At 41.9% G+C, this 72089-nt stretch overlaps 1 protein-coding gene across 1 annotated transcript; it reads left to right on the plus strand.

The window, feature by feature from the left end:
* The first annotated feature begins 19754 nt into the window (after window positions 1–19754).
* On the plus strand, window positions 19755–43179 carry rrn3 (RRN3 homolog, RNA polymerase I transcription factor). The gene is made up of 17 exons (XM_085402885.1): window positions 19755–20036; window positions 20261–20317; window positions 20391–20480; window positions 22396–22525; window positions 23409–23468; window positions 23609–23672; window positions 26260–26329; window positions 26848–26946; window positions 28422–28517; window positions 29925–30048; window positions 30457–30587; window positions 35041–35171; window positions 35271–35458; window positions 36598–36706; window positions 37012–37164; window positions 39200–39284; window positions 42535–43179. The coding sequence occupies exons 1-17, from the start codon at window positions 19941–19943 to the stop codon at window positions 42682–42684; spliced, it is 1833 nt and encodes a 610-aa protein (XP_085259011.1). The 5' UTR covers window positions 19755–19940; the 3' UTR covers window positions 42685–43179.
* The last annotated feature ends 28910 nt before the right edge of the window (window positions 43180–72089 follow it).

Raw genomic sequence — 72089 nt, forward strand, 5'->3', positions numbered from 1 at the left:
CACAGATTCTCAAACCAGAGGTGTGGACTCGAGTCACATGACTTGGACTCGAGTCAGACTCGAGTCATTAATTTTATGACTTTAGACTTGACTTGAAAAAATGTTCTAAGACTTGTGACTTGACTTGGACTTTTACACCAATGACCTGGGACTTGAATTGGACTTGAACCGGTTTACTTGAAAAGACTTGATATTTCACCCCAAATATAAAATTTAACATGCATATTATATAGAGATTGAAAATGTGACGTCATTCACGGGTAGAACCGCAAAGGATTCTGGGAACTCGTGGCAAGAGGTACTAGCGCACGCAGGCTTTCAATTAAAATCAGTTATACAGCGATAAAAAGAAACACAAAAATGTCAAGAAGCTGTTGTATTATTAACTGCAATAGCCGGTCGCATGACAGCCACGGGAAGCCGACGGGTAAAGAGATCGGTTGTTATCGGATTACGTCGTTGAAGAGAAATTGTTCGAGCCATGTTTCCGAAGTAACAAAGAGGCGACGGATGGCCTGGATCGCAGCCATTCAAAGATCAAATATAACGTCCCAGAACACTCCAGCTCACAGGTTAGTCTGCTCCAAGCATTTACACGAAGGTCAGTCTGCTGTTGTAGTTAATGAGTCATTTTCATAACATAATTGGTGATATAGGTTACAAGCAAGTCTGGCGCTGAACAGAAATTGTCGCGCTATGCTCCTTTATTTATTGTGCATAAATAGTGAATTGTCCTGACACAATATTGCGTTTCGCTTCTGTTATTATGGTACATTGACAAAAACATATACTTTTATTCACAGGATAAAACAGGGTTTTTGTATCACTAATTGTCCAGTACGATTACAGCATACAGTATTATTGTTACTGCTACATTTCTGTGATGCTACCAGAAATTATTTCCACTACTAATTAATTACACTTGAGCTCAAAGGTCCTATTAATAAACGGTTAAGGAATGTGTATTTATGACGACGATTTGTGAGACTGGTAAACTTATGATACGTACGATGGTCTTTCGTTCTACACGGTGCATTTCAAGGTCCTGCACCCATCCGGCGGTAAACTGTACCTGGGCTTGTTGCAGTGACCGGAAGTTACTAAACTTCATGAGTGTATGCACTCACTCCAAGAAGCGTATGATTATAAATATGCATATAAATATGCTACGATGAGATAGCTGACTTCATCTAACTAGCAAATGTTGTCCAGGCTACGTTGGTGATACAGTTTTTTTTAATGTGTATGATATTTTTGTCATGCGATTTTAAAGCCGGTCCTACAACCGCATCCAAGAATAACATGCAGCTTATCTCAGAACTGTCGGTGAAAATTATTCTTGGAGCTAGGTTTAATTGAGCTGCATTTTAAAGAGGTGCAATTTCACAATTTGTGTATATTTTCTAAGTTCACTATTTTGTCATGTGTTGAGAAAAACACAGATTTAAAAATTACATGGTCTAATATTTACATTTAGCATAACTGCAACATTCTTTTTTCATTTTTTTTTTTTTTTATATAAAGACTCGAAAGGACTTGAAATTCAAAGTTTCAGACTTGTGACTTTACTCGGACTTTTACACCAGTGACTTGAGACTCGACTCTGACTTGCCTGACATTACTTGAGACTTGAGGATAAAGACTTGAGACTTACTTGAGACTTGCAAAACAATGACTTGGTCCCACCTCTGTCTCAAACTACTGAGTGACTGATGCTGATCGCTCAACAATCCAGCAAGGAGTAGCTCAGTGCTGCCATGTTAAGCAGGGCTCGGGATTATGAAGATAGGCAGCGGGTGTGGAGATGGCAGGTGGGTGGGTCAGGGGCGGGAGCCTGTAATGAGCACCGCCCCGGCAGGAGGGAGAGAAAGAGCAAAACAACATAACCACATGTTGCCTAATATGGGTCAGCTGGTGAGGCACAGGCACCATGACATGATCAGACGTTAGGTGACGTCCCGCTGGAACTAGTCATTCGGGAGCTGTACATTTGCGCACCAGCAGAGGGCCCCTGCCCAGCTAAATAACCATAACAAAGTGCACTGTTCAGACAACACATACAAGTGGTCGTAACACTTTCTTCAAACACCTTGCTTTTGAGAATGGGATTCATCACATATTTGCCAAAGATAAACAATCTTTAAATACAAATTTATTCATGATGTCTTTTCTATCCTCCTCTTATGACCCCTTGTTGACCTCATGCCTTGTAGGGGAATTCAGTTCAAGTTGCAGTTGCTTAGCAGTTGTCTGTTGCCCAACAACAAGTAAGTGATGAAGTTTGGCTGCTAACATTATTCAAACACATATTATAAAAAGGATAATGGAGCCCCAGTTCCACCACTCCACGTGTTGAAGTGCACCTAGAGAAGATGCTGAAATCAAAGTCCCTGACCTGGAGCGGGCACTCCACCCTTTTCCGATTGAGGACCACGCTCAAATTTGGAGGTGCTGATCCCCATTCCTGCCACTTCACACTCAGCTGCAAACTGCTCCAGTGCGAGCTGGAGGCCATCACGTGATGAAGCCAACAGAACCACATCATCTGCAAAAACCAGAGATGAGATTCTGAGACCAACTAAGTGAAAGCCTTCTGCCACTTGGCTTGGCCTAGGAATTGTCCATAAAAATTATTAACAGAATCAGTGACAAAGGGCGGCCCTGGCGGATACTGATGTGTCGGTCGCGAACGAAACGGGTTAGAGCCGGATCTTTGAAGTGAATGACGCGAGTCGGCACCTTATTGGGAGCTGTGTTTCTTTTTTCTTTCTCTCACCCTCTCTGTGCTTTGCGCTGGGCAGAGGGGGGAGGGGCGGTAGTTACACTGGCAGTAGCACAGGAACAGAGCGGGAGGGAGAGAGAGAGCCAGGGACAACAACGTCACATTAGAAAGGTATAGTAATCATCCACAACTATTTTCAGTTGCAGATGATAAAGGATTCAGAAAGTTTATTCATGCAGGTCCATATGACAGAGAATGTGCATCTTCTTTTTGTTTTCATATTTTATATTTAATTGTGTTGTGGTTTGTAGTGTTTTGTGTTGTTTCACTTTAAATTTGTTTAAAAAGCTGAAAATTTAAATAGTTAAAAGTTGGAATGCGAATAGTTGTTTTTTGTATTACATGATTTATTTATTACATTTCATGTGGAGTGAATAAATAAAAGTAAATTTACGATGGCCCCTAGAGACAAAGCACATACAAACTCCAAAGCACGTACAACAGAAGTGCTCCAGGATGCTAGGGGGCGGTGTTGAGCTTTTGTTACCTCGTGGCTACACAAGCCAGGAAGTACCAACGACCGGATTTGGGTTTTTTTTTTGTTTTTTTTTGTTTTTTTCATACTTTAATTAAATTTATGCACATATTACAATCTCTCGTTGGGAGACAACATTAGTGCAACAACATCTTGAAAAGGTTGAATAAGAAACCAAACGAAAAAAAACCCCAAAAAAAACAAAAAAACAAAAACACATATATACATATACATAAATATATGAAGGCCATTTTTATGACATATAACAGTTTCCTTTCTGCGAACACTTTAACATACATGTGGCTTACTTAGTACACCAAAAACACAATCATTAAAAGGATAGAGATTGAGTCCCATTGTCGCATATCAAAGCAGCCTCTTTACATGAATCCCTCAATAATTCTAAAGATGACAAAAAGGATTTTAATTCAATTTTCAATGCAGTTAGGGAAGGTCTTTTACTTTGCCATTTGCATTTGTGTATGTGGTATTTGCCCATAATTATCACCACCTTGTGTAGCATGGACAGTTCCTTAGATGGATCACCATTATTATATAAAACTTGTGTTAGAGTCAGTGGGGTCATCCCATCTATTCTTATACTCAACCAGTCTACTAAATCTTGCCAGAAGTCAGTTGTTACTGAGCAGGAAAAAAAACAAATGATCAATACTTTCTGCATTTTGTGAACAAAATCCACATGGCTCTACCTCAAACCCAAACCTTTTTTTAAGCATTTCAGCTGCTGGGTAATATCCATTAATTATTTTAAATTGCATTTCTTTGACTTTGGGGGGGATAGGCCATTTTAAAAAGTGCGTATATTTGTTCGTTATTTTAACATTACTCCCTTTTAGTTTTGTGTTACTGTTAAAGTTGTGAAATAATTTGTTTTTAAATATCTTGTTCATGGTTTTATTATTACAGTTTTTATCCGTCAAAGGAATCTGGTTTAGATGTAAAGAAGGTAGACTAATTTGTGCCTTAGAGTAATACAAATAACCTTGAATCAAACTCAACAGAGGTAAGGGGATTGCCTTACAAACCTTGTCATATTCTCTAAGGCAGGGGTGTCAAACTCAAATACACAGTGGGCCAAAATTCAAAACTAGAACAAAGTCGCGGGCTAACGTTAATATTTATTGAAATATATTTATTCCTCCAGATATAAGAATGAATCTTTTCTTATGGACTCAAACATGTTTTGCTGAAAAACTGAATATGGAACAAGCAAAGCTTAATACTAAACAATATATATATATATATTAGCTGTATAATACCAGTAGGCCAGCTCTAATAGTAATTTGGTATGGCTTCGCGGGCCAAATGTAATTAGGCTGCGGGCCAAATTTGGCCCGCGGGCCAGAGTTTGACACCTATGATCTAAGGGAACACTGAATGTTAAACTTAGCATTAAAAACACCCACTGAGAGAAACTGACCCCTTTCATCAAGTAAGTCTGTTATAAAGATTATGTTTTTTTCAAACCACTCTTTAATAAACAATGACTTCTTATTAATTGTAGTTGTCCTGTTATTCCACAAGGTGGAGCAATGTGGTGAAAAGTTATGGGCAAACACCATCTTCCAATAAGACAAGACCTGCTTATGATATTCTGACAGTTTCACAGGCAACTTCAATATATCAAAATCACATTTCAGGAGAAAATCCAACCCTCCCACCTTTTTGAAAATATTTTTTGGGATATGGAACCATATGGAATCAGGTTTTAAGAGGAAGGCTTTTATCCAGTTTATTTTAAAAACTCCAACCATTGATTGAAAATCAATTGACTTTATACCACCTTTAGCGTAATCTTTGACAAGTTGTGATTTTTTTTAATGTAATGTGTTTTATTGCGCCAAATGAATTGATAGATTATAGAGTTAATCTTTTAAATACTTTTCGGGGTAATGTATAGTGAGTATGCTGGATAAACCATCTTTGAGACGCCCTCTGATTTGGATAATAGATTGCATCCAAAAATTGTAATATCTCTCGTCAACCAATGATTTAGTGTTTTGGACATGCCATCAATTTTGTCTTTTAGGTTTTTTGATTCTCTAGTGTTGATGTCTTTGTCTAAATAGATGCCTAGATACTTAACTTCATTTTTCACTGGAATCGTCCTCATGCTATTTTCCAAGCAATCATAAAGTGGCAAAAGTTCACACTTCTTTAGGTTCAGACACAAGCCTGAAGCTTTAGAAAAAATTGAAATGACATTCAATGCTTTCTCGAGTATTGATTTATCCTTTAAAAATATTACTGTGTCGTCTGCAAACTGACTTATTTTCAGTTCAATATCAAAAATGTTTATTCCTTCGATGTCTGAATGGTTCACAATGAGGTAAGCCATTAATTGAGTGCAAAGAATAAATAATTTTGGAGAAATTGGGCAACCCTGTCGAATTCCACAGAATATGTCTATCCTAGATGTTATGCCTGGATTGAGCGAAACATAACTATAAATTTGCTTGTAGAACAGTTTGATCACTTTGCAAAATTTGTTTCCAAATCCAAAAAGTTCTAAAGATCTAAATAAAAAATTATGGTCTATTGAATCAAATGCTTTAAAAAAGTCAATAAATAGTATTAAACTTTCTGAATTAATAAAGGATCGATAGTCAATCATATCTAATATTAATCTTATGTTATTATGAATCTGCCTTCCTTTAATAAACGCTGATTGGCACTCATCAATCAATTTGGTTAAGACGCTTTTAAGCCTATTTGCATATACTAAGGCTAATAATTTGTAGTCGTTACATAAAAGTGTTATGGGTCTCCAATTGTCTAGCATTTGTAAATCTTTGTTTGGTTTGGGTAATAAGGTTATTAATCCTGTTTTCATTGTTGGGGATAGTTCTTCATTTTTTTAAACAATCCAAAAAGCCATTAAATAACAAATCTTTAATGTCTTGCCAAAAGGTTTTATAAAATTCAATCGTTAAACCATCAATTCCAGGCGATTTTCCATTTTTCATTTGTTTTAGAGCTGTATCTAATTCGGATATTTTCAAATCTTCTTCTAACCATGTTTTATCATCCTCTTCCAATTTTTTAACCTGATCTTTAATCATATCAAAAAAGATATCTGCATTTTCTTTTTCAGTTCTTGATTTATACAGATTACTATAGAACATGTTAATTTCCTCACTTATTTTGTTTGGTTCCTCAATTATAGTACCATCCTTACTCAATTTAGTTATTTTTTTCTTTGTTTGTCTACGCTTCTCTAGACTATAGAAATAAGATGAATTTTTTTCTCCATGTTCAATCCACTTGGCTCTAGACCTTACATATGCTCCTTTAGCTTTAATCAAGTACACCTCATCTAGCTTATTTTGTAAAGATTGTAAGCGTTCTGACTCTTCCGCAGTCATACAGGGTTTACCACATAATAAATGAATTTGTTCAATTAGATTTTTCTGTTCACATACGCGTAGGGCAGACACTTTCTTTCCCGTTTCTATAGCTAATTGTTTCACACTATATTTAAACCATTCCCATTTACTGACATTAGTCATGCTCATATTGTTAATTTCTGATTTAAGTTCTTTAACTTGTTTACAGAAGTCTTCGTTTTGTAATAAACTATTGTTAAATTTCCATATGTTGTCAGATCTTTGTTGTTTACGTAGAGATAATAAGAGACTTATCAGACAATGATCAGTAAGTGGGGTTGACTGGGTCTCACATTTCGTAACATATGATGATACTGTTTGGGAGACAAGCCAATAATCTAATCTTGAACATACGTTTTTATTTGATGGACTAAACCAAGTATATTTCTTCGTATTTGGGTTTGTCATCCTCCAATAATCGATCATATTGGTTGTCGTACAAAAGTCACAAATAATGCTATCGTGTTCTGGTTGATTTCCTCTTTGTGGTTGTCTGTCAAGCCATGAGTTAGGAGCCAGGTTAAAATCGCCTCCAGTTATCACCTGGGTAGAACCATATGTAGTACTCCACTTTGCAATTAATTTACTTAAGTTAGACATCATATTTCTATTTAGCGACCTGTTATTGTATCCATACACGTTAATAAGAATAATTTTCTGTTCACAGACTTCTACCAACACCATGATCCAATGCCCCATTCCGTCGCTTTTATGATCAATAACTCTCCCTGCAAATTTGTTGAATAAGATCATAACTCCTGCTGAGTGAGTAGTACCATGTGAATAAAGAATACTATCTCCCCATTGATGTTTCCAAAATGTTTCCTCTTCCTTACCAGAATGTGTTTCTTGTAAAAACAAAATGTTTGCCTTAATTTCCTTGCAGAATAAAAACATGGCCTTACGTTTGACATTGTTTTTTAAGCCTCGAACATTTAAGGAACTTAATAGAACAGCCATCTATAAGATAAAGAAAAAACAAAAACGCAAGAACAAAATACAAAACAAGAACAGTAACTGCTTCCTTGGCACTTACTAGAAGAAAAAAAAAAAGTGCTTGAAGCAGGAATAAGCCTAGTGTCCTACCTATGTAATCATAACAGTACTCCGACCCTATCACAGTACTACCCCTTTATATATGCGGCAATTTTAGCTCTGGATAGCCCACGTTTAACTACGACTTTGCTTTTTGACCCTCTCCTATTTTTTATTTGTGTATTTTTAACAGATATGTATATATAAACATATATATACACACACACACATACCCACATTTTATGGTTAACTTGTAGTGACTTCTTCAAGTGCATCTCACAGATCGATCTTTTTACCGTCTATTATTGCATAACCCTCCTTTAGGAATGCTCTTTTGCCGTTGTTTCGAGCTTCCTGCACCTTGGGCCACAGCTTGATCCGAGCTTCACGGTCTTCTTTGGAGAAGTCTTCTTTAAATTTTATGTTCAGTTCTTTGCAGACCCTGGCCTCTTTGGATTTCCTCCATACTTCATCCCTTGCCGTCCTCATGCTGAACTGTATGATGATTGGTCTTGGCACCTTGTTGCTCACTGCATTGTCTTTCTTCCCCAGTCGGTGTACTGTATCAACCATGAGCTGCAGTTTTTCCACTGATACAGGAACCACTCTTGTTAGAATGCCGATCACTGTTTCACGTGTATTCTCGTTGTCCTTCTCTGTCAGACCCAAAATTCTGAGGTCCCATCTTCTGCGGTAACGTGCACTCTCCCGACAGCTCTCCTTTAATTCTTTGTTTTCCTTCACCAGCGACTCCACCTTCGTCTTCAGCTTGTCAATTTCCTCTCTGTTTTTTTGGGTCGCCTGTGTATTTACTTCAATGCGTTGTTCGAAGGCTTCCAACTTCTTTTCAAGCGAATCAAACCTTTCCTCGCATCTCTTTGTGAAGCCAAGTAAAACTTCATATACATTCTCGATGCTCACCTGCTTCTCAGTTATTTTGCTTTTCATTTTTTTGGGATTGGGACTTGGTAACGGAGTGTGGTCACCTATGGGTCTTCCGATCTCTTTCTGAAGTTCCATCTCTTCTATATCTTCATCCTCACATGCTTCCCGCATAGCAGCAAGGTTGTAATCATGGTCGGAGAGGCTACCTGCTAGCTTGGGGTTAGCCATTTTTATCGCTCTAAGTTTATCTTTGTGTCTGCCTGAAGGTCTGTCAAAGTAACTTCCAGGGGGTTTCGCTTGCGTTCTACTTCCTTTGGAGTAACAGTTTGTCAGTAAAGTATTTTACAGGACATCAAAATCACGTTTCTTAATCAGACCCGCAGATTGTACAACCGCTTATTCCGCCATCTTTCTCTCCACTCACGACCGGATTTGGTGTGTGACAGTAGTAACAGGTGTCACTACCCGATCCGTACCGGAAACCCGATCGGTACCCCGCATGCGCAAATCTTACGTCACTTCCTCTCTTTGCCAACATTGCGACATTCAATATATTTGAATGGTACGGTTAGCGCCCAGTTAGCTCCTAGCATTTCTCAACAGCTCTGCCTCCTTTTCGACTGCCCGGGACATTTAAACAATGGATAATCCGTATACAAAGAAATTCATGCTTTTCTCCTCAACAGAGAGCGTCCCCCGATTGAGCAACAGCGCCGTAAAATAAGAAGAATGGCGCCTAATTACAGAGTTAATAATGCCGACTTTGTAATATCTCACGTGTAGATTCATCAGCCAGATGAAGTGTTTACTGACAATTGACAGTGATAGCGCACATCATCATCACTATTCCAACAATCCTCTCCTCACAGACGAGCATAAACACACTCGACTATCGCTAAATCAGATTTAACACACGTTTGTAATGACGATAATTCAGTTTATAATAGGGTTTATTCGCTCGGTCAGCAGGTGGCGGTATCCTCGTACACTGGGGAGTAAACTGCCATTAAAAGAACAGAAGAAGAAGAAAACATCTGCACATGCGCGGTACGGATCGGGTAGACCCGATTTGTACGGTCAGACTTTACACATGCGCAGTAAGGATCGGAGAGTCCTGATCCGTAACTTTCTTTTTATTTTTCGTTTTTGTCTACATTGTACTGAAATGCTTCATTATTGCAAACATTTTAAGATATACTTGTTATTCTTAACATTTTAACAGATACTCTGACCCATAACTATCGTAAAACGCTACGACCGGAAGTAGAAACCTTTCGCGCATGCGGGGTACCGATCGGGTTTCCGGTACGGATCGGGTAGTGACAACAGGTAAATGAACTTTTTTTTTTTTTTTAAATTATTTGAATATATGTAATGGGAAGGCTTTAGGACCCAGAGGCTCCAAGGGAGGGTATAAAAGAGGAAGTAGCAGCAGGTGCTGCTCTTCTCTCATTTGTACTGACGAGCGGCTGTGAACAATGGTTGTGTGAGTAGGTGAAGAGCCTGAGAAGTTTTGTCTTCTACACAAACGGTTGTTTTAAACCTCCACAGCAGAGGTTCGAGGTACAGGCTGTTTTTCTTTTAGTGCTTTTTTAAATTCGTTGAAATGTATTTGATGTTTATTGTATTTTATGTTTCTAGTAGTGATTTTAGAAGACAAGCCAGGTGTGCAGCAAACACAGTTGTCTGCTGGAGGTATGTTAACTTAATATATTTGACATAAAAAAAAGTATATTTATGCGCTACAATCTAATTTATATTGTATTTCCTCCTGCAGGACAGGCTGCACATGTGAATTTGTCAGTTTTTTCCTCCTCCTCTTTTTCGTTGCATTTTTCTCCCAGGTTGGTTTTAGAGTAGGGTCACCTTTTAAAACTGTTTGTTTTTTATGCTGGGTTTGTTTTTATTTTCAGTGGGCTGGTGCAATATTAGTCGGGCAGTGTGCAATCCCTGAGCTGGGCTCTTACTTTAGGGGAATTAGGTCTTTTAGAGGTGCTCTGTGTGGATTTGCGAGTGCATGCAATAAGTGTTCTGTTGGGCTCTGTGATGGCTGCACTTACAGCCACACAGTGGTAATACCCACCATGTTAGTGTAGAGACTTATAAGTAACATTGCATTCACATTTGTCTTTCTTTAAATATAGGAATTAATTTACAGGACAAATAACTGGTTTTGGTTTAGAATTCATTCACATATCCACATAACACTGCATTCTAAAATAAGTGCGCACATTTTAGTTTACACTGTTATGTATGATTAATCTTTTGTTTTCTGAGTTACCTTAGTTGCAGCTAGTGATGGCCCGCTTGAAGCTGGCGCTCCGGAGCGTGTGTCGAAAAAAACAACACACTGGTTCAGAAGCACTGTGTCGAGGCTTGCTTCGTTTGGCAAAAGTCACGTGACCAGTGACGTCCGAAGCTTCATTACGCACGTAACTGCTTCGGTACCTGATTCAAACGGATATAAGGAAGTGAATCATCCACGGGATTCGTGGAGTGTGTTGATGGTGACAGAGAGCGAAGAGGTGATCATTCCACTGACAGATATGGAGCCAGCGAGGAAGAGAGGACGTTCTGGCGTGTGGGAATATTTTGAGTTGATTTTGCTCAATTCATTTTATCTGCCGAAGTGAAAAACTTGAAATGTCCAAAATCATGTTTTCATAATGTAAATATCATTACAGCATATGACTTTAGGAACACTTCCATGTGAATTAAAGCTAATGAAGACTACAACAATGTATTTGACACTATACGTACATGACATTGCTACAGTTTAGAAAATCATTTTGTTTATTGTTTTTAGGTGATAGTCTGCAGGACCCAGGAATACCTGCATATCTACCAGCTTGCAGTGTAGTTCCTGCACTCCACAGCCTCTTCTGTTCCATGCAAGTGGATTTTCTCCAGGGCAGGAGAAACTATTTCTAAGAAAAGAAACAGACTCAGCCAGCGCACAGTAACACTAATCCTCTTGTTAACTGTAAATAACAAAAGGGCTACCTTACATTGATCATGTTTTTACTTTGCAAGTTCTTGATTAGGGGTGGGTTTTGATTATCGCCTTTCTGATTACAATCCATGCTAAATTGAATAAAGTGATATTGATTCATTAAAATCCCGTGTCGATTTGTAAATTAACGTTATTATGCCTGAAACGCCAGCATCTCAGGTTAAACCTCACAACATGTCGTCAAACACCATGCAGCTAAAACAGTAACTGGGAGCAGGTTTACGGATTCTGCATACAAACGTGAACACAGAGCGCGGACCCGACGCGTCAGAATCAGATTTTGATGTGTCGGCGGGTCCGCGCTGTGTTTGCCTCTTTTTTCCCGCTGGCTTCTGCAGCTGCAGGTTTCATAACTCTCTGTTTACATCTCTAATTAAGTCTCACATGTGTCAGCTTTCTTTTAATAGATACGAAATTATGGATATATACTGTTAAATGATCAGAATTGTAATATTTCTGACTGAGGCAAAACTTTCCAGATTCCAATCAAATTGAATCGGATCCTGTATCGAATCAAAATGATTCTACAAATCAGTGACGATGCAGCCGTACTCGGCTTCCTAAGCATTTTCCCTTTCCAGTTCAGAATCAATCCCACCCCTAGGTCAAAAATATGTATAGGACAATTGGCCTCATCTAATATTTTGTATGAACCTGTCCAGCTGTCCAGTGATTAAACGACAAGTAGATGGAGGCAGGACTCCACAGCAGGGGCATACTCCATAATGTGCTGTGCATTCTCATGTAATTATATATATTGCTCACTTATTGTATTTACCAACATCAAGGAGTTATGAGCAGAGAAAGGCCACCATAGTGCATGTTTAAATAGGGAAAGTTTATTGATCAAAATGTATTACGCAGATACGCATTACATTTTTTTCAGCCCCCCAATCGAGAAAACAAAACCAATTACATGTTCAAAGCAACGGAACGGTGGCCCAATATCAGAGAGAACTCCACTCTTGAGTGAGCAGTGATAATTGAGCAGTCCGTTTTATTTTGCAGATTCAAGCTGCTCTTCAAAATTTTCACCACCAGATGTCACCGGAGAGGACTGTGTTGAAAAGCTTCGAGTAATGAACCGTTTTTCAATACAAGCTTCAGTGCTTCGGAAAGCTTCATTTGGCCATCACTAGTTGCAGCTGTTCCAGTCCCTTGATTAAGGAGCCAAGAGGTGGAAAAGGGGCGGAGCGAGCTTTAAAGGAAGACTGCAAATTGGTTCATGCCATAACTCGGGACCATGGGGGGGAATTGGAGTTCATTATGTTAGGTTTAGTTAGGTTTTGTGTGTTTTACCCCTTCTCCTGTTTTTGTGGGCTGATCAGCCACTATTTAAGTTTCCCCTTTGTCTCCTTAAGTTAGGTCAGTTTGTTTGAGTTATCAGTTGTGTTGTCAACTTTGAGTAGAGTTTTGTTATTTTGACCTCTTTTATGAGCCCAAGATTTTGATTCTTTTTGCATGAGTTAACCAATTATGTTTTTTGGGTTAAATTAAAAAAATCATTTTTTTGGACTTTAACCTGTGCCTAAGTTTCTTTCACTGCTTGGTCCATCACAGGCTTGTATTTATTTGGGGTGGATTTGTTTCTTTTAAAGCAACGAGCATCTGGGACCGCCGAGGGAGAGCAAGCCCACAGGTGAAAGTTGCATTGCTGGCAGGTTGCACCAATAAGACTATATTGTGGTCGTTAGTGACCTTTTCCATTTTGATGTTTTAGGCCTTTTGCAAACCCTTTGTTTTCTTTTAAAATAATAAATTTTAATTTATCTGACTGATATTTGACCCTCTTGTCCCGTTTATTCTGGGCTCGTTCCTGTAAGAGCTTTGGGCCTGAAAGTTTGCACGAGTAGTATAGAGGCCCTTAGCGGTTACTCGGTGGCTTTTACTCGCTACATATGAGTGCTTGTGTATAAATACACAAACCATACACATATGCTTTCAATTGTGTAATTTAAGTGATCTAGGTAGTTCTGTTTTGGAAGTTCAGTTAACGCTAGAAATGTGCTTTGGAGTTTGTACGTGCTTTCTCTAGGAGCCACCGCATATATTTATAAACATATATAATTAAAACCACTTTTTTTTTTTTTTTTTACATCAGTAATTCCTTTTGTGCATAATTTTATATTATTGTTGACAATAAATCAATTAAAGCAACAAAACACCCTCAAGAGCTGGTTGGGAGCTGAAAGAGCCGGCGCTTTTTAGTGAGCTGAGCCGGTTTTCCAAAAAGAGACGGAAATCCCATTACTACTGGCAGAGTCCAGCACCCACCAGAAAGGAGTCCAACATTGCCAGTTATTTGAACCAAGCTCTTGTAATGGATGTACATGATCGAATGGCCTGTAGCAATGGGCCAGACACCCCATACTGTTGAAGCACCTCCCACAGGACACACTGAGGGACAAGGTCGAATGGCTTCTCAAAGTTCACAAAACACAGCCAGACTGGTTGGACAAACTCCTATGCACCTTCAAGTACTACTACTGCACATAATACTTACTGCATAAAATGCTACTTACTTACTGTACAGAATTCACCTACTTGCTGCACACAATGTCCCCCATGTATATATTCACCTAATGTATAATGTTCTTCTCTCCCCTTTTGCACAGTCGAGGAGTGTCAGGATACATTTCACTGTGTGTTGTACTTGTATAACTATGCATGTGACAAATAATGAATCTTGAATCTGAATCTTGAAGTATCATGGGGAGGATAAACAGCTGGTCCAGTGTTCTACGACCAGGACATGCATTGTTCCTCCTCTATCAGAGATTCGACTCTCCTTTCCAGCACCGTGGCATTTTCCCAGGGAAGCTGAAGAGTGCGATCCCTCTTTAGTTTTAGCATACCCAGCAGTCCTATTTCTTGAAGATGGGAATCACCACCCCGGTCTGCCAATCCAGAGCTACTGCCCCTGATCTCCATTAAACATTGGCATGTGAGCTAAGACAGATCTTCAATATCCAGAGCCTTCAGGAACTCGGGGCAAAACTCTTCCACCTGTTACGGCCCTTGCAGGGCCTCCTCCTGAAGGTGCCTGTGTGGGCGTGTCCTTCAATCTCTTCTGCCTGAGGTGCCACCCCCCCTGTTACGTTCCCCTAAAAGGGGTCTAGGCGATGAGGGGGGGAGGGAATAACAAAATGTGTCCTGGTCAGAAAAAGGAGAAAGAGGTAAAATGGTTAAATTAAAGAGTTTTATTAAAGTTCCTATTAATATTCAACTAAAAGAGACGGACAAGCCGCTATCACCATTTAAGGAAACCAACAAAACTCAAGCGTTGGTTTATAAAGTAAAACGTAAGTCAAAAAGAGAGAGCAGCTCACTAACTGCAAATACACCAAACACACCTAATAGTTGTTTAACTGCATCAGTGACCTCACCCCGGTGATAGAAGAGTCGTCCCCCTCATCCTCCTTCCTTTACAGAAGATGTGCCGGTGAGATTAGGGAGGTGTATCAAGTATCCCTTCCACCGCCCAACAATACCCTTAGTCAGCAGTGCTCCGCTGGCACTACGCACGGTGCAGGTAGAAGACCGCTTTCCTCTCCTGAGTCAACTGACGGTTTACACGAATCTCTTTGAGGCAGTCTGAAAGTCTTTTTTCATGGCATCGCCAAACTCCTCCCACACCCAGGTTTTTGCTTCAGCCACTGCCTGAGCCGCCTTCCGCTTGCCCTGTCGGTACCTATCAGCTGCCTCAGAAGTCCCACAGGCTAACCAAGCCCGATAAGAATCCTTCTTCAGTCTGACGTTTCCCTTCACCTCTGGTGTCCACCATCTTGTTTCGGGGTTACCACCACAACATGCACCAACAACCTTGTGGGCATAGCTTCAGGAATGGAGGTTCTGAACATGGTCCATTTGGACTCATTGTTCCCCAGTCTCTCTCGGAATGCTGTCAAAGCTCAGCCGGAGGTGGGAGTTGAAGATCTCTCAGACCGGGACCTCTGCCCGGTCTTCCCAGCACACTCTCACTAGATGTTTACCTGATCCAACTCACCACCAGGTCAGTTGACAGCTCAGCACCTCTCTTCGACCGAATGTCCAGAGCATACTGCCGCAGATCCAATGATATGATTACAAAATGTATCACTGACCTGCGGCCTACAATGTCCTAGTGCCACGTGCACTTATGGGCTCTCTTATGTTCAAACACAGTGTTTATTATAGACAAACTGTGGTTTGCAGTGAAGTCTCTTAACAAAAAAAACCACACTCAGGTTCCGATCCAGCAGGCCATTCCAACCAATCGCACCTGTGCAGGTCTCACTTTCATTGCTCATCAGCATTGACTTCTTCCAGTAGGATGACAGAGTCCAGAGGCGGAGCATTCGATATTGTTGACTATAATGTTTTATTAAAGAGATAAGAGTATGCTGTAGGTATTAAACCACTACAGCACAGTACCTGTAAGTCCTGTCATATCTAACAGATTCCAATTTGTGTATGTAAATGGACACACCTCTCCACACACTAAGATTAATCTAGTTCCTAGGCTGTTTTATAAAAAAAAATGGGAAGAAGTAGTTTTCAGTTTTATAGACTATCATCAGTGATGCCCTTTGAAGCAAACTGCAGGCATTTATGGTCACAAGCCATTAAGTGGACTGACTGGACAGAAAAAATCATTAAAGCTTTAAGAATTCTCATCTTTGCAGTGCCCAATTATTAACAAGCAAGGACATACTTGAGCAGTTAATCAGCAGATATCTTACCACACAGCAAAACTAAATACTCTCAATTTGGAAATTCTTAAAAAAAACCCTGTAATGACATGTATGATTCTACATGACAATCACAAGCTCCTGCACTGAAGACACAAATGTAACATGTAAATAGCACTAAGTTGACCACAACAGCCAAAAACCAAAAGGATTACCCAAACACAGATACTATGACGCAAAAATTACCAACCAGTAATCCAACCAAGTGATCTGTTATCTCCACCACACAAGTCAATTCAATTTTATTTATATAGCGCCTAATCACAACAAAAGTCGCCTCAAGGAGAAAAACTCAACAATCATATGAACCCCTATGAGCAAGCACTTTGGCGACAGTGGGAAGGAAAAACTCCCTTTTAACAGGAAGAAACCTCCGGCAGAACCAGGCTCAGGGAGGGGCGGGGCCATCTGCTGCGACCGGTTGGGGTGAGAGAAGGAAGACAGGATAAAGACATGCTGTGGAAGAGAGACAGAGATTAATAACAGATATGATTCAATGCAGAGAGGTCTGTTAACACATAGTGAGTGAGAAAGGTGACTGGAAAGGAAAAACTCAATGCATCATGGGAATCCCCCGGCAGCCTACGTCTATTGCAGCATAACTAAGGGAGGATTCAGGGTCACCTGGTCCAGCCCTAACGATATGCTTTAGCAAAAAGGAAAGTTTGAAGCCTAATCTTGAAAGTAGAGATAGTGTCTGTCTCCTGAATCCAAACTGGAAGCTGGTTCCACAGAAGAGGGGCCTGAAAACTGAAGGCTCTGCCTCCCATTCTACTTTTAAATACTCTAGGAACAACAAGTAGGCCTGCAGAGCGAGAGCGAAGTGCTCTAATAGGGTGATATGGTACTACAAGGTCATTAAGATAAGATGGGGCCTGATTATTTAAGACCTTGTATGTGAGGAGCAGGATTTTGAATTCTGGATTTAACAGGAAGCCAAAACAGGAGAAATCTGCTCTCTTTCTAGTCCCTGTCAGGACTCTTGCTGCAGCATTTTGGATCAGCTGAAGGCTTTTCAGGGAGTTTTTAGGACTTCCTGATAATAATGAATTACAGTCGTCCAGCCTGGAAGTAATAAATGCATGAACTAGTTTTTCAGCGTCACTCTGAGACAGGATATTTCTAACTTTAGAGATGTTGCACAAATGGAAGAACGCAGTCTTACATATTTGTTTAATATGTGCGTTGAAGGACATGTCCTGGTCAAAAATGACTCCAAGGTTCCTCACAGTGTTACTGGAGGCCAAGGTAATGCCATCCAGAGTAAGAATCTGCTTAGATACCATATTTCTAAGATTTTCAGGGCCGAGTACAAAAACCTCAGTTTTATCTGAATTAAGAAGCAGAAAGTTAGCGGCCATCCAGGTCTTTATGTCTTTAAGACATTCCTGCAGTTTAACTCATTGGTGTGTGTTATCTGGCTTCATGGACAGATAGAGCTGGGTGTCATCTGCATAGCAGTGTAAATGTATGCTATGTCTTCTAATGATGCTGCCTAAGGGAAGCATGTATAATGTAAACAGAATTGGTCCTAGCACTGAACCCTGTGGAACTCCATAATTAACCTCAGTGTGTGAAGAGGACTCTCCATTTACATGCACAAACTGGAGTCTATTAGATAGTAGATAGATATGATACAAACCACTGCAGCACAGTACCTGTAATACCTACAGCATGTTCTAATCGCTCTAATAGGATATTATGGTCGACAGTATCGAACGCTGCACTGAGGTCTAGCAGGACAAGCACAGAGATGAGTCCACTGTCAGAGGCCATAAGAAGATCATTTGTAACCTTCACTAAGGCTGTTTCTGTGCTGTGATGAGCTCTGAAACCTGACTGAAACTCTTCAAATAAACCATTCCTCTGCAGATGATCTGTTAGCTGTTTGACAACTACTCTTTCAAGGATGTTTGATATAAAGGAAGGTTGGAGATTGGCCTATAATTAGCTAAGACTGCTGGGTCTAGAGATGCTTTTTGAGTAAAGGTTTAACTACAGCTAGCTTGAAGGCCTGTGGTACATAGCCGATCATTAGAGATAGGTTGATCATATTTAAGATCGAAGCATTAATTAATGGCAGGACTTCTTTGAGCAGTTTTGTAGGAATGGGGTCTAAAAGACACGTTGATGGTTTGGAGGAAGTAATTATTGAAGTTAACTCAGAAAGATCAATTAGAGAAAAAGAGTCTAACTTAACATCAATGGTACTAAGAGTAGCTGTAGATAATATTACATCTGTGGGATGATTATTGGTAATTTTTTCTCTAATGAGTAAAATTTTATTTGTGAAGAAGTTCATGAAGTCATTACTAGTTAACGTTAAAGGGATGTTTGGCTCAACAGAGCTCTGACTGTTTGTCAGCCTGGCTACGCTGGTCTTTGCTTGCCCCCACCACAAAGGGTGGTCTTGCAGACGAGTCCCAAATCTGACAGCATCAGATGTCATTGGAGATAACACTGTGATGAGTGTGAAGCTATATAAAAGTCTCAAGATTTATTTATTTGTTGAGGATCATAAGTAAAGTTTCCAGTCAAATCCTTTATATAATTAATAGTTGTTTTTCTCTTTATTTAGTTTTAACTTAGCAAAGAATTTTCCAGATTTATTGCCTTGTTTAAAGCACTCCAAACACAGCCTTTGCATCAGAAATCACGTTTTCTTGTTAATTACTTCATTCTAGTTTTAGCTTTCTCGGGTTGTTAATAATGTGCTCTTGTGGCGAGGCAAGGCAATCATTAGGCAGCTTATAATGATTTTATTTTTTGTTCTAGTTCTATTTTTCTTTTCTTATTTGAACAGTAAGATATTATTTAAAGTGTTAGAAAAAATACTGTTGTATCCCGAATTCAAACTGGGAGCTGTTTCTAAAAAGAGGGACCTGGAAGCTGAAGGCTCTGCCTCCCATTATATTTTTAAATATCCCAGGAATCACAAGTAAGCCTGCAGTGTGAGAGCGAGTGCTCCATTGGGGTGATATAGAGTAGTATGAGGTCTTTAATATTCATACTGATATGTGCTTCTTTGACAGTGGTGCATATAATTTGTTGGATACATGAATTTTATCCAATGATAATAATTTGGCTGACTTGATAGAAATGTATGTAAATGGCTGCATGCTCTGTGATAGTGAGTTAAAAATGTGTTATCTTAGCTCTAACCTTGATTTAATCTGTTTACTCTGCGTTTCTTTCCTTTTTTGTTGGTTTATACCAGCTACATTTATTCTCTTTATTTGTTCGTTCGTTGTATTTGTTCAGCCTGTGTTATTGTTACGGTGTGAGCCTGGACTCACAGCCTTTGTTTGTTTGTACATAAGCTCAATAAAGTTACTTCACTCAGGTAGGAACCTTCCTGAGCGAAATGGATTCCTCGAACGGCCCCCTTTAATGTGACGCTGCTGCTCCGAACAATCACTTCCGTAAACACGCAGTTCTCTTCCTGTTACTTTCGCGTGGTTTTGTTTTCCGGAAGCGTGATTCCTTTGATCAAACTAGTTAACGCCACAGTATCGAGAGCTGTACGGTGCGAGAGATGTAACGAGCGAGTCTCCTTTCCAGCTCTGTCTTTCAGCTTAACAAGCAAAGACCAGCGTTAGCTGCCTGGTGGGTTATGGAAATAGACGGTCGAGACTTTCTGAAGACCCCTTCTGTGAAGACGGTCAGGTTTGGAGGTAGTGTTGCGGAGACGTTAGAGAAACACAAACACGTGAGTTGTATCTTAGGGTTGTCATTCTTGGAAAACGATAAAGAGAGATATTAGGGTTGTTGATTTTGGTGACACATCCACGAGATGGTCCACTAAGTTATTAAATGAATCTAGACCTTCCTGCTGGCTTGTCTGTGGATTCTGCTGACCTTCGTAAAGTTGTTTACAAACACCTCTACGTTTCTTACGGTTTTGGCGAACTGCTGTTTCTGCTTGTTTTTAAGGGAGACTCGAGTGATTATGAACTCCTGAAACATCAGCTGGTTGATCCTGAGATAAAGGTAAGCGTCAGTGTGAGGGCACCCTGTGGTGTGGTGGACTTTGCTTCTCAATGAACGCCCTCTCCTCCGACAGGATGCTCAGATCATCAACTGGCTGCAAGAATTTCGGTCTAGTGTGACCCACCTGACCAAGGATCATGAACAGCTCATTTATACTATACTGGTGAGTGTAAATATTAACATGATGCAAGGAGAAGAGTACTGTATTTACTCCACTGGGGGTCTGAGTTGATCTGAAACAAACATCACATCAACAAACTGTATGCTGCTGATTAGCCTGTCAGCATGGCAAGCAGACGGCTCAGCAGCAGGTGTACCGTTGCCTCAGTGTCCGCCATTGTTGTGTAGTGTTTAAATGAGCTCATTTTTGGGTGTCGCTGTAACGAACCCACGAACATTGAGGTGGTTCTCAGTTATATTGTAAAATGACCAAAACCGAGCAGAGTAGGTACGAGTGGAAAAGTGGCATAAGCTTTAATTTTTAAATGGATCAATTTTAAAGTTTCAGAGCTTTAATATGCAGCTTTAGACCTAAACAGCAGCTCTGAGTGCAGGCAGTGCACTAAATGACCAGGTTAACCAGTTTCTGCAGCATTAATCACATGTTGCATTTTACCACTATATTTATATGTTCTGTCGATTTTTACATTTATTTGATAATGTTTCTGTTGGAGCTGTGATGAATTTTCTGTTTACTGTGGGATTTTCACATGACATGTGAAATGCCCATTATAGTTTAGTTAGATACTGCCAACACCACCCCTGTCATGTGAGTGCGCAGGGCAAACCCCAAGTTAACTTACTCACACCAATCACCACAGTTACAGAACAAATGTCACCTGACACAAAAACATAGAGTCAAACACAGGATGAACTGTAGTCCTCATGTGTGGGGCCCACCTGCACACTGAGCCGTAACACCAGCCGTCCACTCCGTCAGCAACAGGCAAAAAAAGCGAGTGCAAGACGAACTGGCCTGTGTAGGACCTGCTGCCTCGCAACCCACCCAAACTGCCCCACAACTGAGAGAAAAAATGAATTTGTTTGATCTTAAACATGTAAATGTTAAAAAATGTATCCAAACAAAGTCATCAGGAATTTGGCAAATACTTTTTCACAGCACTATTATAGCCTAAAAACAGGACCAATGCTGTTGCTGGCATCTTGTGGCAGTAAATTCAAACTTTGAATGAGGCAGTCTGTCATTATAGACTCATTCAAAAAGAGGCTGGAAATGCCTTTTATTTTGTTTTCTCTAATAAATAAATGCCTATTGCAAGCCACACTCATAATACCTTGATTAGTATATTTTTATTATATTGTCATGACTGTCATCACATATTTCTTTGAAATATAAAATTAATATAACTTATAACCCAGCCCTGCTCCTTAGTGTGGGTGAGAGATCATTTGCTTTTTAAAGCAACGTCTTAAACTAGTGTGTATTAATAAAACAAAGAAATTAAATTGAGCCAAGAAAAAAGAGGGTAGATATACAAGATATGGAACATGTATGCCTTCACCAAATTTGTTACGACCTCATTCCAATATGAAATTCAATTTTCTTTATATTGCATCAAATCACAACAGCAGTTGCCTCTACAGTCAACAGGGAAAGTATTATTGTGATCAGAGCTTAGAGAGAACAACACATCCAGAACGCTGACCCGTTGTTCTTAGTTGAATCCACACCCATTTAGCCTTCTGCTCCTGTAGTAGCCAGACAATAACCCTTGATCACTGGTTCCCCCACCAGCATTCAAGTTTGAGTCAGGACCAATATTAGAGTCAAATATAAAATGAAAAAAAAATTCCCAGGAAAAGCCGTGGTTGATTTAACATGGACAAACCTTTACAAGCCTTTTGTCAGTATGATATGCTGCTGGTAATGTGTCATCTATTCTGTCATTTTGGTGCACATTTTAAACCCTTCAGTCCACCCTTCATGTGGTGTGAATCAGCAGACGTCCAAAAAGCTGATTGTTTCAGCATATAAACACACTGTGTGTGTGTGTGTGTGTGTGTGTGTGTGTGTGTGTGTGTGTGTGTGTGTGTGTGTGTGTGTGTGTGTTTTATAGAGGCTTCCTTGGCTGGGCCGGAGCCAGGCTGTGGTGGACGAGTACCTGGCCTTTCTGGGTAACCTGGTGTCAGCACAGACTGTCTACTTGTGTGCCTGCCTTAACATGGTGGTCTCCCACTTCACCCCCAGTATGTTACTCTGATGGTATTGAATTAATCATGATTCATAAACGTGTTACAGTAGTAGGCTTGTGATGGTCGACAGGATGGAAAGGAAATACATGCTGTCAGATGTATATATGTGATAAATAGTCACAAATTCTGTTAGATGTGGAGAACAAACAAAAGTCAAGAATATTTTCAGGTAGTGCTGTGCTTCTGGTGACTCGGCTCCATGTTTGCACATTTCTGTGTAGTCGATGATAGACCTTTCCCAGCTTCAGTCTGAAAAAGAACACCGGTCACATATAATTGTGTTATCCTTTTAAATTAACACCAAACATTGCAAGTTTATGAGGAGCAGGACTGATAACTTTCACTGCTTAGCTCCTAAATTAATGTTAGTGTTATATTTTTAGCGATCGCCACTAACTTAATGGTAACTGAAGAGATGACTTAAAGGGTTAAATGATTAATGCTAATGTGTGTGCCGGCCAGGTTAACTTTTATGATAACTGTTTAATACTTCATCCATCCATCCATCTTCAGCCGCTTTATCCGAGGCCGGGTCGCGGGGGCAGCAGCCTAAGCATGGCCCATGTACCTGAAACATAAGAACATATTTAATACTTCAGTGTTGTGGAAATGGGAACTTTACTAACCCTTGAAATTCTGCATGTCAACTCCTCCTCCGTGTTCAGGTGTAATGAGGGGAGGGGTTGTGTGCAGACGGGCAGCTGTGTGACAGCTGGATGAGGCAAAGGCAGTGTCTGTACTGTAACCAATGAGTATCTGATCTGATAGTCACTTTTAGGATCTGATAGTCCGTTTTTGACAACCCTGTACAGTATTGTTGTCTTTCTTGTTGTCATCTCTGTTGCATGATGGAGAAACAACTTGTGTGTTTTTTCAGAGAGAGTGACCATCTGTGAAGGAGGAGTGGATATCTCCGATTCAGATGATGAAGATGAGAGTAAGTTTTTTCTCTTCTCCTATGAAGTGGTGGTTTCAGACATCTTAACCTTGCAGTGGTTCACAAAGAAGCGAGATGCAGGTGTGCTTTGTAAAGCATCGTTATGTTCACTAAGAGCTTGTATGGCTTTTTTTTTTAAGATCTACCCAGAAACTTCGATCACTGTCACCAGGCGCTGCAGCTCATCATCAGATACGTGCCCTCGTAAGTCTGTGTCACCTGTTATTCTGCTGGCTGCTGTTTTTGGCCTTTAAACTCTGAATTTGTACACTTGAGCTTTGATTCATCACTGGACTTCTCTGTGGAGGACCCCGAGTGACAAAATAAATTATTTAAAGGCACCATTAAATAATTCATTAACATTGGAATTAATTAAATAAATATTTAATTACTTAATTAAATGCACATTGATTTCATTTAGAAGCATTTAATAAATTATTTATTTATTTCAAATTGTACTTAATTATTCCATCCATCCATCCATTCGCTTCCGCTTATCCTTTTCAGGGTCGCGGTGGGGCGCTGGAGCCTATCCCAGCCTATCCTATCAATAATTAAGCCTATCCCAGCTTAATTATTGACACATTTAATTAATTATTTAATAACATTAAGCATACTTGTTTCAGTCGCCCATTCTGAATCATAACTAACATTAAAAACATGTTTAAGGAGAAGAGAGCAAATAAATAATCAGTGATCAGTAATCTTTATAGAAAGAGACATCACTGGTTTCTGTCATGTAGTAACTGTTAGGTTTACGTGTACAAAGCTTGTGAGACACAGATTTCAAAATGTTTGACTAATATTTTAATTGTGAATATTAATCATGAGGCTAAACGGGCAGTCCAGCTGCCGCCATCACGGAGTGAGGTCAGCATATCCAGGATATCTTTCGGTTATCTGGAATCACTGACCCTAACACTGGGAGCAGGATAAACGGTCACATGAAGCTGGTTATCAGCTCTCTGAGTTAACTCAGCTTCACGGGCACATGAAAGTGTCGGCAGCATCAAACGAATCTAACGGTCATCTACGAATCGAATTCCATGGCAATCGACAATGCCACGCACTGTCTGCGCAGTGATTTTAGTACAGCATTTAAAACATGTTCCCCACATCATTCTTCAAACACTTCAAACATGCTGTAAATAAAAGACTGAGTGAAAACGTGGCGCTTCCAGCTGATTTATAATCACAATGATCAAACCTGCTGTTTGAGTTTGTGTTGTCTCAGCTGCACACTCGCTGCTGTTTAAAGGTTAAGAGCAAAGATTTCATATAAAACACAGACTCGGTCTACGTACACATTTGACATGAGGTCAGTAATTAGAGTGTCTGTGTCCTGTTCTAAGATCATATATGTAAAATTGTTCTTGGCCAACATGAGACAGTTAAATATAGTTGTGTCTGTGACTTTATATTACTGATAGCCATCAGGGAAACACAAAGACTGGAGGCAGACGGGCTGTTTTCATCATCAACACATTTCCATGTGTTTCACAGTTTTACAGCAGGACCCTGCTGTACATTAAACAGCTGGCACTTTTGTAACTTACTGGCGATATGAGTGTTTACGTTTTTCATTACAAAAAAGTTGTCGGACTTTTTAACTAAAGTTAACTTGGAACACCGGGGCTGTGAGCTCGGTACACTCTGTTCACAGTACGCTCTGCTAACAGTCAGCTGGAACGTTGCCGGAAACATCATGTTCTATGTTGACAACCTGACCAGAGATGTGAAGATTACGCCACTACATTTTGAAATGCATTCTGGGATACCTGCTTCCCCACACTACCACCAGTTCATAGTGATTGATTATCTAGGATCGACCTGTCTTGATTAACTTTGCACAGTAACCAATCAGATGTTAGACAAGCTGCGGCGGCAGCATTAACCCCGCCCCCGGGTTTGCTGGGTGAGGCTGACAGATAACATTGATTCAAGAACACAGCCGCAGGGCCAGGAGTGCCAAAAAAATCATTAAATAATTAATTACATTTGTCATTAATGAAATAATTAAATGTGTCATGAATTAAATACAATTTGGAATAAATAAACACATAATTTATTAAATGTTTTAAATGAAATGAATGGGCATTTATTGAATTATTTAAACATTTATTTAATTAATTCCAATTTTAATGAATTAATGAAAGATTTAATTAATTATTTAATGGTGTATTTAATCAATTCCTTTTGGCACTCCTGGTCCTCCATATTCTTTCAACCCCTTTGTGTGTAAAGGTTAATGTCTCTAGTGCTGTAACTTCACAAAACCTCACAAAACCACGGGGTTGGTGGCACTGACCTTTAATAAACTGCAGTATTGTCCACATGTTCACATGCTAGGTATGTTTTTGGTAGTCATAACATGAGCAAGTATGATATAGATATCCAGCTAGCTTTAAATCTGGCAAAATCCCATTTCCAAATCTGCCCACGGATTTGATTTAACTAGCTTATCTTTTCCCTTTAAGGTGGTATTCTTATCTTGTAATTGCTGCAAGTGTATTTCTTCCCTTTTGTCTCAGCAGGCTTTATTATAGTATAACTTGCTTTCTTCTTATTATTTGACATTAATTTACCTACTAATACAAACAAGTAGCCACTAGCTTGTTACTGTAAAAAAAGTTATCTTGTAACTAATGTTGTTGCATAAATGGATACTTTGTATACACTTTGTTTTATTTGATGTCAGTCAGCCTGCATTGTGGTTTCACTGTGATTTTCACCCCTCGTGTTACATTTTTTAAATGTTTTTGTAATGTAAAGATTTTTCCTCTTCTTTTAGCACAAGTCGCTTTCTGATGCCCATTTTGCAAGAAAACTTTCCCTTCATACAGAAATCCTCAAGAACACTGGTAAGATACAGGCAAGACCCTGACGTCCCCATACTATTAATAGGCTGTGGTCTATAATTTAAAGAGTCCACTCTGTCTTCTTTGTAGATCATTGTTAAAACTTCTTCCTTCCAGGAGGTGCTATTTCCCTTTTCATTTCACCTAATTAAATGTCCTTACATAATTTCATCTTTTTTGTTTCATTATTATTTTGTTTTAGAACTCTTGCTAATAACCTCTAAAGTTGTATTTATTGTAGTTCATAACAGACTGGGATCTCTAGTCTTAATAACAGCTCTTTCAGCTTAATGTGTTTTTATTGATCCTTTGAGACGTCATTTTGTACCTCTGAATATTTTTGTGTGTGTTTGTTTGTTTAATTTGGGTCCTATCAAAGGCTTTTTAATGTAACTTTTTGTAGATTAGACATTGAGGAGATTAAAAAGACTGTACAAAATGGGACGTCATCAGTTTTATCAAAAAAGTTTTTGATTCTTTTTCAAAGTGTACGTCTCTGTTAACTGATGGATGCTTTACAGGAGTGTTACGTCCATAACCTCCTGAGGATAACAGTGTACGTCCCCTCCATTCGACGAGACCTACTTGAGCTGATCATTGGAAAACTGCTGAAGCTGGATGTGAGTGGTGCACCTCCAAATTCTGCTATTTGTAGTTTAATTTGAACGTAACAGTAGTAACTCAACATGAGTTGTGTGGTAGGTGCTCAGGTAGGTTTATTAAGTTTTGGATAGTGATACAGTTTGTCTGATTTTGTCTCTGGTTATCGCTGTAGTGCAGAGCTTTCATTCAAGAGGTTTAACAAAAGAAGCTGCATCCATACAGGGAGTGATTCAGTCATCACGCATCATTTTGAGGCTCCAGTTTCATAGATAATCCTTTAATGGCTGTATCTCACTCAGCACTGTCCTGCACTCTTATTGGTAGTTGCTTCAGCGCGTGGAAGTTCAGAGAAGTTTCTGGTCCTGCCCTCTTCACTTCTCCAGCTCAAAGATAAGAGACAGCGCTCATATCCCACTGATTTGGTGCCTGTCCATTGGGTTTCACCACAGTGGAGTCTGGACTGTTTTCTCTGCTTATGTGCCAAATAACCATTTCATGTCTTTTTCGAGTCTCGGGTGCTGTTTGGCAGTGTGACTGAGACCTGCAGTTTATGTCCATAGAAATCACCAGCATGAGCATGCACTTAGTAACAAGACAACCTAGGTCACAAGTCAATAATTGTGTTATTAACATCAGATCTACCGCCGAGTCCTGTTGAACTTGTTAGCCCGTGGAATGTGGAGGTAGCTGACAGGCCAAGTCTCTGGGAAAGGCTGAAGCAAAAATGTGGGTATGGGAGTAATTCACTGAGAGCCTGGAGCAATAATTTTGGTCTTCCTTGAGACGTTTCTGTCACATAACTTCCTGCTCACCGCATCACTGGTTACCTTTTGAATTCAGAGTCCATTTCAAGATTGTGGTTCTGACTTTTAGAGCTCTTCATGGAGAAGCATCAGCTTACATCAGTGAACTTTCATAGCTATGCATCTCCAGCAGGTTCCTGAGGCCTTGTGATCAGGGCCTACTTATTGTACCTAAACTAAAAGAGACAGAGCTTTTGCAACAGTAGCCCCCAGACTCTGAAACTCTCTCTCCCTGAATTTGATATATGTGTACTCTGTGATTCCACCGAGTCACAAGTGGACTTGATTAATGTGGAATCACCGACAGTACCTCCGGATCAACACTTGCCAGGATACTGGAGAGGAAAGTATCAGTTAGTCGAATCTTGGATCCAGGAGGAACAATGCGGTTATGGAACACATGGGACTTTAGAGAGACAAAATTACACAAAAGTATCATCTTTCAAAAACTTATGGACCTTGTTGTATAGTCTCTTAGAGGCCTGTCAATACCAAAATATGTAGAAACGTATGCATGCAAATAAATTAGTCATATCTGACTTATCTGTTGCAGAAGGACATGTTCAGACATAAAATTGATCAATTCATTTTTTTCTGAACAAGTAGCATCAGTTCACACATCACCTGCTGCTTTCTTCTGGAAACTGGTGAGATATGTCAAAGGTGCACATGTGTGCGGTACATTTTAGGTGAACGCATCCCGCACACATATTGAGGAGGCTGAAGAAAACCGAGTGCAGACCCAGAAAGCAGAGGAGCAGACTGAGGAGTGTCTTTTTGACATGGTAAGAGCCAGCAGGGTTTGATGATAGTAATGTTTTTCCACAGATAAAATAAAAATGACTTATTCCAAAGCATATGAATAATTGTCATGACAGTGAATAAATTAAATAACTTAAGAAGTCAACGTTTTCGGCCAGCATGTATGAGAGCTCAAATGAAACTGTAGTTGGGTTAGGTTATTGGACATTTTTGGCACATGTGAAATCTGATGTGCAGGAGGTGACATGTTGTTGATTGTTGTGCTGTTAAATCAGCGACAGTTTTTTAAAACCAAGTTTTCAGGCTTTAAGGGAAAAAACACCAATATAGAAAATGTCAATAAATGTACTTTCTGCGTAAAACATAACGACTCTGCACAAAAAGTCAGGCTGCTGTTCTTTTAAAAGGTTGAGTCTGGGTGTACTAGTGGTGCAAGTGTCAGGCTGTAGTGGGTGAGTGGGTGTAGGGTTAGGTCAGTGCAGTGGTTTAGTGTGCAGGTGATCTTGTTTAAAAAGTTCAGGGCAGTTGAGGAAAGATGACGAAGGGAAGATCTCTGTTCCTGCAGTAACTCATAAAGCCAAATATGCAGATGATGGAGATGGCTAAACTTCACTGCAGTGGACCGGAGATGATACGCTGCTTTCCAGTGGCCCATAGGCTGTCCACAAGGTGCACAAAGTCTCGTTTGAAGTTCACAGGCTGACAGAAGTCATTAGTATGGACAACGATTGCAAAGGCCTTGTGGTTTTCAACAGCTGCAGATTAGTTGGAGCAATATCTGTCACACAGACACCAGCAGAGCACAAGGTACGGCCACACGTCAGACCATAGAAGTACCAATACCAACCACCATGACTTAATGCAGTCTTGGGAGCCGATGAGGTTCAGCCAGGTGGCAGCAGTAAGGCTGAGTCAGTGGTGTCTGTGAGGCAGAAACCAAGATGGTGTCAGAACCTTCATACTGCTCTGGAGCAGATGATTGTTCCACACCTTGGCTGGTCTTTCAGGTGACCCCGAACTGGAGAGCGTGGTATGATCTACATTTTCCATTTAATAACATTTCTTGATCTAACATTCCTGGTGTTTCATGAGCACAGAGAGGTGTGTCACACTTCCTTTGCTCACATACTGTCCTCCTTTATACGTTAAAGACCCAGTAATTCATTCAGTCTTTAAGTCTGTGGTTGAACCCAACACCTCGCCACTGAAACTGCATGTGTAAGGCACCACATGAAGTCATCTGAACATGAGACCTGGGTGTGTTGGACTATAACTGAAACATCTAAGTGGACAGCCTGAATAAAACTATTCCTAGACATAAAATCTAAATAAGGAAACATGGGCAGCGTCCTGGACCCAAATTTGAATTTGTTCTCTTTATTCTTTCTTTTAATCCTGATAACCTCTGTGTGTATCCGGGTTTCTGTTAGGATGAAGACGTGTCAGCAGATGAGCCCACCAGGACGACTGTGATGGCCCATCCAGTGGCAGAAAGACTAGATACTCTCATGGCCGTGCTTATGGCTTACATCAAGGATGTCTGCTACGTTGATGGTAGATGCAGAAAAAAAGCTTTTTATACATGTAAATCCATAAATATTTGGACAGTGACTATATTTTTGTCGTTTTGTCTTTATATACTACTAAAGTGCATTTAAATCAAGCAACCTTTGAAAAGGGTTTTATTTTTTTAAATAAAAATGGCTCCTAATGCATTCATGCACTACTTTAAGTAATTGAATTGAAGCTCAAAGCCTGATTCAATCACATCTTTATTGATTGATTTTAGTCCAAATACTAACCATTGTTTAACCCTGACTTCTTAAGATTAGACCATCTTTTCCAGGCCCGACTGATACTGAATCCTTCAGTTTCTAAACTTTTGTAATGTAGGAAGATGGAGAATATTTATACTAAGCTGTACGTTAATATTTTTATGTATTGTATTGTCTCGTGTTTCAGGGTCTTTTCATGCGGAAAGGACAAAGGAGCTGTACAGAGATTTGTTGACTGTATTTGACAAGCTCATTCTGCCAACACATGCTTCTTGTCATGTGCAGTACACTCTCTTTTACCTCTGCAGCTTCAAACCGGTCAGTACTCCCCACATATACTGGGACCAGTTAACTTTGGTTTTTGCATTTTACTGGCAGTCTGGGTTTCAGCGACGAGATGTACAGGCACAGGAAAGTTTCCAAACTCTTACATCTTAGATAAAGATAAAATAGATAATTTGAGAATGATTTTAAATTCAATTCTGGAGAAGAGAAGCCATATATGAGAAAAATAATAATAATAATAATAATATTAATTGTGTCAGTCCTCTTACTGTAGCATTCTGGATCAACTCAAGGCTTTTAAAGGAGCATTTGGAGCAGCCTGGTAATTAGAAATTGTAATATTCCAGCCTAGAAGTAGGATAGCTTTATCTGATGTAAACACCACTTTCTGCATCTGTAAGGGCTGCTTTACCTCACAAATGGCACAGTATGACAAAGTACAGCTGGTGTGGGTGCCTGTGGAATCAGGAGACAGACACTATCTCTACTTTCAAGATCAGGCTTCAAACTTTCCTTTTTGCTAAAGCATATAGTTAGGGCTGGACCAGGTAACCCTGGATCCTCCCTTAGTTATGCTGCAATAGACGTAGGCTGCCGGGGATTCCCATGATGCACTGGGTGTTTCTTTGTCACCTTTCTCACTGGGAGGTAGAGCTGGGCGATATAAGATTTTTTCATATCACGATATGTTTTTTTCATTTCAGGCGATAACGATATCTATCACGATATAAGCCAAATAACTATATTTGTAAGATTTAAATGTGCCGTTGCTCACAAGTAAAATGTGAAATAATCAGCAGCTTGTTTTTATTTAAATATTTATTTCCCATAATAAGTTCAACAGGGTAGATGTACTTAAGGAACATGAGACTTTTTCAGATAAATAAAGGCAAATATTGCAAACTACACAAAAGGCAGCCGCTAAAGCGTTTAAGTTTCAAAATAGAACAAACGAAACAGACTAAATTGTCAATTCCACTTAGAAACAAAATATTAATTCTAAAAATAAATCTTAGTTTGTTTTACAGAAGAACAGACAAAACTGACTAACTTTTGTCAATATCAAATAAACTGAGAACTAAAAGGAAATTCTCAATCTCTCCTTGTTGTATAGCTGAGCTTTTCAAACAGTTTTAACAGTTACTTTAGTCTGACAAAAGCCGAATGACGAATTAGCGCTTCCAGTCAGAGACTGAGCTGCACCGCTTTATTGTATTTCCAGACTTGCTTTCGGCACAATTTACAGTGCACGCTACTCTGTTTTTGTCAGACTTGAAATAGCTGAAATACCTTCACACTACGGGACTTCTATGGCTCTTCTGTTCAACAATCTCTCCGGCATTGGAACCATCATCTGTTTTCTCTTCGGTCACGCTCTCGTTGATTTTTCTCTAGTCAGCGCACTCACTTCCTCCATTACCGCTGGCTGCTTCCCAAACAAATACACATGTGCGGCTTGGCACTTGCGCTGTACGTAACAAGTCACGTGACGTGACGCTGTGGCTGTGATTGGTTCGGCTCTGCACTACTTAATTTGGATTGGCTGTTCTTTTTTTCTTTTTTTTTTTAAGAGGACAAGAGCGGTGAGGCCTATCGCGATAGTTTAATTTTTCTATCGAGAAAAAGTTATTTCGCGATACATATCGTTATATCGCCCAGCTCTACTGGGAGGGTTTAAAAAAATTGATTTTCCGTTTCAAATCGAGTTTAGCTTGAATAAAGCCACATCGATTCATTCAATCCTAAATCCATTTTTAAATATAAATGTATTTTGCCAGAAACTTGGATTAAAGCTCACGAAACTATTTCACCGCCACCAAACAGCTAAAGCAGTAAATGAGAGCAGGAAGACGGATTGTGCACAAAGATGTAAACACGGAGCGTGGATGGAGCCCCGACAGCACGTGTGCAGACACGTCGCTGCTGAACGCCGACACCTCACAGACTCTGATGCTGCAGGTTTCATCACTCGGACCAAAATTCACTGAACCAGCAGCAAAAGAAGATCAAACTACATGTTTGATCAACATCGTCATTAATTCACTCGGACTTTGGCTGTTTAGCTTCCACCACAATAAGATCTCACTTCCTGCGCAGCTCTGTCTCTCTGTGTACTTCAGGAACAGCTTCCAGTCTCAGATCTCTGTTTTCTGCATTATTTGTACTAGAGATGGCACGATACCACTTTTTTATGTCCGATACCGATATCATAAATTTGGATATCTGCCGATACCGATATGAATCCGATATAGTGTTTTTTAATCAACAAAACTGTTTTTTAAATATCTTGCTGCATTTTGTATAAGTTCATACTCAAGTTTAAAACAACAACTACACTAAAGCTATTCTGTTATACCTGTATACAAAAAAAAATATTTCATAGTTCAGCAATACTGATCAATCTAATAAACTTAAACCTACACCATCCTCCCTATTCTGGTATTTTAAAGAGTACTTAGCGTAAATATTAAGCAACCTAACTAATAGGGTTCCAACTCCCAGCAACAACAAAAATAAATAAATAAAAAATAGGGAACCACCCCTCACGCTCCACCTCATGATGCTTAATCGACGTAATCAACCTTAATTTGATGCAGTGTGAAAAAAAATGCACAGAAATCAATTATTTTTCAAGAAATATTAAATAGATTCAACATCTTTCTTCAACAAAATTGCAGACTGCACAGATGGTACCTTCCCAAAGGAAAAAGTACTATAGCTTACTAGGGTATATATATTAGACTTAATAGTCACTATATACAGTAATTGACTTCTATTCATTTTACATCAAATTAAAACTTTGGCTGTCAGATAATTATTTATTAAAAGCTCGACATTTTAAATGAGAATAAGAAAGAAAAGTATGTCTTTGTGCCCCCTTTTCCCTGTTAATGCCCTATCGGCCCCCCTGGCTAAACTTTGCTAGATCCGCCCCTGCACAGTTACCAGCGTCAGCTACGTAGAAAAAGATCCTGGAGTAGAAACTAATAATAAATAAATTCTAACAACAGCTGATCAAGCTTAAACGTGCTGCTGTTGTTCAGCCGCTGGTTTCCTCTTTCTGGTGCAAAGTGGGCCAAAAGCAAACAAGAGAGACTCACGACAGAAAAGCCAATCAGCTGATCATTAAGCAGTTTCATGATTGAAGTAGCAGCAAGAAGAGGCAGTCGCTTGTTAAGCTTAACGCAGGAATGCTTTACAAACATTCAGAGATGGACTTACACACTTGCTTTACTTCTCTCGGGGATAACTTTGTCGGAGATGAAATGCCGGGTTGCTAGCGAAGCTCCACATGCTATCCAGACCACCGACAGGTCCCGCATGCCACAGCCGCTCTATCACGTGATGCATACTGCTCCGACGTGCTAACGTTCTGAGGTGAGTTACGGGGTGTTGCAAGTTTTGTGAGGTGCTTTCGTGATATTTAATGGATCGGATTACATTTTTTATTTTTCTCCGATATCCGATCCAGTAATTTAGGTCAGTATCGGACCGATACCGATACGTAATATCGGATCGGTCCATCTCTAATTTGTACAGCAAAACTTCAAAAACGACTCTGGACGAGAAAGCCTCATTTCTGCTGTCAATACTGAAGAAATGTCAACTTTTACAAAACTCTCAGCTGTGTCTCTAATCAAACCTCTGTGACTTCAGCAGCATCAGGTCATGTTCAGATGCTGATTTGTGGTTTTCTTCAGTTTTTGTTCTACTGCAGAATATTTTTAAGGCTGCTGTAAAAAGTCGGGCCAGGAAAATCTGCTTCATGTTTTTCTGTTTTATGCTCACTTACTTTGACACAAAGGCCTCTGCTGTGATGAGGTCTCACAAGTGCCAACTTTGTTTTTATACATAGATATAAAAATATGTATCTGATATGGATAATGATCAGAATTATAATATTTCTCTCTGAGTCCAAATGGAATCGAATTGAATCAATTATAGAAATGAGTGATGATACGCAGCCCTAATAGAGAGTGAAGAAGAAACGCTCAGTACATCATAGGAAGGCCCCAGCAGCCTATCGCAGCAGGGATGGTCACCTGATCCAACCCTGACTATAGTCAGGAAAACGCCCCACAACATGACACACCATTAGCCTGACTGATACAGGATGGATCCATCAGACCAGACTACAGTTTGCTTCTATCGTCCAGTCTTGGTGAGACTGGATCTGACAGGAGTGCCGCCCAGTGTGTCTCCTACTGCTGTTGTAGAGCTCTTCCATAGATTCAGGCTTTCAGAGTGCCCTGTCTCTTATATCTCAGCTGCCACTGACATTGCTACGCATATTATATTTACTCATGTTCATGGGTAGACTGGCTTTTTCTAAATCATCCTTGTCCTCAACATTCAGAATATATGATTTATAATGCATGTATTTATTTAGCTGGTTTATTCGTACTGACGTTTATCATTCATTACTTTGAGACTAAGAGCTTCTGGAGTTGTGTATATTATGTGTTTCCTGTGATATATGTCACAGGCCCTGGCAGAGGCCTTCTTGGATCACCTGTGGAAGATCCTGCAGAACCCGTCTCTGCCTGCTGTCCTTCGCCAGGCTGCTGCTGGATACCTGGGAAGTTTCCTGGCCCGAGCCAAGTTCATCCCATTGAGGTGAGTTTATGCGACACCTGCTTAAGACAGCACAAATGCAGCAGGTGCAGGTTTTTAACGGGTTCTTCTCTCATTCTGTGTCAATGATGATTCCTATAGCACTGTGCGGGCCTGTCTTGATTTACTGAGCTCCTGGATCCATCAGTACATCTACAGCCAGGACAGCTGTGGGAAACAAGTCTGCTGTGACGTCAGCTTGCACGGGCCCTTCTACACTTCCTGCCAGGCTGTCTTCTACACGATCATCTTCAGACACAGAGCATTGCTAGAGGCCAACATGAAGAAAGGTAGAATAGAAAACTTTGAGCTAATATCAGTTTATTTGTTTTAATTACAGGTAAAAAAACAACAACAATAAAATAGCATGGGAGCAAAAATTACCTCAGGCTGCTTGGTTTAATTTACTAAAATCAGTTAGATGTAAGCACAGGTTTCAGCAATGGGTCTGAATCATTACCTGATTTAACTGTCTCTAGTGTCACATTAAAGATGTCTCATTATGTATTTTAATGGCTTTCAGCAAGGCAATTATTTGAGTTCACTCTGTAGAAATCCCTTCATTTCTGGGATGGGTGCTTTCTCTCTTCCTGCGTGCCACAACAGTGATCCTTTTTAATTTTCATGAAGTAGATGGCTGTCAGATCTGTTGAGGCCACCAGATGGGGAACAAAGATTGTTTTCAAAGCACTGTGCTGACGCACCATGACACAATGGCACACAGCATGGTTTAATAATAATAATAATAATAATAATAATGGATTGGATTTATATAGCGCTTTTCAAGGCACCCAAAGCGCTTTACAATGCCACTATTCATTCACTCTCACATTCACACACTGGTGGAGGCAGCTACAGTTGTAGCCACAGCTGCCCTGGGGCAGACTGACAGAAGCGAGGCTGCCATATCGCGCCATCGGCCCCTCTGGCCAACACCAGTAGGCGGCAGGTGAAGTGTCTTGCCCAAGGACACAACGACCGAAACTGTCCGAGCCGGGGCTCGAACCGGCAACCTTCCGGTTACAATACGAACTGCCAACTCTTTGAGCCACGATCGCCCGTTAGGACATTTCCTGTGACTCTTCTCCCTCAGATGCCTCAGGATGTTTCTTAGAACTTGGCGTTGACTAACTTTAAGCCTCTTAACTTGAAAACTGCTTGGTCATCACCAGAAACGATACTTTATGCAAAATTCCAGTCAGTTTGAGATATCCATGATAAAGAATAGCGCACAGTGTAAGCTGTCAGAATGAGGATTTTAGGGAAAATGGCAGACATGCTGGAATTCATTTAGACTGACTAGAACACATGAGCTTGATCAACTGTTTTTAAATCAGGTATGGTTTTTGTTTTTGATGCTCTCCGGACCTTTTGGTCACACCTTGTCGAATATGTTCTGACTCCTCCTCACTGGGTGTGTGTACGTCAGGTCTGGAATACCTGCAGAGTCTGAACCTGGAGCAGGTGGTGATGTGTCAGCTGAATCCTCTCAGAGTCTGCCTACCTTCAATCACCAACATGTTTGCTGCCATCACAAGGTGCACATGCCCCCAAATACCATTGACCTTCCTGTAATCCTGAACCCTCTAGATTATTTTCCAGGAACTTTTCAAGAACTAAATGATTATTAGACATGCTAATATTGAGGGGGCCTCTGGTCGACTTCAAGTAAAAGCTCTACATTTGTTTTCTAACTGATGTAAAAACGCTAAAGTGTACAGCATTGTCAGTAGATCACAGTGCACGCACTAGTGTGTAGACTAGAAGAAAGTCTTTGCATCAGTTATAAAATGCTGGTATTTTTCCTCCTCGTCATTCCTACCAGCAGTTGTTTTTGTTGCAGGAAGTACCAAGTGGTGTTCTGCTACACCATCATAGAGAGGAACAACCGGTGTGTGCTGCCAGTGGTCCGCAGCTCTGCAGGAGGAGACTGTGTGACCACCAACACCAACCCACTCGACAGTTTTTTCCCCTTCGACCCCTACCTGCTCAAGAGGTACACTCATTGTTTGATTTATTTCCATTTATTTTGGTTTACGCACTCAGCAGCTAGGCTTAAGCGACATTCTTCATACTCCGATTGCTCCCTTTGTTCCCCATCACCAATACTGATACCAAAGTCTCTGGAGTGGAGGGGTCGAGTTAATGTGCACCCATGAAGATGGTGCTATCCATCCTTCACTATGACACTGGTGCTGGGGAACACCCATGGGGGAGTTTATCTCCCACTTCCACCATGATGAGAAAAGAAAATTAGTACGAGAGTAAACAAACAGCTAAAATCATATTTGCTTGAAAGTACAAAACGTACACTTTTTGTACGTTTTGTACTAAATCAGCCACTTGAAGCATGTGACTTCAGCTCCAGCAGAAGCTGGAGACATGGGGAAAATGTAACTTTTCTCACATTAAAAGAAACGAACGGGAAGCTCTGCTACGTTTCCATTATTTTCCATACGTCTGTGAAGGTTCTCAGTCATCCAGGTCATCGTGGCTGGGTACTCTTCCTTTGAAAGAGCCAAGAGCCTCTTCAAAGGAAGAGTACCCAGCCACTGGTACAGATATGTGGACGACACCTGGGTCAAAATCAAGACACAAGAAGTGGAATCCTTCACTGCGCACATTAACGCTGTGGATAAAAACAGAAAGTTCATCAGGGAAGACACAAAGGACGACTGTTTGCCTTTCCTGGACTGCGCTGTGCACATTGAAGAGAACGGCAAACTCAACATCGAAGTTTACCAGAAGCCCACACACACGGACCAGTACCTCCTCTTTGACTCCCATCACCCTCTGGAACACAAACTTGGAGTAATCAGGACCCTACACCACCGGGCAGAACATGTTCCCTCTAAGCCTGAAGGGAAAAAGAAGGAACACACACATGTAAAGGAAGCACTCAAAACGTGCGGCTATCCTAAATGGGCGTTCTTAAAGTCAGCAAAGAGGCACAGAAAAGAAGACCAGACACCAGCGAGGGAGGATAAGAAGGACAGACGCAACAACATTGTCATCCCCTATGTAGCCGGTGTACCAGAGAAACTCAGGAGAGTTTTCTCCAAGCATGACATCCCAGTGCATTTCAGACCCAGCAACACGCTCAGACAGAAACTGGTTCACCCGAAAGACAAAACTCCAAAACACAAACTTAACAATGTGGTGTATGCTGTACAGTGCAGCGAGGAATGCTCAGACCTCTACATCGGAGAGACCAAACAGCCACTTCACAAGCGCATGGCACAACACAGAAGAGCCACCTCCACAGGACAAGACTCAGCATCCATCTGCATCTTAAGGATAAAGGACACTCTTTCGAGGATGCCAATGTTCACATTTTGGACAGAGAAGACAGATGGTTTGAAAGAGGAGTGAAAGAAGCATCTATGTCCACTGTGAGCGACCATCTTTGAACAGAGGCGGGGGTTTACGACACCAACTCTCTGCCATCTATAATCCAGTTTTGAGATCCTTTCCAGACGCCTTAACGCCCACTCACATCCTGGGCCATCTGACCTCAGGAATTCGCATGATAAGGTGGGGCCAGGTTTCACAATGAGCTCACCCGAAACTCTGGCTGATTGGGACCCACACCCAGTTTCACACCTTGGCTCAGGCGATTAGAGGATCATCAGGGGTCCTTTTGTCCCTCTGTGGGGGGAAACTCCCACTAGGTTTATATCTGGGACTCTCCACCATTTGACCTTAGAACTGAAGAAGCTTCTCGGATGAGAGGTGAAACGTCTTCAAGCAACTTACAGAAGTCCAGACGCTTTTCTTTGCAAGCTCCTTTGATTATTTTCCATACATTCATTGTTTAAGTGCATCTCGCACTTCTATTATTCTGTTTAGTCCTCTTTCTACTATTTCCACGATTTAGCAGTTAAACCATTTTACTTAGATTATTTTACTCTTTCCAATATGTTTATTGGAAATTTGATTCCTGATTATATGGAAAAAACTGAAGCATGATAGTTTTCCCAGCACTTATGTCTGCACAAACAGGATTGTAAATATAAACTGTATATTTACAGGTCTGGTCAGCTCATTGAACCGTTGTACCAGGTTTGGGATGATCTATCAGACACAGAGCCATTTCCCACCAAAAGAGGGCAACAGGTAAGATGATGATTGTAACAGATTTATGAGGGGTTTTTTAAAAGTAGGGGATTTGGACAGGACAAAAAAATAAGCAGGCCTATAACTTCTTTTCTTTTTTTTTGTTGCCTGTCCCGTTTGGCTCTTCTGCATCAGAATTGTTGTCTAAAGGTGAAGAAAGATGCCCAACGGATTTACTTTACCAAATTGACCATACCAGCCGTGCCGTAATGGTCTATTTGATTCACCTTTTATTGTTTATTTTATTTTCACTTGCTAAACATGGGACAGATTTGACTGGGGGAAAGAAAAGGGAGAAAGAAAGAGGGAAAGAAAAACAGCAGGGAAGAGGGACGGGGATAAAGGGCAAAAAACAAAAACCAACAAAACTAACAGACAAAAAATACAAATATCGATCACCTGGATCAGCTGCTGAGAAAGAAAAAAGAGAAAACAAGCAGAAGAAAAAAAAGAGCAACATAATAAACAACATCACGATGATATGATAATAAGTTTTCTTCGTCCCACTCCTTTTTCAGGCAAGTTTTGTTTTTTGTTTTGTGTATTTTATGTTCAATATAGGTATTTGTTGTGCCTGAAAATGAATAAATAAATGAAATGAAATGAAATATATGGGAATATAACAGTAAATACTAAATATTAAACATTATTGTGCAGCACGTAAGTTTGACAGCGCACAGTGTGCTTTGAATTTATTTATTTAAAAGGTTCCTTCATGTAATGATCTGCTAGAGCAGTGGTTCCCAAACTTTTTTTGCTGGGCCCACCTTTGTTTTACAAGAAAAATGTTCGTGCACATGCACACATCCTCCAACCACACACGCCCATATTTTGCTCCATTGTGGTTTATTTCACACCTCAAACATTTAGTAAACAATTAAGCAAATACAATAATCTGCAATAAATTACAGGTAGTAAGAAAATGAACTACTAACTCTTTTACGCTGCGTCCGCACCTACACGGGTGTTTTTGAACACGCAGCTGTTTCGTCCATGTAAACGGCGTTTCGAATCACCGAAAACTGAGATTTTTAAAAACTCCTTTTTTTACGTTTCCGTGTGGACGAGGAATACAGAGTTGGTCACACAACGTCAAAGGTATGTGCCTTTTTCACGTCACGCTGTGGCCACGTTATTGTTTACATGGGATGAATTGCAGAATGACAGATAGAGACGAAATACTGTTAATCTGACTGTCTGCAGGTTTTACGCGCAGGTACTGTCCCTCCATTTACAAAGGCAGAGGCGTCACAGTGTCATTATTTTACTGTAGTTGTTTTTTTCCTGAGTAATAATGTTCAACATTGCATCAATACATTTTTCAAAAAATGCTTCTCTGTGCAAAATAGGTTTAAAAACATAAACAGCTGTGGGATCCTGTTTGTCCGTGATTTGAACCGAGGGAACAAATCGTGTCAGGATCAGCCTGATGTTATTTGTATCCAGCTGTAACTTTTACTGTAGAAAGAGCAAACATCTCCAACATGTCAGGAGCAGTTAGTCATTACAACAAGTGTTTGTGAACTAAAAGTCAAGAATGTGGGATCCTGTTTATCTGTGATTTGAACAGCCCAGCGCTGCTCCCGACACAGGAAAAACTAATCCTGCAGGGAGACCTACCTCGGCACTTGTGCAGGTGAAGCCAAAGGGAAGATTTGCTTCACCATGTTTTCTAGTCTTTGGCTTAGAATGAAGTTGCTCTGGAAACATTTTCAGCGATGCTTCATCTCCTGCTTTGCGTTGTCCCAGAGAGGTGGCGTCTGATACTCGACCTGAGAATCCAAAAGAAAATCCAAGCATCTTACCAGTCTTCCTAACCTAAACAAGAGAAAAGGTTTTAAACAATGGTGGTGCCACAAAAGCAGAAATTTCTGATGCACGATCGAAAAGCGTCACCTGCCAGTCTGGACAGGTCCCAAATTATACTCAGCCCTATTCAGTCTCCAAGCACTGATCAGCTGCCACCTGAAACAACAGACAAAATGAACAGTTACACACCCAGGTGTGGAGGCACACATACCATGCATAAAATTATAACCTGGTTCATAAACTTTTAAAGCACCAATGAACCTAACCCCACTAACAGTGCTAATCATCACACCACTGCGCTTCCCACTGCCTAACATGTAAAAGCAAAATAATGAATAGTTAACTTTTCTCTCTTTTATAGTTTAGAGATTATCAAGTTACATTTATGCTAGTATGATAAATGGACTTATGGTTCTTATATAGCGCTTTTCTTTTGTCTACTCTGCTTGAGCACTTATAGCACTTTTTACAATTTTTTCACACACATTTCACACACAAGCACTTTTTTTTCAACATCTAAGGGCTTTTTATCTAACATTCACTCTGAGTTGAACCTATCTAGAGCAACGTGGGTTTAGTATATTGCCCAAGGATACTCGGGCATACAGACTGGAGCAACCTGCGATGGACCACCAAATCTACCACCTCAGCCACACTATATATGTCAGATCCACAAACATAAACCCACACCATCATCTTTTCTTTTGTACCATTCTCTGGTGGAACTTTTGTTCACTTGCAGGTGCAGTGAAAGTGCATGCCTCTGACTAGAGAGCACTATCTGCTTCGATCATAACACAAACTGAGATTATATCTCTATAGCCAGCAAGGTGTATTTGCACTGGCACAAGCATAAATTCTTAACAGCATAGAAAATGTAGACATGACAAATACAGGCTTTTAATATTTGTGTGGAAAAGACCTAAAAGCTGAGAGAAGACAATAAAAAGAAACTAATAATAAATGCAGCTAAATTTGTCAAATAGCCAACATGTTAGCTGTTGGGCCTGCTGCACTGTAGTACCAACGACTACTAGAAACCTGGCTGCACAGTTACAGGAGGCTGCTGTTGCTAGCAGTTGGAGGACCTGCTCAGGAGGTAGAGCAGGTCATCTACTGATCAGATGGTTGGTGGTTCGATCCCTGGCTCCCCCCAATCTGCATGCCAAATATCTTTCATATTAACCCATTGCAGTAAGAATCTGTGTGAATGGTAGTTAGGGAGCACTTAAAAGCATAGAAGAAAGTCCTTGTGTGAATGGGTGAATGTGACATGTTGTATAGAGCGCTTTGAGTACTCCAGGAGAGTAGAAAAGCACTATATAAGAACTCAATACTGTTCCCCCTCAGACTGCAACCAACTGCAAGGGGAAATATTAAAACTCATGAGAACATTAAAATGTAAATGCCTGACTGTGATTGTTCATTCTGTGTGTTTCAGGGCTCGAAGGAGGATGAGGATGACTTCCTATGTGGAGAGACGCCTCAAGCCGAGGGCATTGTGGGACTGACGCCCAACTCCTATGATTCAAATTTCCACAGTCCAAGCAGCTTAGGCTCACCACCCAACACCCTCCAGAGGCCATTTTAGTTTCATTTGTATGGCATGTACTAGTAAGGGCTGTTGACTTCTTCAAGTTGTGAAGAAAGACAGCAGATCCTGTACCATATGATGCTTTTATAAGCTCCAACCACAGTCTGGAGAACACCAGCCCAGGACAACATGGTTGTGACTGAAGCACTTTTTAGATCTGGGATAACATTATTTTATTAAAGTGACAGAATTCAGACATTGATCAGTTTTATGTTAATGTTCTTCACCACCCACAAATACTTATGGTAGTGACAGAGAGTGTGCACTAGTACTAAAATGTTCTCTCCAACCTTGTTAGTTTGTTTAGGTGTGTGTGTCTGTGTCTCCGTGCGTGCGTGCATGAGTGAGTGAATCTTTTCAATTGGGAAAATGCATGACGCTGCAAGTTAAAGCAGACTTAGTAAGAAACCATTGTGTACAGGTTATTTATGTTTAGTCATTTTCAAGTAACCAATAAATGAACTGCGACTTATGCAGCACTTTTCTACTCTATTTGAGCACTCAAAGCACTTTTGTTACTACAAGCCTTATTCACACAAACACTTTGTTATATTCCTGATCTCTTTTAACCTAAAATTCTCATACTGACAGTCCAATGCATGGATCGGGGAAATTCAGGACTCAGTATCTTGCCCAGTGAGAGTGAAGGTGGCCCCCCCACCTTCTTCAAATCCAACAAAAGTGGTATCAAAAGTTTGTGGTGGTTTGTGCCACTTTCATTTTAAAGATATTAAAGAAAATTTACAGAGGTCATCTGAGGTCAAGCAGCCCCCCCATTACCCAAATCAAACAAAATTGATGTCAAACATTTGTGCTGGTTTGTGCTGCTATCATTAGGTCTGTAATTTTTTATTATTTTTTTTATGTTTTTTGCCATTTTTTTCTGCATAAAGCTTTTAAGTAACTTTAGTTCTTTTCATAAATATAAAATAGTTATTACTTTTTAAATTTTTAACCCTTTAAACACCAGTTTGTTTGTCCGCTGCACTAGCTGGAAGACAACCTCAAATCTCGCAATTTTATATAATTGCATTGCTACTGAAATTTCTTGTATTATTAATAGAGTCTGGGGCATGTAATTGATTCACATCAACATTGTTTATAATGCATTGTTATTTTTGTGCAGTGACAGAAAAACATAAAAACTCCCTCGCAGCTTGTTCGTGGCCAAAAGTGGCCACCCCTTGTTTACGTTTATAAAATGCTATAAAATTCATATGTATTAAGAAAAAGTTCCACTTTTTTTGACTTGTTTTTTTTAGATTAGCATCAGTGCTGTTCATCAAGACCAAAATTTCAATCAAAACCATAATTTTAACCCTTTAAATACCAGTTAAATCACATAATTTTAATGATTTACATAGGGATAAAAGTAGGGGTGGGTTTTTATAATCGATTTATCGATTAAAATCGATTCTGGCTTGGATAACGTAAAATCGATTCATTAAAATCCTGAATCGATTTTTTAATATTAATTTATTTTGCCCGAAATGCCAGAATCTCAGGTGAAAGATCACAAAAGTTCAACAACCACCAAACAGCTAAGACAGTAAATGAGAGCAGGTACACGGCTTCTGCACAAAGACGTAAACACACAGCGCCGACGGATCAGAATCAGTGAGATGTCGCCTTTCTCAGCTGACAGTCGGGGCTGAAAGCCGACAGCTCGCTGATTCTGATCCGCGGGTCCGCGCTGTGTGTTTACGCCCTTTTTTTAGCTCCCCAACTGGGTCTAGACTGGGTCTAGAGAGTATTTTAAATTCAGGGAATTTAAAATAGAAAGTAGCTCATCCACAGAAGGACTGGTAGCTCCCCTTACGATAAGGGTTCAGATCGCGCGAACAGGTGTGGGATTAGAGCTCTGGGTAGCTCCCCAACTGGGTCTAGAGAGTATTTTAAATTCAGGGAATTTAAAATAGAAAGTAGCTCGTCCACAGAAGGACTGGTAGCTCCCCTTACGATAAGGGTTCAGATCGCGCGAACAGGTGTGAAATGTGTGTTTAGTTAGTTTGTTTTAATCAATTTTAAATCATGCTTTTTATTTGTTTTTGTTTCTAATGTCTCTGTAAAGCACTTTGAATCACCTTGTTGTTGAATTGTGCTATACAAATAAATTTGCCTTGCCTTGCCTTTTTGCGCTGATCATATGGCTGTTAGTTTTATCTCTCTCCAAACAATATTGACCGAACCAGCAGCAAAAGAAGATCCAAACCACGCTTCACATAAACATCGTCATGAATTCCCTCTGACTTTTGCTGACTTTTCAGGATAAAAATCACACTTCATGCACAGCTCTCTCTCTCTCTCTCTCTCTCTCTCTCTCTTTTCTGTATTATTCGCTTGCTTGTTACGCACCAGTCTACTGTTGTTTACAGGCTGTCGGCCGACGTTTTTTTTTTCCCTTTTACTTACTTCCGAAAAGTAAACCTAATTTCTGCCGTTCAATATTGAACAAATTTAAACTTTTTAAAATTAAGCAAAATGCAAAACGCTTAGCCGTGTCTCTAATAAAACCGCTGTAACTTCAGAGGTAATGTTCATATGTTGATTAATGGTTTTCTTTCGTTTTTGATGTACTGCAGAATATTTTTATAAAATCCCAGAACAGGAAAATCACCTTCATGTTTTTCTGTGTTTTATCTTCAGCTACTTTGACACAAAGGCCTCTGCTGTGACGCTCACACCTTTGATAAAGTCTTGCGTGTGTCAGCTTCCTTTTAATAGATACAAAAATATGTAAATGTACTGATCTGAATTATAATATTTCTGACTGTCAAAATTTCCCAGAATCAAATCAAATCGAATTAAATTGAATTAAATCGAATCGATTCGGGACCTTGTGAATCGGAATTGAATCGATTCTAGAAATCAGTGACGATACCCAGCCCTAGATAAAAGCATAAAATCCCAAATGCAAACTGATTTATTTTCTAACCATGACGGAGGTTAGATGTGTAGCAATAATTAAAAGTATCAATGAGTTTTATGCATCTTTGTTTTGTTTTTTTTGCAGTGACAGAAAAACAAAAACACTCCCTCTCAGCTTGTTCGTGGCCAAAAATGGCCACCCCCTGTTTGCGTTTACAAAATACTATAAAATTAATATATATTAAAACATTTTTCTACTTTCATTGACTTGATTTTTTAAATTAGCACCAGTCCTAGTCATGAAAGCCGAAATATAATTCAAATTCAGATATTATACCCTTTGAATATCAGTCAGATTATTACTACGCTCACTGCTCGTCTGTGGGCTTTATTAAATGGAAAACTTCCACAACACTACAACTTTCATGTGTTGAGTTTAGAATGAAAGCAATTTTATCTAAATCGCATGATATAGTACTGCCAATAACAAGGGATCAAAAAAGGTGGTTATGATGGGTTTCAATTGGCCAAAATGGTCACGATAGAGTCAAGAGGAACAATTTGGTGTATAGTGAATATTATTGACATTATTAAGGAGCTGATGTTGAAAATGAAAAAATCTGAAAAAAAATACACACCTTTGGGAAGTTTCATTCCATTAACAGAACAAAAATGGTTGAAAAAAGAAAAGTGAACTGGCCACAAATGGCCAGGATAGAGCCCAGAGGGTTAATCATCCAGGTAAGTAAATCCCAAAAGGTTGATTCTGTTCATCTGGACGTAGCGTTTTCAGTGGGAGAAACCTTTCTTCAGTCTCAGCTGACTGCAGGTTTCCCCAATCTTATAAACAGGACCTGTACAGTGAAGAGAGACGTTATATCTCTCTTCACTTACATCCCAGTCACGGAAGCGTTGGAGGTAGTCCTATTCCTCTGCGGGGCAACCTGCATATGGCCAATAAAGCATTCATTCTATTCAATGAACGCTGAGGTAAAAACAGTAACTACTAAACTGAGGACAGGCTATGAAATGGTGACCAAATTATAAAAGCTATGACGAGACTATGGTGTAGGAAAACGGACGACCTGACAATGAAGCACAGAAAACAGAGGACTTAAATACACAGGAGGTAATCAGGGGAAGTGAGAACACATGGGGAAACAACTGACTGAAATTAAACATAATGATGTCACAGGGAAGTGAAGCTAAACACAATGACAAAAACACACCATACCCTTTCAGAATAAAACAGGAAACAGAGTTAAATACAATAATCAACAAAATAAAACAAAAATACACAAAACACTGGGTCTCAGACCCAGTACCGTGACAGTTATCCTACCCAGGAACACCACCAAGTCATTGGTTCAGGTATGCGGATGACACCAGGGTGAAAATCAAATCTCAGGACATACCAAAATTTACGGATCACATTTGGTGGACCAACACATCAAATTCAGTAGGGAGGATATGAAAGTGGCAGGTTAGCCTTCTTAGACTGTGAGATTTCCATCATTAATAGGGGACATCTAAAAGCTGACGTGTACCGTAAACCTACGCATACGGATCAGTATCTCATCATCCACTGGAGCATAAACTGGGTGTCATCAGGACGCTACAACATAGAGCGAACACCATCCCCACTGACACAGCAGCCAGGGAGGCAACCCAGTACCATGTTGTCATGGTACTGGGTCTACGACACAGTGTTTTGTGTGTTCTAGTTTTATTCTTTGATTATTGTTATTTTCTCAGTTTTTCTTGGTTTATTTTGAAAGAGTCTTGAGTAGGGATGGGTACCGGTATCCAGTGCCTTGATGGCACCGGTTCTGACATAAACGGTAGTAACCAGACGGAAAAGCAGCGCACATTTCGGTGCTTTATTTCGGTGCTTTTTTTTCCTGAGCTGTGATACACTTCTAGCCAATCATTTTACGTTTCCGAGGATAGTAGGCGGGTCCAGGTACGTACGTTCTTTTAGAGCAGAGCTACAGATTAAAAATGCCCAAGGCGAAGCGGTCAAAAGTCTGGCTGTACTTCACAGCAAAAGATGCAAACTCAGCAGCCTGCAACAAGTGCTTTAAGCTGATACTGTGATACTGTCAAAGGAGGTAACACCAAGAATCTGATGAAACACCTGGCAACGCATAGCGTTTTTTTTAAAAGCCGAAAAATGCGCCGTATTTGATAGCTTGCTGCGAGACCTCACACCGTGCACATCTACTGCGGGTGGGTTGCAACATCCCCCAAAAACCTGAAGAACAGAGTCCTGGCCCCTAGCCCTGCCAGTGTAGCAGAAATGATGAGGATATTGATGGCAGCAGCCGTTCTTCTCTGCGTGAGTAGCTTAATGTTGTTCGTGTGTAATTTACGTTGAGTAGGCTAACCACGTTATCACATTAATGCATGTAAGGTGAACTAGCAAACATCATCATAGCTACATGCGGCTGTCTTCTTGTTTGATGGCAGATACTCCCTTCACCCTGGCCAAAAAAGCTAAAATGACCAAAGAAAAAGTGGAAAACAGTTAAACATGAGAGGGTTTTGGACAAAGTTTGTGTTTTTTCCATTGTTTAAGCACTGCTTCCAGCCAAGAGTGATACCATATATGCCCCATAGCTGCAGAAAAGGCTAACATTGTTACCTTTTTACAAAAAAAAAGCTGAACATGAGAGGTTTTTGGACCAATTTTGTGTTCTCCATTCTTTAAGCACCGGTTTGAGCACCGTTTAAGCACCGGCACGGTTTCAAAAGTACCGATTTGGCACCGGTATCGGATAAAACCTAAACGATACCCATCCCTAGTCTTGAGTGTCTTTTTCAATGTGTTTAGTTTCTCTTTCCCTGTGGTGTCATTATGTTCATTTGTGTCATTGTTTTGTGGACAATGTTTTCACCACCCAGAGAGGAGATTACAAAGGCCTCTCCCTCCCCCACCTTGGTGCCTCTGATCACATCACTGTTGTGCTAATGCCAGCATACAGGCCCCTGGTCAAAGTCACCAAACCAGTTCGTAAGCAGGTACGTGTGTGGCCAGAAGGGTCCTCAGAGGCACTGCAAGACTGCTTTTCCACTACAGACTGGGAGATCTTTAAACAGTCTGCGACACACAACAACACCACAGACTTTCAGGAATATACAGAAACTGTCACTGCCTACATCCCAAAATGCATCGATGATGTCACCTAGACCAGGACTATTACCAATCAGAAACCATGGCTCACAGGTGAGTTCTAAAGGCTCCTAAAGTTGAGAAATGCAGCCTTCAGAGCTGGGGATTAGGTGAGCCTAAGAACAGCAAGGACAAACCTGTCACGTGCCATCAGAGGCAATACAAACCATCACAGACTACAAGCCCACTCTGCAAACCGTGGCGACATAATCCCCAGACAGTGTGTGGAGATCCCTTGCCAAAATCAATACATGCAAAGCTCCAGGTCCTGATAATATCCTTGGACGAGCTATGCTGTGGAACTCACAAATGCCTTCACAGACATCTTTGACACATCATTAGGGTCAGGCTGGCGTTCCCACATGCACTGAAGCCTCGACCATCATTAGTGTACCAAAGAAGTCATCTATCTCCTGCTTTAAGGACTACCGTCCGGTTGCACTCACCTCCATCATTATGAATTGCTTTGAACAGTTAGTCATGCATCAAATCAAATTATCTCTTTCCCCCAACCTGGATACCAGTCAAAACGCTCAACCGATGATACAATTTCAACTGCCCTTCACTCAGCCCTCACACATCTGGACACTAGAGACTCATATGTTAGAATGCTGTTCATAGACTTCAGTTCAGCATTCAACACCATCATTACCTAGTAACTCATTCACAAACTGGATCTGCTGGGGATCAGCACCCCACTGTGTAACTGGATGCTGGATTTCCTGACAGGAAGACAGCAGACAGTACGGGTCGGCAGCAACACCTCCAGCCCAAGAACACTGAATACGGGGACTCCCCAAGGATGTGTGTTGAGCCCCCTTCTCTTTACTCTGCTTACCCACGACTGCACACCATCACACAGCTCCAACCTTTTCATCAAGTTTGCAGACGAAACAACTGTGGTAGGTCACGTCAGCAACAATGATGAGGCCTACTACAGGAATGAAGCTAAACATCTGGCCAAGTGGTGCAGCAACAACAACCTGCTGGTTGACTTCTGATGACCTCTAGAAATTTTTATTATTATCTTTAAAATGATATCAGCACAAACGAAAATTTTTGCAACACCAACCAGCACAAATGTTTGACATCAATTTTGTTGGATTTAATTAATGTGGGGGGGGGGGGGGGGGGGCTGCTTGACCTCCGATGACCTCTAGAAATTTTCTTTAATATCTTTAAAATGATAGTGGCACAAACAAAATGTTTTGCAGCACAAACCAGCACAAATGTAGCACAAACGTTTGATACCACTTTTGTTGGATTTGGAAAAAAAGCGGCCTCATACGGCGCGCGGCGCGCGGTGAGAGATGCCAAACGCCGGTACCGGGAACGTGTGGAGTCCCGCTTCCACCAGGGCGACACACGGAGTATGTGGCACGGACTACGCACCATTACGGACTACAAAGCCAGGGACACTGCGCCGATCAACGCCGACTCTGCATTCACCAACGAGCTGAATCGGTTCTATGCCCGTTTCAAGGTTAGCCAGGCGGCTAATGCTATCTACCGCCTGACTACCAAGGACAGTGACGTCATCAGCGAGAGACCGGTGACCAGCATCGCGGAGCATGACGTCCGAGCGGCACTGAGGAGAGTGAACACAAGGAAAGCGGCGGGGCCAGACGGCATCACCGGCCGTCTGCTGCGCTGCTGTGCTGACCAGCTAGCAGGTGTGTTCACTTACATCTTCAACGAGTCCCTGGCGAAGTCTGTGGTCCCCACATGCTTCAAAAGATCCACCATCATCCCTGTGCCCAAGAACAGCAAACCCTCATCCCTGAACGATTACCGGCCAGTTGCACTGACCTCGGTAGTAATGAAGTTGTTTAAGATAAGATGTAACTGTTGGCATGATGACATTGTATATAATTTGGATTATTTCTTTATCTCGTCAAGATCCATGTCATGATTGTAAATTATTTAAGCTGTACATTACTTTGTTTGTTTTTTGTAGTCAACGTTTTGGTGCTTTTATTTTGAAAGTCAAGTTCGCTTACAAGTTGCGCTAGTTTCCTCTTTGGGTAGAACGAAGAAAAACACCTGTAAGCGCGCAGAAAGGATGGTTTTTATTGAAAGACATGTTAAGTGGACTTTGACTACACACGGTTAAAGGAAACCTCAGAAGAACGGCGGCTAATTCCCTTTTTGCAGCATGCAGCCAACGAGGTATTTATTTATTTATTTATTTATTTATCGTGTTTGTTGTACAGTGTTTTTACTGCTGTGTCTTATGCTGAGTTTTATTTTGTTAATGCTGTATAGTTTTCACGGTGGCTTTGGAGAGAAGTCTTCAAATAAACCAGTGACAGAAAACCACTTGCGTCTGCCTGTGCTTCGAGGGAATTATAGTGAAAACTCGGACTGTTCGTCAACGCAAGCGGCCACTAATTGACGATGCGGCAACTTCAAAGCATCAGCGGGCTTGTTCCTACATGTCTACAGCGCAGCGGAGCTGACAAGAACTGGCAGATAAGCTGAAAGTACTATATGCATATGGTGATATGACACATGCACAAGTATTAAAGGGCAGTGTTTTAAGGAAAGGTGTTTAAGTTAAGTGGCCTAAGAAGGGACCTTTGCAAACATTGCTGAAGAATACTGTGATTGATAACTACTGTGGTGTATAGTACATCTTGTTTTGGTGTAAGCTAAAACTTTTGAAGATTTTAAGATAAAAGTGCATTTGGGAAGCAATAAGTGAAGGTTTTGGATGTAAATTCTTGAACTGTTTTGAAGTTTATTATCAGGTGTATTTTTGTAAGATAACACTTCCATTTGAACTGTGTTATTTTTGTGCCATTTACATATGAGTAAGTGTTAAACATTGAGGCTTGGTTAACCATCTACATTTCTTATTTCTAAGTGGGTTGATTAAGAAGTGCTGTAAAATGTCAGAACCAAGCGAGCCTACAGTTCAGTTTAGTGACAGTGCAGACTTTCAAGATCAGTCTGAAGAAGGTCAAGTGCATGGTGCTGAAGCTCAGCAAGAGGAAGCGCAGCAGCCAAGACGAAGTGAAAGAATCAGAACTCTAACAGAGAAAGGCAAAGAAATGCAAGATGAGAAAATTAAAGCACTCCAGCAAAGGTTTAACTATATATATGACAAATGGAAAACACAAGTTAAATCTGCAAGACAATCCTTATCACAGACAACAGAGACCTTATCTGAGGACTTGCTTAATGACATTATAAGTGATGTCACAGGTCTTTCTGCAGATGTCCAGCGTGTCTATGAAGAGCTACGAAAGATCTCTGCTCCAGACCAGGTCACGCGTCGTAGAGTGGATCGGTGTGTAGAGATTTCTACATTTGTTGCATCCAGAGCCTCAAGTAGGTTGCATGGAAGGTCTCCAGAAAAGGAGGAGCAAGACTGGCCAGAAGCAGGCTCTCTCTTTAATTCAAGCACCTGCAATTCAGGTTCTGTTGCTTCCATTTTGAAAGGCACCTCAGTACTTTCAAGCAGGTCTTCTGCAAGGCGACAAGATGCTGCTGCTGATGTTGCTGCAAGTCAGGCTGTTCTTAAAGTGTTACAAGAACAAGAAAAAGAACAGTTAGAGATCGAGCGTCTAGAAGCCGAAGCTAAGAAAAAGATAGCTGAGCAGGAGGCAGCAGCAGTAAAACGTCGGTTAGAAAGAGAGGCAGAAGAGGTAAAACGAAGAATGCAGAGAGAGGAAGAAGAAGCTAAAATTAAGGCTCAACTAGAGGAAGAGCACATAGCTCTACAAAGGACTCTGGAGGAAAAGCGGAGAAAATTACAGCATCTGGAGGCAATGAAGGATCTCAGTGCAGCAAGGGCGAGAATGCTGGTGTACAATCAAGAGAATGACAAAGAGGAAGAGCAAAAGGACGTACTGCAACCTGAGGTTGTAGTGGATAATAAACTTTGTGCTTCCACAGGCTCTTTGCCCCAGTGTATGCCTCCTGCACCACAAGTTGTGACCACTTCTTCAAATGACAGTACTGCAGAACTTGTCAAAGTGCTGGCAGGAGCTTTAAGTGCCAACCGAATTCCAATTCCTGAACCTACAGTATTCAGTGGGGATCCATTGAAATACAGTGATTGGAAAATCTCCTTTGAAACGCTGATTGACCAGAAGAGCATTCAAGATAAGGAGAAAATCTACTACCTTCGCCGGTATGTAAGTGGACAAGCTAAGAAAGCAATCGATGGCTATTTCCTTCTTGGAACTGAATCAGCCTATGCTGCCGCAGTTGAGATTTTGGAGGAAAGATACGGAAACCCATTCACGATTGCAAAGGCATATAGAGATAAGCTTCAGACATGGCCCAAGATAGGCTCCAAGGACAGCTTTGAACTCAGAGAGTTTTCTGACTTTCTCCGTAGTTGTGAAGCCGCCATGGTCCATATTAAGGCACTGGAAATCTTGAATGACTGTAATGAAAACAGAAAAATTTTGTCAAAATTACCAGATTGGCTAACAGCAAGATGGAATAGACAAGTTATTGAAATAGAAGAAGCGACTAATCAATTTCCCTCCTTCAGCCAATTTGTGAAGTTCTTGACAAGAGAGGTGAAAATTGCTTGCAACCCTCTCACATCGCTGCAGGCACTGAAACAAGATGAAACTGAAAAAACCAAATCCTCAAGACATTTCAACTTTGCAGCAAAGACACTCATCACAAGTTCCAGTGAAAAATATGCTGATACATGTCTTTTCTGCAAAAGGACTGGGCATACATTGCACCAATGCAGGAAGTTCGGGGAGAAAGCAGTTAATGATAGAATTAAATTCATTCAAATGGAAAAGTTGTGCTTTGGTTGTCTGAAGTACGGTCATCACTCAAAGAGTTGCATCAGTAGGAGTGTTTGTGACAAGTGCCAGAAGCGTCATCCTACTTGTTTGCACGAAGAACGAACCAAAGAGAAGCAAAAACCACCACAGGCCAAGCAAAATCGGAATCATGAAACTTCGAGTGAGGTTCATGAAGAAGTACAACTAGCACAGGATTACGAAATGACCAGAACTGCTACTTCAAATACAGTAATGCTTCATGGAGCTAAAATGCAAACAGCTGCAATAGTTCCAGTGTGGCTTTCCTGCACAACACAACCAGCACAAGAAGTCCTTGTGTATGCTTTATTGGACTCGCAGAGTGACACAACATTTGTGTTGAGTGAAGCAGCAGAAACCTTACAGACAAATGGAGAGCAAGTCAAGCTTAAGCTTTCTACCATGACGTCAAGAACTACAGTGGTGAGTTCTCTAAGAGTAAGTAACCTACAAGTCCGTGGCTTTTACTCCAACAAGAGAATCTCCTTACCACCAGTGTACACGCGTGATTTCATCCCAGCTAACAGAACTCACATCCCAACCAATGAAACTGCAGAAGCGTGGCCCCATCTAGTACACTTACAGTCAGAAATTGCACCTCTGCAGGACTGTGACGTGGGTCTGCTTATCGGATATGACTGTTCACAAGCCCTGCTTCCGAGAGAAGTTGTGTCTGGCAAAGAGAACGAGCCTTATGCACAACGTACAGACCTTGGATGGAGTATTGTTGGTAATGGAAACCCCTGTGTTGATTATGGGGACGCAATCGGAATCAGTCATCGCATAGTAGTGAGACAAGTGATACCAGATGTTGAGTCTTCTGTCAACCTCAAAAGGGTAGTGCATTATGTGAGCCAAACCAAAGTGAAGGAAGTAACTCCTTCAGACATCATAAGGGTCTTGGAATCAGACTTCTCAGAAAGAACTGGAGATGATATTGTGTCTCAAGATGATCTCAAGTTCCTGACAAAGTTGAGAAAAAACATTGTGCAAAATGATACAGGTCACTTTGAAATGCCACTGCCATTCAAAGAAGACAGGCCTAAATTACCCAACAACAAGATATGTGCCATACATCGCTTGAAGTGCCTGGAAAGGAGACTAAAGAAAGACCAACAGTACTACAGAGACTACGTAAGCTTCATGAATGACATCATTTCATGTGGTGATGCAGAGAAGGTCTCTGATGAAGAAAATGATGAGAAATTGGCTTGGTATATTCCACATCATGGGGTTTATCATCCACAGAAACCAGGGAAAATACGTGTGGTATTTGACTGCTCTGCCAAATTCCAAGAAACATCTCTCAACGACCATCTACTCACTGGTCCAGATTTAACGAACACATTGGTGGGTGTCCTTTGTCGCTTTCGAAAAGGTTCTGTTGCAATCATGTGCGACATTGAGAGAATGTTCCACCAGTTTCATGTCAAAAGGGAAGATCAAGATTATTTGAGATTCCTATGGTGGGAGAATGGCAACTTGGAAACCTCACCATCAGTTTACAGAATGAAGGTTCATTTGTTTGGAGCGGCCTCGTCGCCTGGCTGTGCCAATTTTGGCCTAAAACATCTGGCAACTCAAGGACAAGGTCAGTTCAACGAAGAAACTATACATTTCATCCAAAGGAATTTCTACGTAGATGATGGATTGGCAAGTGTTCCGACTGAGAAGGAAGCCATCCAGCTTGTCAAGGAATCACGAGAGCTTTGTAGTATCGGACGATTGAGACTGCATAAGTTTGTTTCCAACAGCGAGAATGTCATGGCAACCATTCCACAAGAAGAGCGTGCCACAATCAAGGATTTGAACATGGCTTTGGACTTACCACATATGGAAAGAGCTCTTGGAGTAGAGTGGTGCGTCACGTCTGACTCATTCAAGTTCAGAGTTCAAGTGAAATCCAATCCACTAACAAGAAGAGGTGTGCTCTCTACTGTGGCCTCTATATATGACCCCTTGGGATTCATCGCACCCTTCGTCCTTGTAGGGAAACAAATGCTCCAGCAAATGTGTAAAGAAAGGATTGGCTGGGATGAGGAGCTTCCAGAAATCCTAAAACCTCAGTGGGAGTCCTGGATTAGAGACCTTCCCAACCTGACTAACATGCAAGTCAAAAGATCCTTCTTACCTTCTGATTTTGGTAATGTCAAAAGGTATGAACTTCACCATTTTTCAGATGCCAGTTTCTCAGGATATGGTGTATGTACTTACCTGCGAGCCATCAGTGAATCTGATGAAGTACATTGCTCTTTGGTAATGGGAAAATCCAGAGTTTCCCCAATCAGTGTTACTACGATACCAAGACTGGAACTCACTGCAGCAGTTGTTGCAGCCCGAACCAGCGACATGCTTCGCAGTGAACTGGAAATCCAGGATCTTCAGGAATTCTTCTGGACAGATTCCACTGTTGTTCTTGGCTACATAAACAACAACGCCAGAAGGTTTCAGGTATATGTAGCAAATCGCATACAGAGGATCAAGTCAAGTACAAACCCTGAACAATGGGGTTATGTCGCTTCAGAAGATAATCCAGCTGATCATTCTTCTCGAGGTTTGACTGCAGAGCGGCTTAGGACCTCAAATTGGTTTACCGGCCCAACATTTCTTTGGCAAAAAGAACTTCCTGGCAGACAATGCAAGGTGGGTGAAATCAAGGAGGATGATCCTGAACTCCGCAAGCTGATTGTGTGTAACACAAAGTCAAAGGAAGACAAATCATTGTTGGATAACTTCAAGAAATTCTCTGACTGGTCAAGGTTATCGAGAGCAGTTGCCAGACTGAAAAGATACATCAGAATGCACAAAGGTATTCAGCAAAGAACAAGTGATAGCACAAGTCTAGAGGAGAGAAAAGAAGCAGAACTTGTGATTGTCAAATTGGTTCAGGAAGAAGCATTCTCAGATGAGATAAAGAGCTTGGAGCTAAAGACAATAGTTGAAAACAGTCCACTGTGCAAGTTAAATCCTTTCTTGGATGAAGAAGGGATCTTAAGAGTGGGAGGACGTTTAAGTCAAGCCACGTTGCACCCTCATGTGAAGCGCCCAGCAATTCTGCCAAAAAATAGCCACGTAGCAGTTTTACTAATCAAGCATTTTCACGAAAGAATCCATCATCAAGGACGTGGAATGACAATGAACGAACTGAGAGCAAATGGTTGGTGGATCCTGGGATGTAGCGGTGCAGTTTCATCACATATTTTTAAATGTGTGACCTGCAGGAAGTACAGAAGATCCACTGAAGAGCAAAAAATGGGTGACTTGCCACAAGATAGGACAGAAACAACACCGCCTTTTACCTACGTTGGCATGGACTGCTTTGGTCCAATCTATGTTAAGGAAGGAAGAAAGACTCTCAAAAGATATGGTCTTTTGTTTACCTGTCTATGTTCAAGAGCCATACATATAGAAGTGGTTGATGACATGACAACTGATGCATTTCTCAATGCTTTAAGGGCATTCATAGCCATAAGAGGAAATGTTCGACAGCTAAGATCCGACCAAGGAACAAATTTTGTTGGTGCTAGGAGAGAGTTCATGGAGTTAATGAAGGGAATGGATCAAGAAAAGGCTAAGATTCTAGGATGTGAATTTCTCATGAACCCTCCAACAGCAAGCCATAGGGGAGGTGTCTGGGAGCGTCAAATAAGGACTATAAGAAGTGTTCTTACCGCTATTCTCGATCAGTCATCTCAAAGGCTTGACTGCACCTCCTTGAGAACCTTTCTGTATGAGGTCATGGCTATCATCAACAGCAGACCACTCACGACTGAACATTTGAATGATCCATCAGGCCTTGAACCATTGACTCCAAACCACATCTTAACAATGAAGTCCAAGATCATTCTGCCCCCGCCTGGAGAGTTTGTCAAAGAAGATGTTTATCTTAGGAAAAGATGGCGTCGAGTGCAGTGTTTGGCTAATATGTTTTGGACTCGATGGAAGAAAGAATATCTTCTAAATTTACAAGAGCGACAAAAGTGGCGGAAGAACAGAAGGAACATCAAGGTTGACGACATTGTCCTTCTACAAGATGATCTGGCACCACGCAATGAGTGGAAGATGGCTAGAGTCACAGAAGTTTATCCAGGATCAGATAATCGAGTGAGGAGGATAAAGTTGCACGTCAGTGATACACATGACAAAGGAGGGAGCCACACAGCTAAAACTGTTGTTCTTGAGAGACCTGTTCAAAGAGTGGTTACTCTCTTAGAAGCAGACTAAATGGTTATTTGCTGGAAGTTACCTGACAAAGGGTTGATAACGAGAAGTCTTTGGTGATAAGTAGAAATGCTTGTTTGGAGAGACTATTTCATTAGGGAAATCCCACGTAAAGATTTGTGTGATTTGGTGGGAGTGTAACTGTTGGCATGATGACATTGTATATAATTTGGATTATTTCTTTATCTCGTCAAGATCCATGTCATGATTGTAAATTATTTAAGCTGTACATTACTTTGTTTGTTTTTTGTAGTCAACGTTTTGGTGCTTTTATTTTGAAAGTCAAGTTCGCTTACAAGTTGCGCTAGTTTCCTCTTTGGGTAGAACGAAGAAAAACACCTGTAAGCGCGCAGAAAGGATGGTTTTTATTGAAAGACATGTTAAGTGGACTTTGACTACACACGGTTAAAGGAAACCTCAGAAGAACGGCGGCTAATTCCCTTTTTGCAGCATGCAGCCAACGAGGTATTTATTTATTTATTTATTTATCGTGTTTGTTGTACAGTGTTTTTACTGCTGTGTCTTATGCTGAGTTTTATTTTGTTAATGCTGTATAGTTTTCACGGTGGCTTTGGAGAGAAGTCTTCAAATAAACCAGTGACAGAAAACCACTTGCGTCTGCCTGTGCTTCGAGGGAATTATATAAGATAGAACTTTATTAATCCCTCGGGTGGGTTCCTCTGGGAAATTCGACTTCCAAAAAGCACAGCAACGGGACAGAGCAGCTGGATAGCGTAGTGGTTAGACTACACGCCTTTGGAACAGAGGATCGCAAGTTCGATTCCTGCCTGGGGCGTCTGTATCCAGTAAGGGTCCTAAGGCTAGACCCCCTATGCTAAGCAAGCCTACCGCAGACATGAGCGAGACAGATAAATATGAAGGCATGCCGGCTCGGACGTCGCCCGGATCAACAAGGTCCGCGTCAGGTGTTGAGGAACCAGGGCACCCTGATGAAAAGTGGGCTACTGGAACAAGAAGGCATCGGTGGGCAAGGGACGAAAACAGGGCGTTGTTGGAATGCTACTACGCAAGTAACCCCGGCGGAAGGGGCTACATGAATAGGATGAGGGACCTATGGATTCTTCGATACCCAACATCCACAATGACGGCGAAACAACTAGTAGCTCAGTGTTCCAACATTCGAAAGAAGGGACTGCTCTCACAGCTAGAGATTGACGAGGTACAACACAAATGCTACGGCAAGGAGGAGTCAGGACGCCAGGTCAGGGGGGAGATATCATCACCCCCACCCGAGATTGGGTACATAGCCCCAAGTGTGATAGGAGAAGGATCGTTGAGTGCGAGAGGAACTGACCTGAAAAATAGGATCATGGCCAAGCTTGAAACCTGGATCCCCCATAGCCGGTTACCAAGATTACGTGAAGTACCCTCAGAAGGTCTGCTAGATGATGTTAATGCAGCACTACGGGCAATACCTACAACCACGATTACCGACACTAACAAGCTGATCTACAATACGGCAGCAGTGATCAGTGAGATGCTTGGCTACAAGTTGAACAGCCACAAGGGGCAGTACCCTCCATGGAGAAGGAGGCTAGAGGGCAAGATCAAAGTAGCACGGAGAGAGGTTAGCCAACTAACGGAGTTGCAGAAAGGTGCGACGAATAAGGTGCCTAAGAAATACAGCAAGCTGTCCATACCTGAGGCCTTGGAAACTGCCAAGCAAAGACTCACAGCCTTGGCCAGCCGCTTGAGGAGGTACACCAGAGAGATAGAAGGCAGGAGAATAAACCAGCTGTTCTCCACAGAACCAGCAAAGGTGTACTCTCAGTGGCAAGGGAACAATAAGAGAACAGCACCACCAAGGCTGGAGACGGAGCAATACTGGAAGAGCATATGGGAGAAGGATGCAACCCATAACGGCAATGCTCAGTGGCTAGAGGATCTGAGGGCAGACCACAGCGACCTCCCTGAACAGGGTCCAGTAACCATCACAGTGGCGGATATCCAAGAAAGGGTCTCCAGTATGAAGAGTTGGACAGCACCAGGGCCCGACATGGTTCACGCCTACTGGCTGAAGAAGCTAACTGCACTCCACGAGCGTCTGGCAGCACAAATGAACCAGCTGCTAGTTAACGAGAGACACCCGGAATGGCTAACCGAAGGTCGGACGGTCCTGATCCCCAAGGACCCCAAGAAGGGACCGGTCCCCTCCAACTACCGACCAATAACCTGCCTCAGTACTACATGGAAGCTCCTGTCAGGCATCATATCGGCTAAGATGAACAGGCACATGGGTCAATACATGAGCGGGACACAGAAAGGAATTGGCAAGAATACCAGAGGCGCAAAACACCAGCTACTGGTAGACAGAACAATCAGCCGAGACTGCAAGACCAGACTGACCAACCTGTGCACTGCCTGGATTGATTACAAGAAGGCCTATGACTCAATGCCCCACAGCTGGATACTGGAATGCCTAGAATTGTACAAGATCAATGGGACCCTAAGAGCCTTCATCAGGAACTCAATGGGGATGTGGCGTACAACACTAGAGGCCAACTCCAAGCCCATAGCACAAGTCACCATCAAGTGCGGGATCTACCAAGGAGATGCTCTGTCCCCACTGCTGTTCTGCATAGGCCTGAACCCCCTCAGTGAGATCATTAACAAGACTGGCTACGGATACCGACTACGGAACGGAGCAGTTGTCAGCCACCTCCTGTACATGGATGACATCAAGCTGTATGCCAAGAGTGAACGAGACATCGATTCACTGATCCACACTACCAGGCTATACAGCAATGACATTGGAATGTCGTTCGGACTGGAGAAGTGTAGTCGGATGGTAACAAAGAGAGGGAAGGTAGTCAGAACTGAGGGGATTGAACTACCAGAAGGCAACATTGCAGACATAGAGGACAGTTACAAGTACTTGGGGATCCCGCAGGCGAATGGGAACCATGAAGAGGCCGCTAGAAAAGCTGCAACCACCAAGTACCTGCAGAGGGTCAGGCAAGTCCTGAGGAGTCAGCTGAATGGTAAGAACAAGATCCGGGCCATCAACACGTACGCCCTGCCCGTGATCAGGTACCCTGCTGGGATAATAAGCTGGCCAAAGGAGGAGATAGAAGCCACTGACATAAAGACAAGAAAGCTCCTTACCATGCATGGAGGGTTTCACCCCAAGTCCAGCACCCTGAGGCTGTACGCTAAGCGGAAGGAAGGGGGCCGGGGACTGGTGAGTGTCAGCACCACAGTCCAGGATGAGACAACGAACATCCAAGAATACATTGGGAAGATGGCCCCAACTGACCGAGTGCTCAGTGAATACCTCAGGCAGCAGAAACCCAAGAAAGAGGAGGGAGACGAGGAACCATCATGGAAGGACAGAGCCCTGCACGGTATGTACCACCGGCAGATAGAGGAGGTGGCTGATATCCAGAAATCCTACCAGTGGCTGGACAAAGCTGGACTGAAAGACAGCACAGAGGCACTAATCATGGCAGCACAAGAACAAGCTCTGAGCACAAGATCCATAGAGGCTGGGGTCTATCACACCAGGCAAGACCCCAGGTGCAGGCTGTGTAAAGATGCCCCAGAGACAATCCAGCACATAACAGCAGGGTGCAAGATGCTAGCAGGCAAGGCATACATGGAACGCCATAACCAAGTGGCCGGCATAGTGTACAGGAACATCTGTGCCGAGTATAACCTGGAAGTCCCGAGGTCAAAATGGGAGATGCCCCCAAGGGTGGTGGAGAATGACCGAGCTAAGATCCTGTGGGACTTCCAGATACAGACGGACAAAATGGTGGTGGCTAACCAACCGGACATAGTGGTGGTAGACAAACAGAAGAAGACGGCCGTAGTGATCGATGTAGCGGTTCCGAATGACAGCAATATCAGGAAGAAGGAACACGAGAAGCTGGAGAAATACCAAGGGCTCAGAGAAGAGCTCGAGAGGATGTGGAGGGTGAAGGTAACGGTGGTCCCCGTGGTAATCGGAGCACTAGGTGCGGTGACTCCCAAGATAGGCGAGTGGCTCCAGCAGATCCCGGGAACAACATCGGAGATCTCTGTCCAGAAGAGCGCAGTCCTGGGAACAGCTAAGATACTGCGCAGGACCCTCAAGCTCCCAGGCCTCTGGTAGAGGATCCGAGCTTGAAGGATAAACCGCCCGCAGGGGCGTGCTGGGTGTTTTATATATATATATATACACACACACACATATATAAATACAGAGACAAATATAAATAAAATATACAAAGGGGATAAATAGAATAAATAGGAATAAAAAATAAAAATACAAGTGAATTGCACATTTCAAGTATTGAGTCTATTGCACTGTTGACTATTTACAAAAAGTATTGCACAAGGTATTGCACAGTGAGGTGCAGAGGCACTACAGCTTAGTTGTTCCCCCCTCCTTTGTCCTCCTGTTTCCCCTCCCTCTCCCCTCCAGAGAGGAGTTAAACAGTCTGATGGCGTGTGGGACAAAGGAGTTTTTAAGTCTGTTAGTTCTTGTCTTGGGGAGAAGCAACCTGTCACTGAACAGACTCTTCTGATTGTTTATGGCCGTGTGCAGAGGATGCCCAGCATTGTCCATAATGTCCATCAGTTTCTTTAATGTCCTTTTCTCTGCCACTGTCACCAGAGTGTCCAGCTTCATGCCGACCACAGAGCTAGCCCTCCTGATCAGTTTCTCCAGCCTGGATGAGTCCCTCTTTGCTGTGCTGCTCCCCCAGCACACCACAGCATAGAAAAGTACTCCAGCAACCACCGACTGGTAAAACATCCTCAGGAGCTTCCTGCAGATGTTAAAAGACCTCAGCCTCCTGAGGAAGTACAGTCGGCTTTGGGCTTTTTTTATACAGGTGCTCTGTGTTGCATGACCAGTCCAGTTTATTGTCCACCCACAGCCCGAGGTACTTGTACTTGTTGACCACCTCCACCTCCTCCCCCTCTATCTGAACCGGCAGTGGACCTTCTCTGGACCTCCCGAAGTCCACAACCAGTTCCTTAGTCTTTGAGGTGTTGAGTTGCAGGTGGTTTGTGTGACTCCATGCGACAAAGTTCCTCACCAGACTTCTGTACTCCTCTTCCTGATCATCCCAGATACACCCCATGATGGCTGTGTCGTCTGCAAACTTCTGAATATGGCATAATTCAGAGTTGTAGCAGAAGTCAGAGGTGTACAGGGTGAAGAGAAGGGGGGACAGCACAGTTCCCTGTGGTGCTCCTGTGCTGCTGACCACTGTGTCAGACGTGATGTCCTTCAGCCTGACGTACTGTGGTCTGTCGGTGAGGTAGTCGGAGATCCAAGCCACCAGGCAGGGGTCCACCTCCATCCTGTTCAGTTTTTCCTGAAGCATACAGGGCCGGATGGTATTAAAGGCACTGGAAAAGTCAAGAAACAGTATCCTGACCGTGCCTTTTCCCTCATCCAGGTGTGAGTGGGCTCTGTGTAGGAGGTACAGGATGGCATCCTCCACTCCGACACCTGCCTTGTATGCAAACTGTAGTGGGTCCTGGGCATGTTGTACCTGTGGTCGGAGGAAGTTGAGGAAGAGCCGCTCTAGAGTCTTCATAAGATGTGACGTCAGTGCCACCGGTCGGAAGTCATTCAGCTCATTGGGCCGGTTCCTTTTAGGGACCGGGACGATGCAGGATGTCTTCCATAGGGCGGGCACTCTCCCCAGTCGCAGACTGAGGTTGAAGACTCGTTGTAGCGGCTCCCCAAGTTCAGCAGCACACGCCTTAAGCATCCTAGGACACACCTTGTCTGGGCCTGCTGCCTTTCTGGGGCGAAGCTTCCTCAGTTGCCTCCTGACCTGATCCACTGTGACACTGGGAGATGTTTGGGAGGAGGGGAGGGGGGGAGATGTCTTGCTGCTGATTGGAGGAGGGGGGTGTCATGGTGTCAGGAAGGGGGGGAAGCGAGGGAGGCAGGAGAGTGGGGAGAGGACTCTGTAGTGAAGGTGAGTGTTGGGTCTGTGTTTCCACAAACCCCGCTAATTCTAGAGACTTATTCATCATGAAGAAAACAAGACAGTCGATCGATCCATTACTTGCGCAAGGGAGGCCTCGTCTGTGTCCAGCACGACAATGACCCCAATGGTGGCCTCCTCTCGCTGCCTTTTATTGACAATCCTCAAACAATAGTTTACAAAGCACCTCCCCTTTGGTTACATAGACAAGGCACTGTATGTAAGTGTGTGTGTGTGTGTGTGTGTGTGTGTGTGTGTGTGTGTGTGTGTGTGTGTGTGTGTGTGTGTTACCTCCTGCTGACCAAAGGGTCATAAACCCAGGAAGTTTACATCAAAAGAAACAGATCTTTCAGATAGGATGTATCTACAATAAAACCTCCCCCAGCACAGAGTGGCTGGAAAGGTGGTCAGGATCAAAGGAATGGCTTTGATCCTACTGCTTAAACTAAGACTGTACAAATTTAAGAAACACAATGGCAACATTCAACAATTAGACTTAACATTTCCCTCCTTTTTGTCATTGTTCTTAAATTTCAACTTATGCACCCTTTGTTTGGACAGTGTCAGTATAGATTTCATTCATACACAGTAAACTACATCCTATACATAAGCAAATCAGTATCAACAGTCCAAAAACAGGAATTAATTTTTTCAAAAGAAGATGCCACCAAGGACCAGACGGTAACCAAGCTATCCAGCCTTGTGGCGGATCTACTCCTGTCGTGCAATTCATTATGTATTTCTTCAAGTAAACAACTGAATGTCAAAGGTCAAACAAGAAGAATCATCATTCTCAAAAATCACATGTCACTACAATCCAACTGTATACAGACATAGGTATTTAAACGCATCAGTTGACTTTATTGTTTGTCCATGTGGCTCTCAGCTAACTTCAAAGCTGCAGCAAGTCAACACCCTTCTTTATGACTCCTATCAACCCCCCAAATCTTTTCACTGTAGGCATCCTGTGGGGGTTAGAGTCAACTGGTGAATTATCTGCATTTACAACTCTTCTCCTGTCCTGTTGTCACCACAGAAAAAGCTTTGTAAAGGAAATTGGATCAAGCTGTTTTGAACTTCTTGGCTCGAAACCTCAAGTGTTCATGATGTAATGTAGACAAAAGGCTTCTCTGTTTACATCCTTCTTGCAGAAGACAAAAGAATAGGTGATGTTGCCATGTTCCATGGTTGATCTCCAACTTGGGCTAATCCATTGTCCTTCATACACATAGGCAATTGGCCTGTTTCCAGTTCGTTTAGCTGTTCAATGTCCTGCAGCAAGTCATATTCTTTGAGTCAGACGAGCAGGTCTGTCTCACCAGAGCAGTTCACCTTCCCAGCTACTGGTGAATCAACCTTCCATTCAGGTTCAGAGCAGTTGAAAAGTTGGCAGTGTTCCTGGATGTGTTGCTAAAGCAACCAAACAAATCTCGCTCTCAGTGATGCTACATGGCCACAGTCCAGAAGAATGTGTAGCCAGTGGCATCACAAGCATAACCATTGGTCTCATTCTTTATGTGAGCGGTTGTGTTCTTAAACTGCCACCAGTAGTTGTTGAAAACCCATGCTGGTACTGGGTGTGGTTTGCTCTGTTCCAGTGCGCTCCCTGTCATCCCACTCAGGGTCCACAGGCACAAGAAGATGCACAGCACATTCCCAGCCATTCTGATGAGTACCTGTGGCTCAGTTGGTTTCTTCACCGGATTGAGACGAGGGGCCCTGGAGGCTTTCCCCCCCTTTGTTCCCGGTCTTCCTGCCACTTACTCCGAGCTGGCCTGGATGTGTGTCACCTTCTTGCAGTGCGCTTGATATATCCAAGTGTTCCTTCCAGCAATCCTCACTGCTGTGGTCGTCGTCAGCAGCATCCGATATGGACCTTCCCACCATGGACTGGACCAGCACTTCCTCTCCATGGCCTTATCAACATCCAATCTCCAGACTTCAGACTCTGCTCCTGCGGAGAAACAGAATCATCTGGCAGATCATTTGTTCTCATGACTACTTTACTTTTAAACATTTTCAAGCATCTAATCTGCTAATACGCTCTCTCTTCTGCTTTTCTATCATCACTACAGAAGACTGGAACTCTAAATGCTCTAACATGTGTAATCTCAAAGAGTCAGACCATTCTCTGTTGGAGTAATCCTCATGTACTTATTCTATACAGTCTAACCATGTCCTGCCTGTCTTCCTAAATCTTAACTTTACTATTCCATTAGTTCTCTCTGCCTGCAAAAGTTTTTTTTTTTTTAAAGTATTTAATAATCCTAGAATGAGTATAACGACTGCTCATTTCCCTCCTGTTTGAGACATGGCAAAGCCAATGGCTCAAAATAGCAGCAGTCTTATACAAATTATCAGGCAGTACTGGTTTATCACACAGATAAAAAATCATCCTGCAAGCTTGCTCCCTCTGTAAGTCACAACTGTTTTCCTGCTGTAGGTGAGTGGGCCTGCATGTCTGCTGATGCTGTACTGATAAAAGGTTAACACCATGTTTAACTACAGCTGCTTCTTTTGTGATCTTATCTGCAAAAACTTTCCCTAATGCAACTGGATCTTTCCCTCACATGTGTGCTGCACATTTACAAACGGCAATTCCACTGGTTAATAACACTGCCTCCAGCAGATTTTGCAAGAGTTTGGTGTGTTCTGCAGGTTTCCCTGTAGAGGTTGTCACACCTCGTCTCACTCACTGCACTACAAAGAAATGTACAGTAGCAAATGTATACTGCCTATCAGTGTATATTGTCTCTCTACAGCTTTACACACTTCCGTTAAAGCTAGCATCTCTGCTGCTCAAGCAAATATGAAACATGCTAGTTGTCCTACATAGATAACTCTCTCTCACTGTCTGCTACAGTAAAACGTGTTCTAGTCTGTCCCTCTGCTGTTGTAAAACTCAAACCATCAGCAAACCAAACCTTTCCCTCAACGAGTGGCACATCTATTAAGTCATCCCTCAGCTTACACTTCTTCTCCTCGCGCTCTCTACACTCATGAGAAGTGCCCTCCTCCGTTGGCAAAAAGGGTTGGACAGATTCAGAATTGTGCACCACTTTATGGTAATATGTGTGGTTGTGAGAGTAACATTAAAGACAAGTGTCTTGTAGGTGTCAGAAATGTAAGTTTAGTCTGCAGTAGTAGACATCTACCTCGTGTGGAACTAACAATGTCAAAAGGTGAAATAAACTATTGAAACATTGTACAGCTTAAACTGCTGCACATACTGATCTCACGCATGGAGGTAAAGCACGAGCAACTAGAGCTAATCTTTTAGGATAGTAAGTTACTGGCTTCACTTGTGGAAAAAGTGCTGTTAGTTATTTTACAGTCACCTGGCATTTGTGCTGTTCACAGAACCACAAGTCCATCGCTGGACCTCCTCTGCGCTGTCACTTTCTGGAGCTTGGCACGCTCCCTCAGGTTCCATTTTCCAACGCTGCTGAAGATTTAACCCTAGAACACTATCGCTGGTGATGGCACAGGCTCCTCGACACGCAAACAGCTTAGTTGTCTTCCTTAACGTCAACGTCGAAACTCTTTCATCTTATTTAAGATTTGCTGTGCAAAGTCTCCTCGTGACGATCCTTTGGAAGACCAGTAACACAGCTCTCTGTGCTGAAGGTGATCTCCGATCCTCCTGAAAACTCTCTCCTGGCCTCAGCTTCCATCTTGTGGACGATCCTCTCAGTCACTCCTTCTCGTCATGGCACCTCACGATATCTACAAATTAAAAAATGACACTCCTCTCGCCACACGGCTTTCGCCATGTGTCAACTCCCCAATGAGACATGTACAAGAGTGTTGCACAGTCTCCCTAAAACAATCTCCAAGGTTTGTCCCTTGGAGCAGCTTCACTCCAAGCTGTAACCCTGTGTAAAAACATTAGTCAGTATTGAAATGTTCAGCTTGTTTAGCTCCCAGCTCCTGTATCCTAGAAGACAAAGTCTTAAAATTAAAACAACTTCACATTTGCAACCAACTATAGATCATAAGAGTAATAAAGTATTCAGCATCACAGAGACAAGTATCATTGCAGGTTTATTCTAAACTCATTAAACTCCTACTTTTCCCCATAATTTGTTCCAAATTATTTAACATCTCACCGTCATTCCACATTGTAATCAGTGACGTCCCTTAAGTTTGTTACTCACCATGAGCCCAACAGTGTGGTCAGATAATGGGCCCCGATGTAACTATTCTGTAACCACTGCACATCTGTTCAATTGTCACTCGTCTGTCTGTGCTGAATCCTTTACAAGCACTCTTAAAGAAAAACAACATTAGCCAAACACAAGGTTCATCCCGGTTGTCAGGTGTCGGCCATCCAGATTCCAGAGGAGCTGTGAAAAGTCATAAAGTTAACACTCGCTGTGGAAAAAGTAACAATGGTCTCATCACAGTATGTCTCACACTGCATTCATTTCTTCCCTGTAACATTCTCTCAAAAACACAGTGTAATTTCATCATCAACATATAGCCTGTAACTACAGTTCTCTTCATACAAAATCTCAGTAATCCTGTGGTAGAGAAACATCATTAAGTTGTGTCCTGCTGTAAACCACATGATCAAATCACATGATTAACCATCTGCTGTAAAGAGAAATGTAAATGTTAGCGCTGCGCAGGTGTGTACACACTTTCTCACAGTAATCTCTGTGAGCAACACAAGGTAGTGAATGACACACACATGGTAAATTCACAGACATAGAATTTAAACTAAAAAGGTTAAATTTTCAGAGTTCACATAGTCATGTGACCCAAGTTTCCTCCTGTGGTCTCCTTCTGCTCCTGCAACAGAGACACACACAGAGACACATCCACACCTTTGTCAGGTGGGGGTTGACTTCACACAATGGTGTTAAGTCAGTCAGTCTTGTCAGCTTTTGTCAGTCAGTCAGTTTCCCATTTATTTTAAAATTCTTACTCATTCACTCAGTGATTCCTTCTTTTGCTAATTGTGGAAATTATCGTCGCATCCGTTTCCACGCTCAGCAAAACAACGTCATTTCAAAAAGAAAAATAATTTAGACTGGATTTTCTCGCTGAATCCTTTTGGACAGGAACTTGTCTCAAATAAGTGGATTTCTCCTGAGCCCATTTTAATTTTGGAGAAGCTCACTTTGCAACAGTTTTCTCGACGACGCTTCGATTCTGATCGTGCTCAAACAGAGATCATCAAACAAAACTTTCAGTGCACCATGAAAGTAACAAAATAAAAGAAAGAAAATAAAGGAAATCAAAGGAAAGAAAGGCCTTGTTTAAGTCATGACACGTGTTCTTCATGCCAGGGGGATAAATCGTCACAACCCAATTGGCAGGCTCAACTTAAATAACAAAAGACAAATCAAACAGCCAGTTTAATCTCAAACATTCATCCAATCAGCCATACACACAACATACAGCATAACCCTGTTGTCTCAGCACATAGTAAGTTTTAGTTCTCATGTAACTAAATGTGTGCCATGGTAAAACTTCTTCACACACCAGAAACTCACAATCAGCTCACTCAGCTCACTCATTTAAGACCTCTCATCTATGATGCAACCATCTGTCCTCCTATAATATTCAGTCCACTAGTCTATGTATCACTTTCATCTTACTAGTGACTTGGACAAGATGACAAACAGAATCTCATGCTTAAGATGCTGTCTGGTCTTCATGAGTATCATTTATGTGTAAATGCATGTAGGGTTAGTATAGTTAATGCATTTTCAGTATGTTTTTGTGTTCTTCTCTCATCACACTTTCATTATTCTCATCACTGCTTAAAACAACACACATCTCTCTCTGTTTTTTTTTCTTTAACTGTACTTTTCTCCAAAACAGAAAATAGCATTACAGCTGTTTCAGACTTAGAAACACCAAACACTCTTCGTGCTATCATTCATCCACACAACTATTTTATTTCTTTTTGTCCACTGGGCAGGTGACCTGCAGAATCACGTCTGCCCCAGCTGGATACCTTTCACACACACCATGACGTCAGACACACTCACGGACTGGATCAGGAGAAAAACTTTCTTCATCTTCACACTCTGGGACAGAAACACCATATGTTTTTTTTGTTTGTTTGTTTGTTTTGTGTCAGGGATGGATATGTAGTTGTAACGTTTGTGTTCACTAACTTTACTTTCTGTTTCCTACCCTGCCCAGTCTGTCTTGGACTCAATGCTTCTCCCAATGTCTCTCCATACTCAGCCTCTGCTCTCTCACGCTCTTCTCTGGCTCTACTTTCTGCTAACATTCTTGCTTCTCTCCTCTTCTGAACCTGCTCCAGCCACAACTTAGCAATTGCTAACTGCAATTCCTTCCTCTGCTTCGCTTTACCTGTTTTACCAGCTACACTTACAGCTATTCTTTCTACCAGCATTTTACACTGAACTTCCACTAATGTCCCTTCAAATCCACATTTCTTACGCCAACAACCTACATACTGCGTGCTGCCTGGTAAAAATTTCTCCATAAATTTTAAATCTCCTTCTAAGGCAGACTTACACATTTTATTCTCCATTAACAATCAGCCACACTCACGCAGACCACGTCTGGCCCGCACACACACACAACATAGGCCTATCGCTTGCGTCTGCACGCACAGCTAGCGCTCTCTGTTGAAAACTCTCAAACGCCCCATATGGCGGAGAATTCAACCTTCAGACACTCTCTAACGCCCCAAATGGCGGAGATTCCGGACTCCTTCACGGTGGAGACGCCGAACCTAGGTTATCTCCACGCCCCAAATGGCGGAGAACTCTCTACGCCCCAAATGGCGGAGAAGCCTGCGTCTCTCTCACGCGGCTAGCGCGCTCCCGGACTCACGTTTAACGCACAGCCCGTAGCCGCTCTCTAAGGCCTTCTGTACTCACTGTTTGTTTACGTTCATGGGAAGAGCCTCTGGATCCCGTCAATCGTCATCCATCCCGAGGGGAGGTCAGGAGCAAACTTCCCGGCCTGGTGGCAAGCCAAAAACACCAGGGCTTTACGTCAATCATCCCAGACGTTGCGGTGGCGTCCTCTCCCTCTCCTCGGTGGATGCAATGTGTTAGGATCCGGCTCGAAGGACCAAATAAATGTTGGGTCTGTGTTTCCACAAACCCCGCTAATTCTAGAGACTTATTCATCATGAAGAAAACAAGACAGTCGATCGATCCATTACTTGCGCAAGGGAGGCCTCGTCTGTGTCCAGCACGACAATGACCCCAATGGTGGCCTCCTCTCGCTGCCTTTTATTGACAATCCTCAAACAATAGTTTACAAAGCACCTCCCCTTGCAACCCCCCTTTGGTTACATAGACAAGGCACTGTATGTAAGTGTGTGTGTGTGTGTGTGTGTGTGTGTGTGTGTGTGTGTGTGTGTGTGTTACCTCCTGCTGACCAAAGGGTCATAAACCCAGGAAGTTTACATCAAAAGAAACAGATCTTTCAGATAGGATGTATCTACAATAAAACCTCCCCCAGCACAGAGTGGCTGGAAAGGTGGTCAGGATCAAAGGAATGGCTTTGATCCTACTGCTTAAACTAAGACTGTACAAATTTAAGAAACACAATGGCAACATTCAACAATTAGACTTAACAGTGAGGGTGAGGGTGGGGGGGTTGTGGGCTGGTCAAACCTGTTGAAGAAGTTGTTGAGTTCGTTTGCCTTCTCCACAGTCCCCCCCCCCCCCCCCACACTGTGCTTTTCTTGGTGTTGTGGCCTGTGATGGTTTTCACACCATTCCAGACCTCCCTCATATTGTTCCTCTCCAACTTCTGCTCCACCTTCCTCCTGTAGGTGTCCTTTGCTTCCCTCAGGCAGCGTTTCACCTCCCGCTGTGCTGCTTTCATCTCCTCCTTCACTTTGCTCCTGAAAGCCTTCTTCTTCATGTTGAGGACAGCTTTGACTTCCTGTGTTACCCACGGTTTGTTATTAGGATAACACCGTACCGTCTTAGCAGGGGCGACTGTGTCCACACAAAAGTTGAGGTAGTCTGTAAGACAGTGTGTCGCCCCCTCTATGTCCTCACCATGTGGGCTCAGGAGCACATCCCAGTCTGTGGTGTCATAGCAGTCTCTCAGAGCATCCTCCTTTTCTGGGGTCCATCTCCGGATGGAGCGCGTTGTGACAGGCTGCCTTTGGACGAGGGGTGTGTATTGTGGCTGTAGGTAAACCAGGTTGTGGTCTGACTTCCCTAGTGGGGGGAGGGGGGTGGCTCTGTATGCATCTCTCACATTAGCATACAGTAGGTCAATTGTCCTGTTGCTCCTTGTGGGACAATTCACAAACTGGTGAAAAGCAGCCAGAGTAGAATCCAGTGTGGCATGGTTAAAGTCTCCAGATATAATAATGAAAGCCTCGGGGTTTTGTGTCTGAAGTCTTGCTGTGACTGTGTGTATTTTCTCACAGGCAGC

Source organism: Rhamphochromis longiceps, linkage group LG4 (genome assembly GCF_057381845.1).
Source record: "Rhamphochromis longiceps isolate RC_006_pf linkage group LG4, R_longiceps_female_GT1.1, whole genome shotgun sequence".
Classification (NCBI taxonomy): domain Eukaryota; kingdom Metazoa; phylum Chordata; class Actinopteri; order Cichliformes; family Cichlidae; genus Rhamphochromis; species Rhamphochromis longiceps.

Bases quoted from the DNA above. Each gene is read 5' to 3' on its own strand.
- rrn3 (XM_085402885.1), top strand. From the start codon at position 19,941: ATGGAAATAGACGGTCGAGACTTTCTGAAGACCCCTTCTGTGAAGACG. The intron at 20,481-22,395 runs GTGAGTGTAAAT...TGTGTTTTATAG, and splicing joins AGCTCATTTATACTATACTG to AGGCTTCCTTGGCTGGGCCG. The intron at 23,469-23,608 runs GTAAGTTTTTTC...TTTTTTTTTAAG, and splicing joins TTCAGATGATGAAGATGAGA to ATCTACCCAGAAACTTCGAT.